At 45.0% G+C, this 72,089-nt stretch overlaps 3 protein-coding genes across 3 annotated transcripts; 1 reads left to right on the top strand and 2 right to left on the bottom strand.

The window, feature by feature from the left end:
• Nucleotides 1-16,701: 16,701 nt before the first annotated feature.
• LOC100282655 (fatty acid elongase) lies at nt 16,702-20,732 on the top strand. The gene is made up of 2 exons (NM_001155563.2): nt 16,702-17,731; nt 19,790-20,732. The coding sequence occupies exons 1-2, from the start codon at nt 17,075-17,077 to the stop codon at nt 20,618-20,620; spliced, it is 1,488 nt and encodes a 495-aa protein (NP_001149035.1). The 5' UTR covers nt 16,702-17,074; the 3' UTR covers nt 20,621-20,732.
• Nucleotides 20,733-36,932: 16,200 nt separating this feature from the next.
• Nucleotides 36,933-38,082, bottom strand: LOC100285638 (chitinase 2). Its single transcript, NM_001158529.3, has one exon. It carries the CDS (start codon nt 38,022-38,024, stop codon nt 37,095-37,097), a length of 930 nt encoding a protein of 309 aa, NP_001152001.2. The 5' UTR covers nt 38,025-38,082; the 3' UTR covers nt 36,933-37,094.
• A 9,010-nt stretch (nt 38,083-47,092) lies between these two features.
• On the bottom strand, nt 47,093-48,255 carry LOC103643567 (chitinase 2). Its single transcript, XM_008666737.2, has one exon. It carries the CDS (start codon nt 48,188-48,190, stop codon nt 47,264-47,266), a length of 927 nt encoding a protein of 308 aa, XP_008664959.1. The 5' UTR covers nt 48,191-48,255; the 3' UTR covers nt 47,093-47,263.
• Between the last annotated feature and the right edge of the window lie 23,834 nt (nt 48,256-72,089).

Genomic DNA, 72,089 nt, shown 5'->3' with positions numbered 1-72,089 from the left:
GAAAGGGTTGGTTAACTTAAACAAAGTCAGCTTAATGGTTAAGGACTTTGAGGCATAAGGTTGGGAGCCGAGACATAGAGATGTCACCCAACAACAGGAGTCATATATATATGATATGATTAGCAAGGAGTTGCTTACCGATCTACCTTGTCTTCTAGCGGTGATGCTAAAGCTCACTAGTAGACTTGTTAGTTGTGGATTCTGAATCACTAAGTATCAATAGAGGGATATTGATTTTAGTGAGAGTAGACTATTAAATGTTTAATATGATTTACTCTGTCATGGATATTTTTGTCTTAGTATTTTGCATTATTTTGTTGTAGATAAATGGCACCTAGCACACCAACATTTACTTTGCGATCAATTCTTGAAAAGGATAAGTTAAATGGAACAAACTATACGGATTGGATCCGTAACCTGAGAATTGTTCTCAGGGCTGAAAAAAAGGAAGACGTTCTAGACTCCCCACTGCCAGAGGATCCTGGTGAAAATGCAACTGCCGCAGCTAAAACCGCTTACAAGAAAGCAATGGATGCTAATCTTGAAGTAAGTTGCCTAATGCTTGCTTGCATGGAGCCTGAGCTCCAGATGCAGTTTGAGACAAACCATGAGGTGTACGATATGATCGTGGCGCTCAAGGATATGTTCCAGACTCAGGCTAGGACTGAAAGGTTCAATGTGTCCAAAGCCTTTCTGGAATGCAAGCTAGCAGAAGGCGCAGCAGTTGGGCCACACGTAATCAAAATGGTTGGTTACAGTCAGAGGTTGGAGAAGCTAGGCTTCCCAATAAGCCAAGAGTTGGCCACTGACTTCATTTTGGCATCTCTTCCGCCCAGCTATGGAAACTTCATCACGAACTACCATGTGCATGGGGCGGAGAGGGGCCTCAATGAACTATGTGGCATGCTGAAAACTGCAGAGGGGGACATAAAGAAAAGTGCTGGCAGCAGCGGCCATGTGATGGCGGTCCAAAACAAACCCAACTTTAAGAAGAAGGGTAAGTCTCAAAAGAAGAAGGGCAAGGGAAAGGATACAGTATCCAAGCCCAATCAAAAGCCCAAGGCTGGACCAGCTGCAGATGCAGAGTGCTTTTATTGCAAAGAACTTGGTCACTGGAAAAGGAATTGCAAGCAGTACTTGGCCTCTATTAAGGATCGCGGCGGTAAGGGTACAGCCGCAGCAGGTACACTTGCTATTCACATTACAGAAATTTTTCTTGCTGATTCTTATATTAATTCTTGGGTATTTGATACCGGATCGGTTGCCCATATTTGCAATTCGATGCAGGGAATGATAAGAAGTAGAAGCGTGAAAAGAGGAGAAGTTGATTTCCGGGTAGGCAATAATGCAAGAGTTGCTGCGTTGACCGTCGGGACGATGCAACTCCACCTCCCATCAGGATTTATTTTGGAGTTAAATAATTGTTATCTAGTTCCTAGTATGAGTCGAAACATTATGTCTCCTTCATGTTTGATGAAGGATGGTTATTCATTTGCGAGTGAAAACAATGGTTGTGTGATCTCTAAGAATGGCATGTTTGTGGTTTTTGCATCCATTATGAATGGGTTATTCATTTTAAATCTTGATGATGCACCTATCTGTAATATTAGTGCTAAAAGGCCTCGGCCTAATGATTTAAGTCCTACCTACATGTGGCACTGTCGTTTGGGTCATATAAGTGAGAATCGCATGAAGAAGCTTCATTCTGATGGGCTTTTAACTTCGTTTGATTTTGAATCATACGAGACATGTGAAGCTTGCTTACTTGGTAAGATGACCAAGGCGCCCTTCACGGGTTTACCGGAGAGGACGTTAGATTTATTGGAACTCATACATACTGATGTGTGCGGACCAATGAGTACGACAGCTAGGGGAGGATTCCAATACTTCATAGCCTTCACTGATGATTTTAGTAGATATGGGTATGTCTACTTAATGAAACACAAGTCTGAATCCTTAGAAAAGTTCAAAGAGTTTCAGAATGAAGTAGAAAATCAGCGTGGCAAGAAAATTAAAGCACTGCGATCAGATCGTGGTGGTGAATATTTGAGTCATGAGTTTAGCAATCATCTAAAGAGTTGTGGAATTGTTCCACAGCTTACGCCGCCTGGAACGCCTCAGAGGAATGGCGTGTCTGAGCGACGTAATCGGACTTTATTGGATATGGTTCGATCAAAGATGAGCCAGTCGGACCTACCTTTGTCGTTTTGGGGATACGCTCTAGAAACAGCAGCTTTCACACTAAATAGGGTACCGTCTAAGTCCGTAGTTAAGACACCATATGAGATGTGGACTGGGAAGACTCCCAGCTTGTCTTTTCTGAAGATTTGGGGTTGTGAGGTTTACGTCAAGCGACTACAGTCGGATAAACTCACTCCAAAATCGGACAAGTGCATGTTCGTGGGATATCCAAAGGAAACTTTAGGGTATTACTTTTACCACCGGTCAGAGGGCAAAGTGTTTGTCGCCCGGAACGGTGTGTTCTTAGAGAAAGAGTTTCTCAAAAGAGAGAAAAGTAAACAAAAGGTGTATCTTGAAGAAGTTCAGGATGAGCCAGTGGGACAAGATTCAACAAGTGATGCTAATGTAGCAGAACAAGTTGAGACGTCTATGGCAAGAGAATCACCACCACAACCACGAAGGTCAGCAAGGCTTCGCGAGGCACGAGGAGAAGTGCTATTGTTGGGCAATGGGGAAGTGTTGTTGTTAGACAACGACGAACCTGCAACATATTCAGAAGCGATGATGGACCCAGATTCCGAGAAATGGCATGTCGCCATGAGATCCGAGATAGATTCCATGGGAGAAAATCAAGTTTGGAACTTGGTTGACCCGCCTGATGGTGTTAGACCTATAGAATGCAAATGGATCTATAAGAAGAAGAAAGACATGGATGGAAATGTTCACATCTATAAGGCTCGACTTGTTGCAAAGGGTTTTCGACAAGTTCAAGGAGTTGACTATGACGAGACATTCTCGCCAGTAGCGATGCTTAAATCTATTCGGATCATTCTAGCTATTGCCGCATATTTCGATTATGAGATTTGGCAGATGGATGTCAAAACAGCTTTCCTTAATGGAAACCTAGATGAGGACGTGTATATGATACAACCCGAGGGTTTTGTCGATCCGATCAATGCTGGAAAGATATGCAAACTTCAGAAATCCATTTATGGGTTGAAGCAAGCATCTCGGAGTTGGAACATTCGTTTTGATGAAGTGATCAAAGGGCTTGGTTTTCATCAGAATGAAGAAGAAGCTTGTGTTTACAAGAAGGAAAGTGGGAGCGCTGTTGTATTTCTGATCTTGTATGTGGATGACATATTATTGATTGGGAATGACATTCCTATGCTGGAGTCCGTCAAGGCTTCACTGAAAAAGAGTTTTTCTATGAAGGACTTAGGGGAAGCAGCATATATTTTGGGCATAAGGATCTATAGAGATAGGTCGAAGAGGCTTATAGGATTAAGTCAAGATACGTACATTGACAAGGTTTTGAAACGGTTCAACATGGAACAGTCCAAGAAAGGTTTCATACCTATGTCACATGGTAAACACCTTAGCCAGATGCAATGTCCTGCGACGGCTAATGAGCGAGAGCGCATGAGTAAGGTACCATACGCCTCAGCGATTGGATCAATCATGTATGCCATGATAAGTACACGCCCAGATGTTTCATACGCTATAAGTGCTACGAGTAGATACCAGGCTGATCCAGGTGAGGATCACTGGACAGCGGTAAAAGGCATTCTTAAGTACTTAAGAAGGACTAAAGATATGTTCCTGGTATATGGGGGTAAGGAGGAGCTCGTTGTAACTGGTTACACCGATGCTAGCTTCCAAACTGACCCAGACGAGTTAAAATCGCAATCAGGTTTTGTGTTCACAATAAATGGTGGTGCTGTTAGTTGGAAGAGTTCCAAACAGGAGACTGTGACTGATTCTACAACAGAAGCCGAGTACATTGCAGCTTCTGAATCTGCGAAGGAAGGTGTTTGGATAAGAAAGTTCCTCATAGAGCTTGGTGTGTTTCCTAATGCATCTAGCCCATTGAACCTCTACTGTGACAACAATGGGGCTATTGCGCAAGCTAAGGAGCCAAGGAACCACCAGAAAAACAAACACGTACTGCGGAAGTTTCACCTCATACGGGAATTCATAAGGCGGGGTGAGATAAAGATATGCAAAATACATACGGATTTGAATGTTGCTGATCCTTTGACAAAACCTCTTCCACAACCTAAGCATGAGGCACACGTGAGATCTATGGGTATTAGATATCTTCTAGATTAACTCTAGTGCAAGTGGGAGACTGTTAGAAATATGCCCTAGAGATAATCATAGAGATGAGCATATTTCTTTGTATCCATGATATATATATTGCTTAATTGAATATCCATGGAAGGCACCTTGTATTGATTAGCAATTATGTGAATTGTTTGTGAGATTCTTTACTTATATGGTTATTCTAAATGATGTCCCTAGTCAGAGTCGATGACTAGCACATGTATTAGTTGATGACTACATTTCACAAGTCATGAACATGGAGATGTTAAACTAATAATGTGGGCGCATGTATGACATGAGGCTGGACCGACCCAACGTGAGATATTGTAATATAGTTCTCTTCTTGCAACCTGAATACTGTATCCTTAGACCTGAGATTGTCGCATGTTCTCAAGATGTGAATTGACTTACTTAGGGACTATCAAACGCTATCCCGTAACTGGGTAGTTATAAAGGTAGTTTTGGGTTTGTCAGGAAGCATGCTATGAGGCATGGTCAGTCAAGATGGAATTTGTCCCTCTCTTTGTGAGAGAGATATCTCTGGGCCCCTCGAGTGATTGGATCAAGAAATGCATGGCCGTGCTAGGGTTAAGAGTTAACCATTGAAAGGATTCCAATTCACAGTATCGAGAAAGAGAGGTCAGCTTAGAGCCAGACCAAATATCGTGAGACAAAGGGAACAACATGTACTTAATGTCGCAATGGTTCGTCTGATATGATCTTTACGTACACATAGGAGTTGACATGTCTTGCTAGAGGCCGCTGTCAATTATTGGGCCAAGTAAGAGTACTCGGGCTATGTCTATTTGTACGTGAACCTATAGGGTCACACACTTAAGGGGAAGGAAGCCTAATTCGGATTAGATCCGAAATTAGACTGGGCTTTAGGGTTATTGATGGGCCTCGGCGTCAGAAGCCCACCATAACGCCTATATAATGAGGGGCGGGGGCGCGGTTAAGGAATAACCTAATTCGCCACCAGCGAACTAACAGCCGCCGCCCACCTCTCGCCCTCGCCAAGCCGCCGTCGCGAACCTAGCAGTTCGGTACGCGGCGCTTCCTCCCTGTACGTGTGGATACCTCGGAGGTGCTACATCTGGAGCACTTGGACGAACCGTGCGAGGACGTGAAGGACGCCGGCGACTGCACGGCACTGCTCGACGCGTTCGTCTACATCGAGACGTCTTCCGCTGCTCTGCGCGTCTAGTGGTAATTCCATGACCTATATCCGCAGTAGTTCTTGGTATTATGGGGATGAAAATTTTTGTTTTGCGCTAGCGTAGCCTCCCCGTAATCCTACACTTTTAACGGCGGACGCACCTCCGGCTCGCCCGAGGCCTTGGCTTCGCTTAGAAGCAACCCTGACTAAATCGCCGCACCGACTGACCAAGTTGCAGGAGCATTTAACGTAAAGGTGGCCTGACACCTTTATCCTGACACGCGCCCCCCGGCAGAGCCGAAGTGACCGCTGTCACTCCACCGCTCCACTGACCAGTCTGACAGAAGGACAGCGCCGCCTGCGCCACTCCGACTGCAGTGCCACTCAACAGAGTGAGTCTGACAGGCAGTCAGGCCCTACCGAAGGCGCCACGGCGAACTCCGCTCCACCCGACCCCAGGGCTCGGACTTGGGCTAAGACCCGGAAGACGGCGAACTCCGCTCCGCCCGACCCCAGGGCTCGGACTCGGGCTAAGACCCGGAAGACGACGAACCCCGCTCCGCCCGACCCCAGGGCTCGGACTCGGGCTCAGCCCCAGAAGACGACGAAACTCCGCCTCGCCCGACCCCAGGGCTCGGACTCCGCCCTGGCCTCGGCCGAACGATCTCCGCCTCGCCCGACCCGGGGGCTCGGGCTCGGCCTCGGCAACGGAAGACAGACTCGACCTCGGCTTCGGAGGAGCCCCCACGTCGCCCTGCCTAGGGCACAGGCCCGCCACGTCAACAAGAAGCGCCATCATCATCCTACCCCGAGCCGACTCGGGTCACGGAGAACAAGACCGGCGTCCCATCTGGCCAGCTTCGCCGGATGGGCAATGATGGCGCTCCACGAGCTCGGTGACGACGGCGACTCTCAGCTCTCTTACGGCAGCAGGGCGACGTCAGCAAGGACTCGACCGCTTCAACAGCTGTCCCTCCGCCAGGCTCCGCCGCTCCTCCGACAGCCACGACATCACGCCAGCAAGGTGCCAAGACCTCTCCGGCTGCCACATCGGCATGTACATAGGGCGCTAGCTCACTCTCCGCTAGACACGTAGCACTCTGCTACACCCCCCATTGTACACCTGGATCCTCTCCTTACGACTATAAAAGGAAGGACCAGGGCCTTCTTAGAGAGGGTTGGCCGCGCGGGACCGAGGACGAGACAGGCGCTCTCTTGGGGCCGCTCGCTTCCCTCACCCGCGTGGACGCTTGTAACCCCCCTACTGCAAGCGCACCCGACCTAGGCGCGGGACGAACACGAAGGCCGCGGGACTTCCACCTCTCTCACGCCCGTCTCCGGCCACCTCGCCTCTCCCCCCTTCGCGCTCGCCCACGCGCTCGACCCATCTGGGCTGGGGCACGCAGCACACTCACTCGTCGGCTTAGGGACCCCCCGGTCTCGAAACGCCGACACCGGTCTACTAGCACATAAATAAAGTAATGACCCTATCATTGACCGGTATACCTTTTGATCAATGGACTTACCTCCTTTGTTGAGGTCGACATGTCCGTCGGTTCCCATCGGTGTCTTTGCGGGCTTGGCGTCCTTCATCCCAAACCGCTTGAGAAGATCTTGAGTGTACTTCGTTTGGGTTATGAAGGTGTCGTCCTTGAGTTGCTTCACTTGGAACCCAAGGAAGTAGTTCAACTCGCCCATCATTGACATTTCAAACTTTTGAGTCATTACCCTGCTAAACTCTTCACAAGACTTTTGGTTAGTAGAACCAAATATTATGTCATCGACATAAATTTGGCACACAAAAAGGTCACCGTCACAAGTCTTAGTGAAAAGAGTGGGATCAGCTTTCCCAACCTTGAACGAATTAACAATTAAGAAATCTCTAAGGCATTCATACCATGCTCTTGGGGCTTGCTTAAGTCCATAGAGCGCCTTAGAGAGCTTACACACATGGTCGGGGTACCTGTCATCCTCAAAGCCAGGGGGTTGTTCCACGTACACCTCCTCCTTTATTGGCCCGTTGAGGAAAGCGCTCTTCACATCCATTTGGAACAACCTGAAAGAGTGGTGAGCAGCATAGGCTAATAATATTCTAATAGACTCTAGCCTAGCCACAGGAGCAAAAGTCTCCTCGAAATCCAAACCTGCGACTTGGGCATAACCTTTTGCCACAAGTCGAGCCTTGTTTCTTGTCACCACCCCGTGCTCGTCTTGCTTGTTGCGGAACACCCACTTGGTTCCCACAATGTTTTGCTTTGGACGTGGCACCAGGCTCCAAACTTCATTCCTCTTGAAGTTGTTGAGCTCTTCCTGCATGGCCAACACCCAGTCCGGATCTTGCAAGGCTTCTTCTACCCTGAAAGGCTCAATAGAAGAGACAAACGAGTAATGCTCACAAAAATTAGCTAATCTTGAGCGAGTAGTTACTCCCTTGCTTATGTCACCCAGAATCTGATCGACGGGGTGATTTCTTTGAATCGTTGCTCGAACTTGAGTTGGAGGGGCCGGTGGTGCTTCTTCCTCCATAGCTTGTTCTTCTTGTGCTCCCCCTTGATCACATGCCTCTTCTTGATGAACTTGTTCATCATCTTGAGTTGGGGGATGCACCATCATTGAGGAAGAAGGTTGATCTTGCTCTTGTTGTTCCCGTGGTCACACATCACCAATCGCCATTGTGCGCATTGCGGCCGTTGGGACATCATCGCCATCTATATCATCAAGATCAACTTGCTCTCTTGGAGAGCCATTAGTCTCATCAAATACAACGTCGCTAGAGACTTCAACCAAACCCGATGATTTGTTGAAGACCCTATACGCCTTTGTATTTGAGTCATACCCTAGTAAAAACCCTTCTACAGCTTTGGGAGCAAATTTGGAATGTCTACCTTTCTTCACCAAAATGTAGCATTTGCTCCCAAATACACGAAAGTAAGATACATTGGTTTGTTACCGGTAAGGAGTTCGTAGGAGGTCTTCTTGAGGAGACGATGCAGATAGAGCCGGTTTATGGCGTGGCAAGCTGTGTTCACAGCTTCCGACCAAAACCGCTCGGGCGTCTTGAATTCTCCAAGCATCGTCCTCACCATGTCGATAAGCATCCTGTTCTTCCTCTATACCACACCGTTTTGTTGTGGTGTGTAGGGAGCAGAGAACTCATGCTTGACACCTTCCTCCTCAAGATACACCTCAACTTGTAAGTTCTTGAACTCGGACCCGTTGTCGCTTCTTATCTTTTTCACCTTGAGCTCAAATTCGTTTTGAGCCTTCCTTAGAAAGCGCTTTAGGGTCCCTTGGGTTTCTAATTTATCCTGCAAAAAGAATACCCAAGTGAAGCGGGAAAAGTCATCTACAATTACAAGACCATACTTACTTCCCCCGATGCTAAGGTAGGCGACGGGTCCGAAGAGGTCCATGTGAAGAAGCTCCAGTGGTCTTGATGTTGTCATCACATTCTTGCTGTGATGAGTGCTTCCCACCTGTTTCCCTGCCTAACAAGCTGCACAAGGTCTATCTTTTTCGAAGCAGACATTGGTTAGTCCTAACACATGTTCTCCCTTTAGAAGTTTATGAAGGTTCTTCATCCCAACATGTGCTAGACGGTGATGCCACAGCCAGCCCATGCTAGTCTTAGCTATTAAGCATGCATCTAGATCGACCTCCTCTTTCGAAAAATCAACTAAGTAGAGTTTGTCGTCTAATACACCCTTAAATGCTAATGAACCATCACTCCTTCTAAAGACAGAAACATCAATGTTTGTAAACAAACAATTGTAGCCCATGTGGCACAATTGACTTACAGACAGAAGGTTGTAACCAAGCGACTCTACTAGAAAAATGTTTGAAATGGAGTGCTCGTTGGTGATGGCTATCTTGCCCAAGCCTTTGACCTTGCCTTGGTTCCCATCTCCAAAGATGATCGTATCCTGGGAATCCTTGTTCTTGACGTAGGAGGTGAACATCTTCTTATCCCCCGTCATGTGGTTTGTGCATCCGCTGTCGATAATCCAGCTTGAGCCCCCAGATGCATAAACCTGCAAGACAATTTACGCTTGGGTTTTAGGTACCCAACTCTTGTTGGGTCCTACAAGGTTAGTTACAATAGCCTTTGGAACCCAAATACAAGTCTTATCTCCCTTGCATTTGGATCCCAACTTCCTAACAACTACTTTTTCATTCTTCCAACAAATTGCAAAAGAAGTATTGCAAGCATGGTAAATTGTAGAGGGTTCATTACATACTTTCTTAGACACATGATGCACAACATGATTTCTCTTAGGCTTACTTCTACCATGCACACAAGTAGAGCTAGAAGCAAACATAGTATGTGAATTAAAGACATCATGATCATAACTCCTATGAGCATTTCTAGAATATTTTCTATCATTATAAATGAAAGCATGACTCCTTTGAGCACTATTAGCCATAGGGGCCTTCCCTTTCTCCTTGTTGAGAACGGGAGCCTTTTGGCTTGTTAAGTTCTTGGTTTCCTTTCGAAAACCAAGTCCATCCTTAATAGAGGGGTGTCTACCCACAGTGTAGGCATCTCTAGCAAATTTTAATTGATCAAAATTAATTTTGCAAGTCTTAAGTTGAGCATTAAGACTTGCCACCTCATCATTTAATTTGGTAATAGACATAAGGTGTTCATCACAAGCATCAACATCAAAATCCTTACATCTATTACAAATACTCACATGCTCTACACATGAACTAGATTTATTTGCTTCCTCTAGTTTAGCATTTAAATCATCATTTACACTCTTTAAACTAGACACAGTTTCATGGCAAGAAGATAATTCAGAAGATAGCATTTCATTCCTTTTAATCTCTAAAGCAAGATATTTTTGCACACTAACAAACTTATCATGCTCCTCATATAAAATATCCTCTTGCTTTTCTAACAATCTATATTTTCCATTTAAAGTATCAATTAACTCATTGATTTTATCTACTTTAGTTCTATCTAAACCCTTAAATAAATTAGTATAATCTACTTCATCATCACTAGAATCATCATCGCTAGAAGTAGTGTACTTAGGGGTATCACGAACACTTACCTTCTTTTCCTTGGCCATGAGGCAAGTGTGTCGTTCGTTGGGGAAGAGAGAGGACTTGTTGAAGGCCGAGGCTGCCAGTCCTTCATCGTCGGAGTCGGATGAAGAGCAGTCTGAATCCCATTCCTTGCCAAGGTGAGCCTTGCCTTTCGCCTTCCCCCTGGTCATTTTTATTATCGGGACATTGAGCAATAAAATGACCAGTCTTACCGCATTTGAAGCAGGAGCACTTTCCCCTTGTCTTATTCTTGTTGGGGTACTCCTTGCGTCCTTTTAATGTGGTCTTGAAGCGCTTGATGATAAGCGCCATTTCATTTTCGTTGAGGCCGGCTGCCTCCACTTGTGCCACCTTGCTTGGTAGCGTCTCCCTGTTGCTGGTTGCTTTGAGGGCAATGGTTTGAGGCTCGTGGACGGTTAGTGGACCGTTTAGAGCATCGTCCACATATCGAGCCTCCTTCACCATCATGCGCCCGCTCACAAACTTCCCAAGAATCTCCTCGGGCGTCATCTTGGTGTACCTAAGATTCTCACGAATAAGGTTGACAAGATGGGGGTCAATTATGGTAAATGACCTTAGCATTAGTCGGACGACGTCGTGGTCCGTCCATCTTGTGCTTCCATAGCTCCTAATCTTGTTGACCAGGGTCTTGAGCCTGTTGTATGTTTGAGTTGGCTCCTCTCCCTTGATCATGGCAAACCTCCCTAGCTCACCTTCCACCAGTTCCATCTTGGTGATCATAGTGGCATCATTTCCCTCATGTGAGATCTTGAGGGTATCCCAGATTTGCTTGGCGTTGTCCAAGCCGCTAACTTTATTGTATTCATCCCTGCAAAGCGAAGCTAACAAGACAGTAGTAGCTTGGGCATTCTTATGAATTTGTTCATTAATGAATACAGGGTTATCAGTGCTATCAAAATGCATCCCATTTTCCACTATTTCCCAAATGCTAGGATGGAGAGAAAATAGATGACTACGCATTTTATGACTCCAAAATGAGTAGTCCTCTCCATCAAAGTGTGGAGGTTTTCCTAGTAGAATAGAGAGTAGATGTGCATTTGTATTGTACGGCATGCGAGAATAGTCAAAAGAGTAATTTTGATTAACCGTCTTTTTCTTTGAAGAAGGATCGTCATCGTCGTCGTCTCTTGGTGAAGAAGAAGATTCATCGCTGTCGTAGTAGACGATCTTCTTGATGTGCCTCTTCTTCTTCCCGTCCTTCTTCTTATGACTCCAGCCAGAGTCAGTGGGTTTGTCGTCCCTTGGCTCGTTGAAGAAGGACTCCTTCTCCTTGTCGTTGACCATCATCCCCTTTCCCTTAGGATCCATCTCTTCGGGCGATTAGTCTCTTAGATGAAGAGAACGACTTTGATACCAATTGAGAGCACCTAGAGGGGGGGGGGTGAATAGGTGATCCTGTAAAATTCAACACTAATAGCCACAAAACTTTGTTATGTAAGTTAGAACGCCTAAGTAGCTTGAAACGAGTTCTTGTGAACACAGATAATCAAAGTTAAAGCACACAAGAGACACACGATTTTTATCCTGTGGTTCGGCCAAGTAATACTTGCCTACTTCCACATTGTGGCGTCCCAATGGATGAGGGTTGCACTCATCCCCTTTCAAGTGATCCAATGATCAACTTGAATACCACGGTTTTTTCCTTTCTTTGTCTTTCTCCCGTTTGCGAGGAATCTCCACAACTTGGAGCCTCTCGCCCTTACAATGATGATCACAAAAGAAGCACGGAAGTAAGGGAGGGGAGAGCAACACACACAAGACTCAAATCACAGCACAATCACGCACACAAATCACAACTTGAGCTTGAAACACAACCCACGGAGTTCACAACTCAAATGGAGCTCAAGTCACAATCTCAAAGAATCAAATGCGCGAAGTTGGAGGCTTAGAATGTTTCTTCAATGCTTGAGACTTCTCCTCCATGCGCCTAGGGGTCTCTTTTATAGACCCAAGACAGCTAGGAGCCGTTGGAGGCCAACAAGGAAGGCTATCCTTGCCTTCTGTCGGGTGGCGCACCGGACAGTCCGTTGCACCACCGGACAGCCACTGTTCAAGTCCGGTGCGCGATCTCCTTCCTATTCTGGCACAGACGACCGTTGCAGATTTGTGGCAGTTGGCGCACCGGACAGTCCGGTGCCCCCTGCCGACCGTTGGCGCGGGCCACGCGTCGCCCGTGGATTGCGCGGCCGACCGTTGCGCTTGGGGCTGTTGGCTCACCGGACAGTCCGGTGAATTATAGCCGTACGCCGCCAAATTCTCTCGAGAGCGGCCTGTTCACCGAAGTCCAACCTGGCGCACCGAACACTGTCTGGTGCACCACCGGACAGTCCGGTGTGCCAGACTGAGCAGAGATTTGGCTGCACCGAGCCAAGTCTTTGGGTTCTTTTCTTTTCTCTATTTCTAGCACTTAGACAAAATATGTTAGTACTAAAAACAATGTACTAAGTCTAGAAACGTACCTTGTTACATGATTTGTATCTTTTGCTTGTTTGGCACATAATATTTCACTCACTTTGTGTTGGACACTTAATCACCAAAACATTATAGAAATGGCCCAAGGGCACATTTCCCTTTCACTTGTGAGTATCAAAATTTTAGTCATGCATGATATATATTCATTTGGTCTCATACATGCAATCTCTTCACTATGCAGAATCAATCGGTGGCAACAAACAACCCTCATGGTTCATCCAGCCCTTTGCCAAACCAGTCCAACCGCCCACCTCACTGATGATCTTCTCTTAGTGGTGATTGTGAGACCTATGTGAAAAAACTTGGTCTAAACTTATGTTTGTGAAAGACTTATGTTTGTGAGTTGGTAATACTTATATTGGTGAAACTTGGTCTAAACTTAGGCTTGTTTGTGAAAAACTTGTGAGATTTGTGGTTTTTGTAAGATATGTGGTCTCTATGATGTATGTGATGATTATGTGAACTTTGTGATGGTTATGTGATATATGTTTTGTTTGTTTGGATGGAATAATAATACAAATAAAAAAGGGGGTTTTGGTCACTTTGCCGAGTGCAATGATCATAGCACTCGGCAAAGAAGGCACACCTGGGAACCGGTAAAGCTTCTTTGTCGGGTGTTATAGTCCTGGCACTCGGCAAAGAGACTAGCAAAGGGGCCCATAGGTGCTCCCTTTTCCAATTGCCATGTAGGCAGGCACTCGGCAAAGAAGCTCCCTTTTGCTAGTTCCAAGAATTTCTTTCCCTACTCGGGGCATGTTGATGATGAGCCAATTGTATTGGTCCCATCGGGCATGCCACAAATATGTCATCATGAGAAATCCGTGGGCAATCGATACACATGGAGCCAAGAGATATGCTACTATTGCAATCGTCTCTCCTGCATGCAGCTTTGACCATCTTTAAGTGCTAGAGACAACTAAGTTCCAAGTCTTCCACCTAGATTAACCTATCGGTCAGGGAATATGTGCGGTGATCAGTGAATCACACTATAGACGCACAACAACAAAATGCCAAATGACCTGGTCATATGGATCGACCTGTCTAGTTGCACTAATCGGCTCCCTTGAGCTGGTTGTCATCTATTCTGAGTCAGTAAGAAACAATTAAATGAGCATAAACATGCATAGAAAGCAACCAAAAAGGAAATAAACCTACGTAAAGCATGATTTAAACAATTATTGGTCCTAGATCAAGACATGCCACACGCAAAACCAAGGGTGTAGAGACGAGCCAAAAAGGCGCTAGGATTACCCACACTATTAACCAAACCTAGGGCTAGATAAACGATAAGACATTCATATGAACATTCTAGATCCAATGTACAGTACATATCATGTCGACAACCATAGGAACATCCATAGCTACAAGCCAATGATTATGCATGCGGACACGTATCAAGACCTCCAAAAAAGTCCATCCAAAACAAATAATGCAACTAAAACATGTAAGGTAGGGGTGTTGAATGTGTATCAGTATCTCAAGTTGTTGTATGCACATGTCGTAGACACATGGTGTGGAATGTAGCAACCGAGCAAGTGATACACATCTAGCCATGTAAGATCAATCTAATTACATAAAGCTTAGCAGAAAAATACATTGAGGATACATAGAATAAATAACATATCTTGCCACAACAAAACTTACTATAAGATCTACCGAGAGTAAGGTGATACACCATAATGTCCTGATGTAATCTACTAGAGATAACACTAGGGCATCATGATGCTTACCTTGGAAAACCCAAAGAGAAGGAGTGGTGATAAGCCAAAGGGTTGAGAAGCACACACTGCTTGGTGAATGTCTACCTATTGTTTCTTGTTGAAAGAGAAATGGATCTAGGACCATTTCTATATTTGTTTTATAGTTTGATGACCAACACAACTTATCAAACTCACTATTTTGCTAAGAATTTGATTTTTAGAGTTTGAAGGATGCAATTCAACAAAGACTTGGTGAAAATGTGAAAACCGATTCAGAAGACCGAATACATCAAAAGGAATGACCGAGTACTTGAATGAACTCAAGAAACATATGTCTAAGTCATAAGCATGTCCAAGACACAAGCCAAGCCTAGCCAAATCAAATGATCCAATGTTAGAAAAATCTGGGTTGTATAGAGTTGCAGCAGACCTATCTGGTGGCACACCAAATATGTCACCGGATACAACACACAAAGAATATGTTTTCTAGACTTTGGATTTTAGGGCACACATGTTGTGTCTGGTGGCACACCGAACATGTCACCGGATAAGGCATACAAAGAGCATAAAACTAGACCAAGTCAGATTTGTCCACACCGGAAGCATCTAGTGGCACATCAGACATGTCATTGGACAGGGCTTGCAGAGAGGTTGCAAACTAGACAACTTGGAAATTAGTAGCGCAGGTCATATCCGGTGGCACACCAGGTACACAGTAAATCCAACGGTTCACAACAGGAAGATCTAATGGTCGGTTGACGTGGGACATCCGATGGCGCACTAGACGTGTCTGGTACCTATGCGAGACTAGTTTGTTGTGGGTATTGTATATATATACCACTTTAATCGGGCATAATGACATCCATGAGTTGAGAAACTTGTTGGCCAACAAGTTATAGGAACACCTCCTAGCCATCCAAGTGCTCCAAATTGCATCGTGTGCATAAAAATAGACATCCATTTAAGAGCTAGAAAGCAAGAGTTGCTTGAGCACTTGTAGAGAGCTGAGTTTATAGCCAAGAGAGGAGATTGTTATAATCATTATGATTGGAGTTGCACCCCATTAATTGTAAAGCAAGCAAGAGCCTCCGACTTCATGTGGAGAGCCTTTTAAGACTTCGGTCTCACCATTTGAGTAAGAGAAAACTCAAATTTGAACTTGGTGATCACTTGACTAACAAAAGGGTTAAAAGAAACTTGATTCTTTGTGAAACCGAACTTTAGTAAACAAATCGTCATATGTTATGCACTTTCACTTTCCATTTGGATTTGCCTTTTCCTCATCTAAGTTTGTACTCCAGAGATGTCGATTAGCTTTCTGTTGTTGGGCCTATTGGGCAACTGTTGTAGCACCAATCCGATGATGATTTAGCGGCAAATTATGCTCAATGGTTCCATGTTAGAGTTGTGTTTTTTTAACCAAATTAGTACTCCCTTCGTCCAAGGATGATATACCTATTTTCAGTGTGCACTTTAACTAAGACAAGAAGAGTGTAGTGTATAGGCAACAATGGAGAGACTTCATCGAAAGGAAAATGAAACTAAGACAGAGTGGATGTTTCAACAAATTCTATTCGGTAAAGGTGTTTGATTTCTCTGACTAAAGGTGTGGTTGATTTCTCTGACTAAAGCTTAGTCCATGTCCTATCAGATGTCTTTATGTTTACTATTTGTATACTTTAAAAAATATGTGAATACAATGAAAGGAATAGGATTTTCAAAGGTGGTAATATTTAGTATAGAAAAAAGCTAATTCTATGACACATGTAAGTTAAAGTGCCTCTAGAACAAGAGTAGGCGCCCAAGTTAAAGCACGAAACGTGTCCTAACCCTCTGCTAATTAAGCCTAGTACGTAGCTAGAAAAGAAATTTAACGACGCTGGTCGCTGGCTGCACCACGCACAGCAGCAGCAAACATGGGTCAGCAGTTGAGTTGGGCAGCGGTGCAGTGGTAACGTGGTACAAAAGATGTGACACGGGAGAGGACAAGAATTGAATTCCAGTCCCCTACTTTCGCACTGGACAATGAATTCACTGCTGCCATCTACACCTACTCATCTCTCCCTCCTTGCAACTGCAACTGCAACACATGGCATGGGGGCGCAAGGTTCCATGGTCATGGTGTGGCGCTGCAAATGCAATGCATGCATGCTCTACTGTTCATGGCTACGAGCAGTTATTGCGCTGGCAACTTGGCACTGCCCCCGATCTCCCTCACCGTCACCGGCCCATCACCTACCAGCTGCTGCTTGCCATTAACATTAACCCCTCCTCCCTCCTATAAATCCGGTCTCCGCGCTATTCCTCCATCGACCATCGAGCTAGATCATATCGATCGCCATATATATAGTAGGGAGCGGCTCGCAGGGCAAGAACGAAGCAGATGGCGGTGATGAGCCGCCGCCGCGTCATCCAGCTCGTCCTCGTTGGCGTCGTCGTCTTCCTGGTGGCCCCGCGGCTGTCGTGGAACCTTCCGGGCGGCCTCGAGAAGCTGGGGCTGCAGCAGAGCCCGGCGGCGGTGGCGGTGGCCTGCTGGGCGGCTGCGGTGGCGGCGTGGGCGTACGCGGTGTCCCGGCCCCGGCCCGTGTACCTGGTGGACCTGTCCGGGTACGTGGCGGGCGCGTCGCACGAGGCGTCCCGCGCCAAGACGATCGCCCACTTCGGGCGGTGCGGGCGGTTCAGCGACGAGAGCATGGCGTTCCAGAAGCGGATGCTGGAGCGGTCGGGGCTCGGGGAGCAGACCCACTTCCCGGCGTCGCTGATCAGCGTGCCCGTGGACATGTGCCTCCGCACGGCGCGGGAGGAGTCCCACGCCGTCATCTTCGGCGTCGTGGACGACCTCCTCCGCAGGGCGCGCGTGGCGGGCGGCGACGTCGGCGTGCTCATCTTCAACTCCAGCCTGCTCAGCCCCACGCCGTCCTTCACGTCGCTCATCGCCAACCGCTACGGGATGCGGCGCGACGTCGTCAGCCACAACCTCAGCGGAATGGGATGCAGCGCCGGCATCATCGCCATCGACCTCGCCAAGCGCCTGCTACAGGTACATGGTTTATACGTCAATCTTTCTTAGGCAGTGCATGAGACACTCAGGCACAGTGATTTCACCACGTACGTACGTAGTACCAATATTCTGCTTCCAGGCTGGTTTTTGCAGATAATTTATGTGCGTGCACATGCATGGTTTATTCTATTTCCATGCGCCAAGAATAATATAATTGAACACATACATATAGCTACGTTGTTGATTGCATTGGCGTACGTGACCGTTGGACATATATACTGCTGCACAGCAAGGCATCTCTTGCAATGCAAATAGTGTTTCGGCATTTGATGCCGATGGATCGCTGTCGGGTCCTTTACTTCTTCTGAACCCATAATTAAATAGGGTAGCTGACTACGATCATATATATGCGTGAGAGCGTAGGTCCCTTCCGTCCGTGTTGCCCTTGCATGCATGCATGCATAGTTGTTGACCCTGCCTTTTTGGTAACTAGTTTCAATAATTCCTGTTTATTTAAATAAGTATATGTAAATGACTCTGGCCACTGTCCTTTTTATCAAGACAATCACAATAAATTGGAGAGATCAGTATATATAAGTGTGAATTTGTCATGAAAACATGGCACTACGCACTCCATACAGCAAAAAAAATATGATCGTTCTAATTAACGGCAGGTGGTCAAATGTGTGGAGGTTTTTTTTTAAAAAAAAACATGCTTCGCAGAAACGTGAAAGTTAAGAACTGAAAATACCTATTTGTGGATCGACCCATGTTTATGTGTGTTTGTAACGGAGAGCACACACAGGGAGCTTTTACAGCCATGTGCCGGTGCAGGTCCGGTCCTGATCCTTATTACTCCAGCATGGCTGCACATCACCTACAGAGACCATGCATACATGCATTTGATAACATATATACTAGTAGAAAATGAGCTAGTAATTATAGTAACTGCGCGCTTGGTTCGTTGTTCTGCGCTGTGTAGATGCACTGTAAATTTACAGAGAAGTTACTATAATATAAATTTAGAGAGAAGTTTGAAATATAAAGTGGAATAAAAAAAATGTGATAGGAAGTCTGCTGGCCTCTGGTCAAAACGGAACCATGCATGTGATGTCAAATGTGGAAAATGAGGGGGTGTTTGTGAGTGAAGTTTTTTCAAAGTTTTGAAAGAATACTGCAGTATTCTCAAATACTGCAGTATTATATACAGAATGGTGTTTGGCAAGCTGTCTAAAATCTCTGTTTTCAAAACTGAAGTATTGCAATACTATAGTTGTTTTAAGGTATTCTAAACTTAGGTCTGGACCTCAGTTTCCAAAATTGTGGTATTGTAAACTACGGTATTGTCATAACTAAAGTATACTGTAATATTTCAAAAACTATGGTTTTCAAAAACTTTTCCCAAACAGGGCCTGAAAGTGCAGCATGTGGCCATTGCTTCCCTCTCCCTCTAGAGTTATGGGCTTTGTTTCGGTTGATAGCTCATTTTAAAGATTTCATTCTAAAATCTTATTATTAACTAGACTAGATAGTTCTTAGGTTTTGTATTTGGTTTTGGGTCATGCATAATCTTATGGTATCTGGTGCCGTTTGGTTCACGAAATGTAATATAAATGACAACGGTAATTATTACCAGTGGTAATAAGTTTGAATTAGGATATTATCAGTTTTTAGTGCGGTATCTAATTAAGATTGGACTTAAACAGATATAATTTAATGTTACAAATATGTCAACCAAACATCACCACTCGTAATACTATTATAATCGTCTGTCACTCTGTCTGTTCCCACATCCACCCAGAGGCACCCACACCCATGGTCGTCGCAGCGACCCATGCACTGCCTGGTTGCTGCTCTCCAGTCCAGGTCCCAGCTCTCCCGTACTACACAAGGTTTACCGCGGTCAATGGTAGTCTGACAAGAGTCATATGTGCGGTTCTGGTGGACAAGCTTGCGTGTATTGCTACTGTGCGTACGTGCTGGGACCTGACCTTCATACTAATCACGTAGTAGTACTACATGCATGTCTTGTTTTTTCGGACGATTATAGTAATACATGTTGATGCTATGTTTCCGGACGACGACGACGACATGCAGGTGCACTCGGACACGTACGCGCTGGTGGTGAGCACGGAGAACATCACTCTCAACGCCTACATGGGCAACAACCGCCCCATGCTGGTCACCAACACGCTCTTCCGCGTCGGCGGCGCGGCCATCCTGCTGTCCAACCGCCGCGCCGACCGCCGCCGCGCCAAGTACCAGCTCATCCACACGGTGCGCACGCACCGCGGCGCGCACGACCAGAGCTTCGGCTGCGTCACGCAGGAGGAGGACGACGCGGGGTGCGTCGGCGTCTCCCTGGCCAAGGAGCTCATGGTGGTCGCCGGCGAGGCCCTGCGCACCAACATCACCACGCTGGGCCCGCTCGTCCTGCCCATGTCCGAGCAGCTCCGCTTCCTGGCCACCGTCGTCCTCAACCGCGTCTTCCGCGCCAGAGTGCGCGCCTACCTGCCGGACTTCAAGCTCGCCTTCGACCACTTCTGCATCCACGCCGGCGGCCGCGGCGTGCTGGACGAGCTGGAGCGCAGCCTCAACCTCAGCGCCTGGCACATGGAGCCCTCCAGGATGACGCTCTGCCGCTTCGGCAACACCTCCAGCAGCTCGCTCTGGTACGAGCTCGCCTACTGCGAGGCCAAGGGACGGATCCGCAAGGGGGACCGGGTATGGCAGATCGCTTTCGGCTCCGGCTTCAAGTGCAACAGCGCCGTCTGGAAGGCGCTCCGCACGGTGGACGGCGGCGAGGAGGGAAACCCGTGGACGCCGGAGATAGACGTGCTCCCCATCCACGTGCCCAAGGTTTCGCCCATCGATGAGACCACCTACAAGTTCGCTGACGGCGCCACGTACAAGATCTCTCTTGGTTAAAATATATTACTACTATTGTTATTATTATTATTATTATTACATGATTGATTTCTCATCATCAGCATGTAACCTAATCAAGATAATTTAAGAAGCAGCAGCGCGCCGTTATTAATTATTATTGCCAGGCTTGACGATGGTGACGGGGCCTTACTATTGCCATGATTTGCATCATGCATCTGTACGTGAAGCTCTATGAACTCACGCGCCAAGAATTATACACTTCGATTGATCTACTATCTTGTCCTTTGGTGATCATTGATTGCGAGATGCAATGCGCACATGCACTTGAACGACATGTGGTCCTATGTAGTGTGTAAGGCATTTTTTATAAGAATTGTGTTATCACTACGGGCACTCGCGTTATTTGAGTGTCTAAGACACTCGGCAAAAATCATTTTAACTCGGTAAAAAATACTCGGCAAACATTTTATCGGTAAAGGATTTTTTGCCGATTACTTTTTATCGGAGCACTCGGCAAAGAAAAGCACTCGACAAATTAAGAATCGTAAAAAATCCTTAAAAATAGCAAAATATTTTTTAAATTATGTTAACAACTCTCCAACCACTACTCATTACCATACCATCGCCCTATCATTTTGCACTATTATTTTGAAATCAAATTTACATATTTTATGAATAGTAAGATTCCAACTCACAAACCATATTTTGTGAATGTAAGATTCGAACTCGCAAACCTCTCTCTTGCGCATATCATCATCTACCACTACACTACTACATCAATTATGTCTATATTACGCTTTCATTCCTCATGTATTATAACAAACCGAGAGTAATTTGATTATTTGAGGCACTAAATAAATTCATTTGAAAATATGACCAACTATAAAGTTGCATAACTTTTCAAGATCTACAAGTTCTATTTTGATAGTTTCTACATTCGAGGCCATTTACAAAATTTAAATTTCAAATTTGAAAACTTCACACGAATTTTTCAATGATAAGATGATTTCAAATAAAAAAATTGTCAATTACAAAGTTTTAATACATTTCAAGAACTACAACTTTTATTTTGGTGGTTTTTCCATTCGAGGTAGTTTGAAAAATTCAAAATTCAAACATAGTTTTGCATGACAAAATGATTTCAAACCAAAACATTGTCAACTACAAAGTTTTAAAACTCTTCAATACCTATAACATTTATGTTGGTGGTTTTTCTTTCGAGGTCGTTTTCAAAATTCAATTTTTTTTTTTAAATTTAGACGTAGTTTTAGTTGACAATATGACTACAAATGAAAAAGGTTGTCAACTACAAAATTCTGCAATTTCTCAAGATCTACAAAGTTTATTTTGGTTGTTTGATCATTTGTTCATCTCACAAGATGGTTCTAACAATATGCACAAATCTTTTACATCTCTCTCGTAGTTTCAGAAACTACGAGAGATAGATAAATTTTATGAAAAAATTACTTTTATTTTATCATATGAAGAAATATTCAAAATATAAATTGTACATTATGATGAGTTATATAAATTTGTAGTTGAATTTTTTTCATTTGAATTAATTTACTGCTTTAAAATGTGATTTTTAAATTGTCTTTGCCGAGTGTTTTATTTCTGACACTCGGCAAAGAGCTTCTTTGCTGAGTGTTTTCTTTTACCGAGGGTTTTTTTGCTTGGCACTTCTTTGCCGAGTGCCCAAAAACACTCGGTAAAACATTTGACACTCGGCAAATAGTCGGTTTCCGATAGTGTATAAGGCCATTGAACTACACAAGGAAATGTCAACGCAATACACAGCTTGGCTTTTGTTTGTCGTATTTGATTTTGAAGTATTCGCATTAATTCTAAAAGCACACTGGGAAAATAATTTCCTAAAAACCAAAATAGTATCCTACTGGTATTAGTGTTAGGTCTTATGAATCTTGCATACAAACCTCACGAACATTAGCCACTAGCTTATACTCTCAGTTCTTTTTTATTTGTCGTTGTTTAGTTCAAAAATAAACTAGCGGATGACAAATATTCGAAAACGGAAGTAGTAGTTTCGAGGGTGGACGACGATACACCAACATCTTAGTCTTGGTGTACTTAGTCTTGCTATTGCTATATACACCCTTGCCTACCTCCTATTCTACTCTCGATCTTTTTCAATTAATCTCCCTAGATTTTATATATATCATGCTTTTATATCTAATTTCTAGGAATGGAAAGATCAAAATGGATGTACGAATTAAATAGAATGAAACTCGATGCTTGAGGTAAAAATGTTTGTTGCCGTTGCGAAGAAACATCGAGAGAGTGAGTCAAATGAGAACCAACTGCTTGTGTGCTCACTGCAAGAACACAAAAGGCCATGAAGACGTCATGGTGCTATCTCATTTGATCAGGTTTGGTTTTGTCGAGGACTACACGGTCTAGACTTTCCACGGTGAGAGAGAGCAAATGCTAGTGTAAGTGGTTCATCATATGGTGGAGGAAACTCGTCGACAACGACGAATGCAAGTGGGCTAGCTGGCACAGCCATTGCTGGCCACAAAGATGTTGATCATCATGATTACATCACTATGGACGATTTGTTCGATGACGATGCTGGTGACAGGGGCAACGATGAGGATGTTGGTGCTACATTACTAGAGCCTAACAATGCGGAGCTTTTTGAAAACATAGCCATGAGAGGAATAGAGGGGCATCAGATTCACTAAAATGTAGGCTTTGCTAGCGAGCTTCTTTTTTGAAACACAGGGTCCAATTACTTATAGACACTTTAGTGTTATCAAATAATTTTCTGTTTCAAACTTTCCATATATATCCCCAAAGAGCAATAAGGAAGATCTCCCAGTAGAACTGGTGAGGAAAGTTATTACCATCTTGTATCAACCACTGATGAACCGGGAGTGAAGTATCCCAACTAATATTAAGGACAGTCCAATAGCTGGAGGAAAAGGCACATGAAAAGAATAGTTGCTCAACATACTCTTCCATTGCATTCGAACACATTTCAGAGTGGCAGTACTAATCTTGTAACAGGTTCTTTCTAAGAAGCATGTCCCTGGTGTTAAGTCCATTGACGAGCAGCAGCCAACCAAAACACATTATCCTCATTGTACATTGACTCTTCCAAAACTTCGAGAAAGCCCTTGAGGCCTAAGAATCAACTTTGATTTTGTAATATATTTTGACGGAGAATTTTACACTCCCAGAATCAATATCCCAACTATTCGTTTGGTTGTCGTTGTATGTAGTATCTTCCAGGATGGCTTGCAAGTTTTCCATTTCTCTATATGCTAGTGAGGACATGGGCAAGTGAAACATGGAGGACAAGTATGGTGCATCAATAACATTCTTGACCAATATGAGGGGTACCAACGCAAAATACGCCAAGTTACGACACTTTATCCTGAAAATCTGCCCAGTCCAATTATCCTCCTAGGAGGTAGATTCTCCATCCATAATGAAACATCTAGATATCCCTCTAATAGAAGGATCCTTTTGGACAACATGCATGGAGAACCTTTCCCACGTAGTAAGATTCCCAGATCAGATTTACCCAAGGAATGTCCTGTCCAGCATAGAACTTAGACAGTTTTTAAACAAAAGACCTTCATTTTGAAGTCTGAGGTTGACGACTCCTAAACCTCCAGCTTTCTTCAGCTTCTACACTGTTTCCCAGGCAACCAACTTACCTCCCTTCTTATCTAGCTTCTACACTGTTGATGGTATTAATGATCCTAGGATGAAGCTTGATGGTTGACATGCTATATATGGTAATTAGGGTAATGGCAGAGTTGACAAGTTCAAGTCTTCAAGAGTAAGTTACGAAGGAGTGAGAGCACCTAGAGGGGGGGTGAATAGGTGATCCTGTAAAAATCAAATACTTGTAGCCACAAAAACTTGGTTAAGAGTTAGTGCAATAGGACCAAGTGGCTAAGGATCGATCTTTTGTGAAACACAATGGTCACAAAGAAAGACAACACAAAAGACACGGTGATTTATCCCGTGGTTCGACCAAGTATAACACTTGCCTACTCCGCGTTGTGGCGTCCCAATGGACGAGGGTTGCACTCAACCCCTTTCAAGTGATCCAATGATCAACTTGAATACCATGTTGTTTTCCTTTCTTATACTTTCTCCCGTTTGCAAGGAATCTCCACAACTTGGAGCCTCTTGCCCTTACAACTAATGATCACAAAGAAGCACAAAAGTAAGGGAGGGGAGAGCAACACACACAAGACTCAAAACAAGAGCACAATCACGCACACAAGCCACAACTTGAGCTCAAAACACAACTCAAGGAGTTCTCTACTCAATTGGAGCTCAAGTCACTATCTCAAAGAATCGAATGCGCGAGAATGGAGTCTTGGTGCTTAGGAATGATCAAAGAATGCTTGGGTGACTCCTCCATGCGCCTAGGGGTCCCTTTTATAGCCCCAAGGCAGCTAGGATCCGTTGGAGGCATTCTTGGAAGGCCAAAGTTGCCTTCTATCGAGTGGCGCACCGGACAGTCCGGTGTGCCACCGGACAGCCACTGTTCATGTCCGGTGCGCGATTTCCTTCCAATCCTGGTGCAGCCGACCGTTGCAACTTCGCGCTGGTTGGCGCACCGGACAGTCCGGTGCCCCCAGCCGACCGTTGGAGCGGGCCACACGTTGTACGCGGATTTGGCGGCCGACCGTTGCGCTAGCGGCCGTTGGCACACCGGACAGTTCGGTGCACCACCGGATAGTCCGGTGAATTATAGTCGTACACCGCCGAAGTCTTCCCGAGAGCGGTCAGTACGCCGGAACCCAGTCTGGCACACCAGACACTGTTCGGTGCACCACCGGACACTGTCCGGTGCACCACCGGACAGTCCGGTGCACCCAGACCGAGCAGCAGTTGGCTGTACACAGCCAACTCTTTTCCAATACTTTTTCTTCTGTTTCTATCACTTAGGTACAATACATTAGTACCCAAATCAATGTACTAAGTCTTAGAAACATACCTTCTTGTTGATTTGCACTTCATTCATCATTTGGCATATAATAACCCACTTAATATGTGTTGGACACTTAGTCACCAAAATATACTAGAAATGGCCCAAGGGCACATTTCCCTTTCAATCTCCCCCTTTTTGGTGATTTATGCCAACACATCTAAAAGCAACAAATAGAAGTGCAACATCAATGCAATTGAGAACAAAAATAGTCTTTGACACGATTTGACATATTTGGATCATTCTTTGCCACCACTTGGTTTGTTTTTGCAAATCAAATTTATTTTCCTATCTCTAAGTCAAACACACTTGTTTGGGCACAAAGAGAGATAGTCCAAGATTAAACATGATTAAGAGCCAAAAACTCCCCCTTTTCCCATAATCAAACATTCTCCCCACAAGAGACCAAATTTTGACAATAAGAGTATTTTGACAAATCAAAAGTTCTACTCTACTCTTTTAAATTTTTTCACAAGTGGTAGCTGATCCATTTGCTTTGGCCTTATTTTCTCCCCCCTTTGGCATTAAGCACCAAAACAGGATCATTCTTGGCATTTTAACCCCATTGCCTCACCAAAAATGTCAATTAAGAGCCAAAAGGCAATAGGAGCTTAAGAATGAACTTGGAGGTTTGTACACTAATACCGGAGTGCAGTGGAAGTCTTTGCATGGTCCAAGTTCACCTTTCCCTTTCAATTCACCTTTGAGACTACATCAAGTTAACTCAAGCACACATGTTAGTCTCAAAGGGTCAAGTTGTAGCACTTCTCCCCCTAAATATGTGCATCATTCACATATGGACTTGTGAGGTCCGGGGATCCCTTGCACAACTTGAGCACCATAAATAAACAATAAATCTCACAAATGCATAAAGTGACTTGATCAAAGGCATAAAACACATGTATGCTATAAAACAATCCAAGTGACGTGAATCTAAGACATTTAGCTCACTACGCAGCCTGCAAAAGGTTTTCTCATCTAAAGGTTTGGTAAAGATATCGGCTAGCTGGTTCTCGGTGCTAACATAAAACACTTCGATATCTCCCTTTTGCTGGTGGTCTCTCAAAAAGTGATGCCGGATGTCTATGTGCTTAGTGCGGCTGTGTTCAACAGGATTATCCGCCATGCGGATTGCACTCTCATTGTCATATAGGAGTGGGACTTTGCTCAGATTGTAGCCAAAGTCCCGGAGGGGTTGCCTCATCCAAAGTAGTTGCGCGCAACACTGTCCTGCGGCAACGTACTCGGCCTCAGTGGTGGATAGGGCAACGGAGGTTTGTTTCTTGAACTCCAAGACACCAGGGACCTTCCTAGGAATTGGCACGTCCCTGATGTACTCTTCTTATCAACCTTGCATCCAGCATAATCGGAGTCTGAGTATCCAATCAAGTCAAAGGTAGACCCCTTTGGATACCAGATCTCGAAGCAAGGCGTAGCAACTAAATATCTAAGAATTCGCTTAACGGCCACAAGGTGACACTCCCTTGGATCATATTGAAATCTTGCACACATGCATACGCTTAGCATAATATTCGGTCTACTAGCACATAAATAAAGCAGGGATCCTATCATAGACCGGTATGCCTTTTGATCAACGGACTTACCTCCTTTGTTGAGGTCAACATGTCCGTCGGTTCCCATTGGCGTCTTTGCGGGCTTGGCGTCCTTCATCCCAAACCGCTTGAGAAGGTCTTGCGTGTACTTCATTTGTGAGATGAAGGTGCCATCCTTGAGTTGCTTCACTTGAAACCCAAGGAAGTAGTTCAACTCGCCCATCATCGACATCTCAAATTTCTGTGTCATCACCTTGCTAAACTCCTCACAAGACTTTTGGTTAGTAGAACCAAATATTATGTCATCGACATAAATTTGGCACACAAATAGGTCACCATCACAAGTCTTAGTGAAAAGAGTTGGATCGGCTTTCCCAACCTTGAAAGCATTAGCAATTAGAAAATCTCTAAGGCATTCATACCATGCTCTTGGGGCTTGCTTAAGTCCATAGAGCGCCTTAGAGAGCTTACACACATGGTCGGGGTACCGTTCATCCTCAAAGCCAGGGGGTTGCTCCACATACACCTCCTCCTTGATTGGCCCGTTGAGGAAAGCGCTCTTCACATCCATTTGGAACAACCTGAAAGAGTGGTGAGCGACATAGGCTAACAAAATGCGAATAGACTCTAGCCTAGTCATAGGAGCAAAAGTCTCCTCAAAAATCCAAACCTGCGACTTGGGCATAGCCTTTTGCCACAAGTCGAGCCTTGTTCCTTGTCACCACCCCATGCTCGTCTTGCTTGTTGCGGAACACCCACTTGGTTCCCACAACGTTTTTCTTGGGACGTGGCACCAAGCTCCAAACTTCATTCCTCTTGAAGTTGTTGAGCTCTTCCTGCATGGCCAGCACCCAGTCCGGATCTTGCAAGGCCTCTTCTACCCTGAAAGGCTCAATAGAAGAGACAAACGAGTAATGCTCACAAAAGTTAGCTAGTCTTGAGCGAGTAGTTACTCCCTTGCTTATATCCCCTAGAATCTGGTCGACGGGATGATTCCTTTGAATCGTCGCTCAAACTTGAGTTGGAGGGGCCCGTGGTGCTTCTTCCTCCATAACTTGATCTTCTTGTGCTCCCCCTTGATCACACTCCTCCTCTTGAAGAACCTGTTCATCATCTTGAGTTGGGGGGTGCACCATTGTTGAGGAAGAAGGTTGATCCTACACTTGGTGTTCCTGTGGTCGCACATCTCCAATCGCCATGGTGCGAATTGCGTCCGTTGGAACATCATCTTCATCTACATCATCAAGATCAACTTGCTCTCTTGGAGAGCCATTAGTCTCATCAAATACAACGTCGCTAGAGACTTCAACCAAACCCGATGATTTGTTGAAGACACTATACGCCTTTGTATTTGAGTCATAACTTAATAAAAACCCTTCTACAGCTTTGGGAGCAAATTTGGAATTTCTACCTTTCTTCACCAAAATGTAACATTTGCTCCCAAATACACGAAAGTATGAGACGTTGGGTTTGTTACTAGTCAGAAGTTCGTACGAGGTCTTCTTGAGGAGGCGATGAAGGTAGAGCCGGTTTATGGCGTGGCAAGCTGTGTTCACTGCTTCCGACCAAAACCGCTCGGGCGTCTTGAATTCTACAAGCATCATCCTCGCCATATCTATGAGCGTCCTGTTCTTCCTCTCTACCACACCGTTTTGCTGTGGTGTGTAGAGAGCGGAGAACTCGTGCTTGATACCTTCGTCCTCAAGGTACTCCTCCACTTGTAAGTTCTTGATCTCGGACCCGTTGTCGCTTCTTATCTTTTTCACCTTGAGTTCAAATTCATTTTGAGCTCTCCTTAGAAAGCGCTTTAGGGTCCCTTGGGTTTCTGTTTTATCCTGCAAAAAGAATACCCAAGTGAAGCGGGAAAAATCATCAACAATAACAAGACCATACTTACTTCCCTCGATGCTAAGGTAGGCAACGGGTCCGAAGAGGTCCATATGAAGTAGCTCCAGAGGTCTTGATGTGGTCATCACATTCTTGCTGTGATGAGTACTTTCCACCTGTTTACCTGCTTGAAAAGCTACACAAGGTCTATCTTTTTCGAAACACACATTTGTTAGTCCTAACACATGCTCTCCCTTTAGAAGTTTGTGAAGGTTCTTCATCCCAACATGTGCTAGACGGCGATGCCACAGCCAGCCCATACTAGTCTTAGCAATTAAGCATGCATCTAGATCGGCCTCCTCTTTCGAAAAATCAACTAAGTAGAGTTTTCCATCTAGTGCACCCTTAAATGCTAATGAACCATCATTCCTTCTAAAGACAGATACATCAACATTTGTAAACAAACAATTGTAGCCCATGTGGCACAATTGACTAACAGACAGGAGATTATAGCCTAGCGACTCTACTAAAAATACATTAGAGATAGAGTGCTCATTTGTGATGGCTATCTTGCCCAAGCCTTTGACCTTGCCTTGGTTCCCATCTCCAAAAATAATCGTATCCTGGGAATCCTTGTTCTTGACGTAGGAGGTAAACATCTTCTTCTCCCCGTCATGTGGTTTGTGCATCCGCTGTCGATAATCAAGGTTGAGCCCCCGGATGCATAAACCTACAAGACAATTTAGGCTTGGGTTTTAGGTACCCAACTCTTGTTGGGTCCTACAAGGTTAGTTACAATGTCCTTTGGGACCCAAATGCAAGTCTTGTCTCCCTTGCATTTGCCCCCCAACTTCCTAGCAACAACTTTCTAATTTTTACATGAAAGTACAAAATCAATGTTGCAGGCATGAAAAACAGTAGCATATTCATTATGCATTTTCCTAGGCACATGATGAATGACATTTCCCTTCCCAGGCCTATTTCTACTATGCATAAAAGTAGAACTTGAAGCAATCATAGCATGTGAATCATAAGCATCATAACTCCTATTATAATGAGCATTCCTAGAAAATTTTCTATCATAAATGAACACATGATTCCTTTGAATGCTACTAGCCATATGGGCCTTCCCTTTCTCCTTGTTGAGAATGGGAGCCCTTTGGCTTGTTAAGTTCTTGGCTTCCTTCCGAAAGCCAAGCCCATCCTTAATTGAGGGGTGTCTACCAACAGTGTAGGCATCCCTAGCAAAATTTAGTTTATCAAAAATCACTCTTGCAAGTCTTAAGTTGAGCATTAAGACTTGCCACTTCATCACTTAATCTAGAAATGGAATTTAAGTGTTCATTACAAGCATCAACATTAAAATCCTTGCATCTATTGCAAATAACAACATGTTCCACACATGAACTAGATTTATTAGCTACTTCTAACTTAGCATTTAAATCATCATTAACACTCTTTAAACTAGAAATAGACTCATGGCAAGCAGAAATCTCAGAAGATAAAATTTCATTCCTTTTAGTTTCTAAAGCAAGAGATTTTTGTACACTAACAAACTTATCATGCTCTTCATAGAATATATCCTCTTGCTTTTCTAAGAGTCTATTCTTTTCATTTAAAGCATCAATCAATTCATTGATTTTTTCTACCTTGGCTCTATCTAAACCTTTAAATAAGCTAGAATAGTCTACTTCATCATCACTAGAATCTTCATCGCTTGAAGTAGTATACTTAGGAGTTTCTCGAATGCTTACCTTTTTCTCCTTTGCCATGAGGCAGGTGTGGCGTTCGTTGGGGAAGAGAGAGGACTTGTTGAAGGCTGAGGCAGCGAGTCCTTCGTCATCGGAATCAGAAGACGAGTAGTCAGAGTCCCATTCCTTTCTGATGCGTGCCTCGCCTTTTACCTTCCTATAGCTTTTTTTCTTCTCTTTCTTCCCGCCCTTTCCTTGTTCCTGGTCACTAGAGTTATCGGGACAATTTGCTATAAAATGACCAGTCTTACCGCACTTGAAGCAGGAGCGCTTTCCCTTTGCTTTGTTCTTGTTAGGGTACTCCTTGCGTCCTTTCAATGCGGTCTTGAAGCGCTTTATGATTAGGGCCATCTCATCCTCGTTTAGCCCGACCGCCTCGACTTGTGCCACCTTGCTAGGTAGCGCCTCCCTGCTGCTTGTTGCTTTGAGAGCGACCGGTTGAGGCTCGTAGACGGGTAGAGGGCCATTGAGAGCATCATCGACGTATCGCGCTTCCTTCACCATCATCCGCCCGCCCACAAATTTCCCAAGAATCTCCTCGGGAGTCATCTTTGTGTACCTGGGATTTTTACGGATGAGGTTTACAAGATGAGGATCAATAACAGTGAAGGACCTGAGCATAAGTCGGACGACGTCGTGGTCCGTCCATCTCGTGCTTCCATAGCTCCTGATCTTGTTGACCAGGGTCTTGAGCCTGTTGTATGTTTGCGTTGGCTCCTCTCCCCTGATCATGGCAAACCTTCCTAGCTCACCTTCCACCAACTCTATTTTGGTGATCATGGTGGCGTTGTTCCCCTCATGCGAGATCTTAAGGGTGTCCCATATTTGCTTGGCGTTGTCCAAGCCGCTCACTTTGTTATATTCATCCCTACACAACGATGCTAACAAAACAGTGGTAGCTTGTGCATTTTTATGAATTTGTTCGTTAATGAATACAGGGGTATCCGTATTATCAAATTGCATTCCATTCTCAACTATCCCCCAAATACTAGGATGGAGAGAAAAAAGGTGACTACACATTTTGTGACTCCAAAAAGCATAGTCCTCTCCATCAGAGTGTAGAGGTTTACCGAGAGGAATAGAAAGCAAGTGGGCATTGGAATTATACGGAATATGAGAATAATCAAATGAAAAATTCGAATTAACCGGTTTCCTTTTCTCGTCATCGTCGTCTCTTGGGGAAGAAGAAGACTTGTCGCTGTCGTAGTAGACAATCTTCTTGATGCGCCTCTTCTTCTTCCCATCCTTCTTCTTGTGACTCGAGCCAGAGTCAGTGGGCTTGTCGTCCCTTAGCTCGTTGAGGAAGGACTCCTTCTCCTTGTCATTGACCGCCATCCCCTTTCCCTTAGGATCCTGTTCAGGCGATTAGTCCCTTTCGTGAAGAGAACGACTCCGATACCAATTGAGAGCACCTAGAGGGGGGGGGTGAATAGGTGATCTTGTAAAAATCAAATACTTGTAGCCACAAAAACTTGGTTAAGAGTTAGTGCAATAGGACCAAGTGGCTAAGGATCGATCTTTTGTGAAACACAATGGTCACAAAGAAAGACAACACAAAAGACACGGTGATTGATCCCGTGGTTCGGCCAAGTATAACACTTGCCTACTCCACGTTGTGGCGTCCCAATGGACGAGGGTTGCACTCAACCCCTTTCAAGTGATCCAATGATCAACTTGAATACCACGTTGTTTTCCTTTCTTATACTTTCTCCCATTTGCAAGGAATCTCCACAACTTGGAGCCTCTTGCCCTTACAATTAATGATCACAAAGAAGCACAGAAGTAAGGGAGGGGAGAGCAACACACACAAGACTCAAAACAAGAGCACAATCACGCACACAAGCCACAACTTGAGCTCAAAACATAACTCAAGGAGTTCTCTACTCAATTGGAGCTCAAGTCACTATCTCAAAGAATCGAATGCGTGAGAATGAAGTCTTGGTGCTTAGGAATGATCAAAGAATGCTTGGGTGACTCCTCCATGCGCCTAGGGGTCCCTTTTATAGCCCCAAGGCAGCTAAGAGCCATTGGAGGCATTCTTGGAAGGCCAAAGTTGCCTTCTGTCGGGTGGCACACCGGACAGTCCGGTGTGCCACCGGACAACCACTGTTCATGTCCGGTGCGCGATTTCCTTCCATTCCTGGCGCAGCCGACCGTTGCAACTTCGTGCTGGTTGGCGCACCGGACAGTGCGGTGCCCTCAGCCGACCGTTGGAGCGGGCCACGCGTCGTACGCGGATTTGGCGGCCAACCGTTATGCTGGCGGCCGTTGGCACACCGGACAGTCCGGTGCACCACCGGACAGTCCGGTAAATTATAGCCGTACACCGCCGAAGTCTTCCCGAGAGCGGTCAGTTCGCCGGAACCCAGTCTGGCACACCGGACACTGTCCGGTGCACCACCGGACAGTCCAGTGCACCCAGACCGAGCAGCAGTTGGCTGTACACAGCCAACTCTTTTCCAATACTTTTTCTTCTGTTTCTATCACTTAGATACAATACATTAGTACCCAAATCAATGTACTAAGTTTTAGAAACATACCTTCTTGTTGATTTGCACTTCATTCATCATTTGGCATATAATAACCCACTTAATATGTGTTGGACACTTAATCACCAAAATATACTAGAAATGGCCTAAGGGCACATTTCCCTTTCAAGGAGGAGCACATCAATCTCCTTTCCACCCTATTCATTAAGGGATAAAAATCATCAATTTTGGGCTTTGTGGTTCCAAGAGGCAGGCCAAGGTAGGTGAAAGGTAAGAATCCCACCTAACAACCAAAGGTTTGAGCCAGAGTAGTTGCTTTTTCAAAGGGAACATTGATTGGTACTAAGAAGGACTTTGCAAAATTCACCTGTAGGCCAGTCGACTCAGAGAACATATGAATAAGTCCCTTTAAATAGAACATCTTCATCAAATAGCATGACCAGAAGTGTATCATCTACATACTAAATTATTGGGAAAGGTCCATTTCTATATGGAAGTGGTAATTGTATGATATCGAGATCCAGAGCATTATTGATAATATATTGAAGGCTTTCTGTAGCCAAGACAAATAAGAGGGGGAAAAGGGATGATCTTACCTTAACCCTCTCTTATAATGGAATTGTCTCCTGATGACTCCATTAAGGATTACATAAGAATTAGCAGTTGAAAGTGTATCTTCATGTAGGGGTAAACTGAATGTAGAATTGCTTCAAATATTTCAGAAGTTCCCCTTCCGATGATTGTGTTGTATGAGAAATCCATATCAACGATCTCAAACATGACCTCTCTATTATTGTGTTGTTGACATAACCGAAGGTGATGGGCATAGCCAGCTTTCCTAGTACCATCACTTGATGTCCTCTGAAGCCACAAAGGTGAAAGGCTGACTCCTTAATCATACCTTTGGGCTCTTGCATTTGCTTGAAGGCCTTAGCTAATATGATGTCTACTGCGCTACATGTGTCAATGAGGACATTGTGCACTACAAAATCTTTGATGACACAAGAGATAACCATGGTATAATCCTTGAGACAAAGATCATCTTGATAAAAGGTAATGGGGATATGAGACCTCTTGGTCTTAATGTAGGGTCCTTGGACGCCTACTTGTTGCACCCTTCTTTGGGCTTCTTTCTTTTGTTTATTGTTGCTGGGTTCAAAGCTCGAGCCCCCAGTGATGGGGAGCACAAGCTTCTTGAATGTTGATGCCAAAGCTTGATGGCTTGCCATCCTCTTAGTCGTGGTGTCGGGTTGTTGTGGTTGTGGAATCACCGGAGGTGGGCACCAATGTTGAATACTTGTTTTCGATAGCTACATGGCATAAAAACAAGGCAACACAAGTTAGGAAACATGGAACTTCATCCTTAAGTTTTCAATTCTTCGAAGTGATAGCTTGAGGACAAAGGTCTTTAGAAAAAGATGCGAATGAAACAATATTAAAGAACGATGATAAGCGATAAAGTATGGAACTCATCTCCTGAGCCTTAGCACTATTTATTCCATCCTCCTTCGGATTACATGAATTTACAAACATACCTTCGGCTTGTTTGCACAAGATAGCTCGAAGGTACTTCCAAGGCTAAGCGAGATGAAGCTTGAGGCCCTCAAAAGTTGAAGTTGTGTAGAGCATTGTTCATCTATTTATAGGGTAGAGGTACATCTTCGTATGAAATTACAAGCATACCCACAAAGTTTAAATACATGATTTACAAATAAAGCAAGGGCATTGCTATCTTTTCTCTTTCATTCTTGCTGCACAAGTTTTAGACTTCTTCTCCTTCGTCACTTTGCGCCCGAAGTTTTCTTCATACCGAGGCCGTCGGCTTCTAGCTTGCGCCTTCGCCGCCTATGTGTATTAGACGAAGCTTCTCTACACACCTCTTCGGCTGAATGCCAGCTTCGTCTAACCTTCATTATGTGCCTGAAACACATTTAACAAATTTGTTTACGCCGAAGTGAGAGTGTTCTGAGGACCGTCGACAGAGTAGGCCCCAACAAGGTTCAAACCTTGATTGTTGCCTTCACATTCATGTCTGTCTATCTAACCAACAAAATACACATATTTTGTATTTTATTAAAATAAAGTCTACCCATGTGATATATATACAAACCGTAGCAATTTTGGTTCCATGGTCATCGTGTATCACTCTTTCTCATCCCGCTTTATGTAAAAATAAGATAAAATTATGCAAGTGAGAGTTTAAATCTTGGTTATTAGCTGTCGGGTACCATAATTAGGGGTACCCCAACACTCCTAAACTCGGCTGGTAATCACCATCAGCGCAAACTGCAGAGGCTGATGGGCGCAATTCAGGTCAAGGTTTCGTCTACTCAAGGGACGCGATCTCGCCTCGCCCGAGCCCAGCCTCGGGCGGGAACAGTAGTCCCAGGCAAATTCACGCCTCGCCCGAGGGCCCCCTCAAGCAACTGGCGCACCCTCGACTCGCCCGAAGCCCAGCTTGGGCAGGCTTCGTAGTGAAGCAACCTTGGCCAAATCGCCTCACCAACCGACCGTATCGCAGGCGCATTCAATGCAAGGATCGCCTGGTGCCTTATCCTGACACGCGTGCCTCAGTCAGCAAGGTCGAAGTGACCGCAGTCACTTCGCCCTCCCACTGATTGACCTGACAGGAAAGCAGCACCGCTCGCCCCTCTCCGACTGCTGTGCCACCCGCCAGGGTGAGGCTGACAGCAGCTGAGTCCAGCCTCAGGCGCCACAGGAAGCTCCGCCTCGCCCGACCTTGGGCCTCGGCCTCAGGAGAAGTCTCCGCCTCGCCCGACCCCAGGGCTCGGCCCCCACCTCGACCTCGGAAGGTGGACTCCGCCTCGCCCGACCCCAGGGCTCAGCCTCGACCTCGACCTCGGAAGGTCGTCTCCGCCTCGCCCGACCCCAGGGCCCGGCCTCAACCTCGACCTCGGGCAGAATCACGTCCTCGCCCGACCCCGGCCTCGGCCTTAGGAGGAGTCTCTGCCTCGCCCGACCTTGGGCTCGGACCGACCACGCCGCAGGAGGCACATCATTACCCTACCCCTAGCTAGCTCAGGCTACGGGGGAACAAGACCGGCGTCCCATTCAGGCTCGCCCCGGTAACAAGTAATGATGGCTCCCCGCGTGCGTCCATGACGACGGTGGCTCTCAGCCCCTTACGGAAGCAAGGAGACGTCAACAAGGTCCAGACGGCCCCGACAGCTGTGCTTCTACAGGGCTCAAACGCTCCTCCGACGGCCACGACACCGCGTACATAGGGCTCAAACGCTCCTCCGACGACCACGTTTGCATGTACATAGGGCTCTAGCTCCTCTCTGCCGGACACGTTAGCATATTGCTACACCCCCATTGTACACCTGGACTCTCTCCTTGCATCTATAAAAGGAAGGGCCAGAGCCCTCATACGAGAGGGTGGTCGCGCGGGACTCTCTCCCTCTCTCCCTCGCGAACGCTTGTAGCCTCTACTGCAAGCGCACCCACTCTGGCGCAGGATAACACGAAGCCGCGGTTTTCCCCCTTTGTGTTCCGTCTCGCGCCAACCCATCTAGGCTGGGACACGCAACGACAATTTACTCGTCGTCCAGGGACCCCGGGGTCGAAACGCCGACATTAGCTCCACATATATATTTATCTAAGCGACAATTTATATTTTATTGAAAAAAAGTCTACTTATATGATATATAAAAACCATAACAAGACACAAACATCTCAATAATAATAATGATATAGGACTTCACCAATGCCTCCCATCAATTCCGACACACATGAATCTTATAAGAATTGTTTAATTTTTATAGAGAACACAGGAATATAGAAATAGCCCCGTATTATATTCCAATGACAGCCTTATTCCATACATAATAATATTATTTGTTCACCTGAAAATGAAATCCAAATCCAACTTAAACGCATTGAAGGTATGGTAGCCATCTACTAGTAGCCAGCAGGGGCGTTGGCGAGCAGTGCTTGTGCTTGTGTGTCGTACTTGAAGCCTTGGCTCCTGGAATGGTCGGCTGCCCAGATGAAGATCCCGTAGAGCTTGCCCTGCGACTGCAATGTCTGGCAAGCGCTGAGCGACGTGTTGATGGGCACCGACGTGGTGGTGGGCGCCGTGGTGAAGCTGGCCAGGATGTTGCCGCCGGGGTAGTTGACAAGCTGCTGGTTGAAGAAGTCGACGTACTGCGCCTCGGTCGTGCTGGCGCCGTAGGCGTAGAACTGGAAGTTGACGTAGTCTATGACGCTTCCGTAGGTCGCCCACAGGGCCTGGTAATGGCGCTGCACGTCGGCGTTGTCGAACGGGGCGATGGACGCGAAGCTGATCACCCCGTTGCTCTTGAGCGTGGTGACCAGGCGGCCGATGCACTCGGCGAAGGTGGCCGGGTCGGCCTGGAACTGCTCGTAGTCGATGTCGATGCCGTCCAGGTTGTACTTCTGGATGATGGTGGTCAGGGAGGAGACGGCGTTCTGGACCCAGGAGTCGACGGAGGTGATGTTGAAGAACACAGGGCGGTCGTTCACGGTGGCGCCGCCGATGCTGACGGCCACCCGCACGTTCGGGTTGCTCTGCTTGATGGCGGCCACCGCGGACGCCGTCAGCACCGAGTCCTGCCAGAAGATGTTGAACTGGCCGTTGGTCGGGGTGGGCGGCTCCGTCGCGGTGGTGTAGTCGATCACGAAGGCGAGGATGTAGTCGAAGCGGACCCTCGGGTTGATGGGGACGTCGGTGAACTTGACGCCGTTGAAGATGGCGCCGATGTAGTCCCGGAAGAGGTTGGAGTTCGCTGCTGTGGCCATCGGGACATGGACGTGGAGCGCTACAACAGCCGCTACAAGTACCAGTGCAATGCGCTTCGAGTAGCCCATTCTTAAAGTAATCTCTTCTCTGCAATGGCCAATGGTTGGTTGGATTGGTGGAGGTGGACATCAGAAGAGAGTCGGGGTACTTATATATCTCTACGGGCCGGCCAACGTCAATTCTGTTACATTATTAATATTAAGTGTTCTCAAAGAAAAATAGACGGCGCTGAACGTTGAACAGTTGACCTTTTCTCTCTACCAAGTCTGAACGTAGCAGATAAGGTCAGAGATCTAGATTGAATTGAAGGATGCTCATCAAACTGTAACTGAATGTGCTCCTCAGCAGCTGACCCTTGGTTCATTTGTCAATGGATACGGAAGTGGATTGAGGTTGAGGGGACTAAATAAAAGTCCATTAATTGCTCCCAAACAAGCTCTGAAGGTTATAACATCCTCATTCCAATTTCCAACGCAACCAAATCTTGTCATTTGAACGTCTGGCAACTTGTAGTCTCTCCAACTTGTCATTTGAACCTGGTAGTCTCTCCAACTTGTAATCTTGCACCTGGTAGTCTCTCCAAACAAATTGCTAATCTTGCACCTGGTAGTCTCTCCAACTTGTCATTTGAACGTCTGGCAACAGCTCAGAGAAACGACTAATCTTGCAAGCACATCGTGTTGGCCCACTTCCAGAAGATACAAATGAGAGGCTAGATACATGTCTACCCCAACGGCCCAACCTACAGTTGACTTCAAATGCTATGTTGGCTTAACCGGACTTTATCAAAGTTACCGCGGAAAAAAAGAACAAAATGCTCTTGTTTGGTCGATCTAGCTGCGCAGTTTGTGGGCGTGGGCCTTCACTTTCTCTGTTCTTATTAGTTACAGTGACAGGAGAAAAAGGAAAGGACAGCAGCTATGTTGGACTGTTTCGATTCAATTGATTATACTCCCTCTGTTTTTTAATTTGTCGCGTTTTACTTCAAAATTGAATTAGTGGGTGACAAATATTTGATAACTGAGGCCTAGTTTAGGTACTCTAGTAATAAGTGGGATTGAAGTGGATTGAGATGTATTGAGAGAGTATTTGATCTATCGAAGATTTACAACCTCTCCAATCCCTTCAAAACACTCTAATCTCAAAGTATTCAAACTAGGCCTAAGGGTAGTATATACTAAAGAGCTAGGCCTGCAGCCTGCTATTGGATACAAGTTCTGGTTTCAGGCTACCAACTTTGACCGAGGACGACGCGAGACACAACACACTGAAAGGGACATGACAACTTCTTCAACGATAAGAAACGATGCCTTTGTGTAGAGATTCGTGGAGATACGCATTGAATGGAAATCTGATGTATCACCAGCTAAGGCTGCATGATTCGCTGAAGTATACCAATTGCCTGGACGTTTGCGTCCACTTGCATCAATCAGTACATAAATAAAAACTAACACATGCTCTTGTAGTATCAAAACTACTGATTTAGCAAGCACTAACTTGCTCGGGGCTAAGATGGCTTGCAGCCAACCTCTTAGCACATTTGTATAATAATTAGTTCTTCATTATTAACTAGTCAAGTGTTCGTACTTTGCTATGGTTGTTATATATTTATACTATTCTATTAAGAACCTAATGTAGACACCTCATACTACCACGACTTCACCCTTCGCACCCGCCCCACGCGCTCCGTGCGCTACTGCGCCTGTCCAGCACCCGACCCCACCTACATAAAAAATAGTGCAGATCAAGCACTCGAACTCATGCCCTCCCGCTGCAGAAATTTGGGACTAACCACCAGATCACAAGTACCTTAGTATATAGAATTAAACAATAATTATATTTAAATAAATATCTCAATATCTATTTATATGATATATAACAACCATAGCAAAGCACGAGCAACTCGCTAGTCATATAAATAAGTATTGAGATATTCATTCAAATATAATATTTTTATTTCTAACACTAAGGTATGTGGTTTGGTGGCCCCAATTTTCAGAAGCAGAGGGCGTGGGTTCGAGTGCTCACTCTGCACTATTTTTTGCGTGGTGTGGTAGCTGCGTGGGTGGGGTCGGGTGTTGGGCAGACGCAGTAGCTGCATGGGCGCTGGAGGTCCACATGGCAGTAACTGAGAGAGCGCTGCGCGGGTGCGAGAAGTGGGGCCCATAGGGCATGACGCCGAGGGCGGGTGGGTGGGACAGGCCCAGAGTGACAATGCGAGGGTGAAGCCGTGGTAGCACCAGGTGTCCACATTATGTTCTTAATAGAGTAGTATAGTTGTATGATTCACGTGTCTCCCTCACAAAGTTTTTTTCTCATGTCTAAGCCTGCTATAATAACAGTCCGCGTCTCCTCTATCTGCTCTTCTCTCTCCTCCAACTCAGCATTGAGCCTTTCTTATAGCAAGTTACTATATTTGCTCTAAAGGCTTCCTTGTGGGCTCGCTTCTCAAGATCTCAAAGACAGAAATTAAGGCACTCGCAAAGCTACAGAAGACGAAGATTCAGAAGACATGAACCAAATACAGTAGACATACATGAACCCTGGACAAAAGGAAAGTATTTGGTCTCAACTATGAACCTGCTACTAGCTGGTTTAGAGTTCAGACCTAACAAACAAAAAACCCAATAAACGAAAACTCGAGGCAATTGAAATGGCAAAGCGCAAGAGGGGTCATGGCCTCTCTCCCATCCAGCGAACCCCTTCCGAAGTGGTGAGCTCTCGGAGACCCGTGGTTTCATCGACCCAGTGACCCGAGCGAGACAACGCTTGGAATTGCCATCTCCATTCACCACAAGGAAGAGCGGGGATCGGTTTGTAGGTGCATCATTCTCCTCGCTCATCTAGCAGTTGAGCTTCGCGTTCCGTTTCACCCATGTTACCATGATTTCAGTGTTCATCATCGGCAACGACTGCTATGCAAGCAGTCCTTCTGTGCAAGCGTGCAAGCAAACCATCTGATCCATTAGATCATGATCCAACCGTAGGTCACATTTAACAATTAAATCCTTCCACCATCAGCTCAATAATCTTTATAAAAAACCTCTAACAAACCATGGTTGTATCTGTGGTTGGATCGTAATTTAATGGATCAGATGGTTTGCTTGCACGCTTGCACAGAATGACTGCTTGTATAACAGCCGTTGCCTCATCATAAGGGGTTTAAGATGGGTGGAGAGGAGTTCGGGCCGATAAGGGTGGAAAAGTTGGAAGTTTCTAAGATCACTCATTTGCAAACAAGCCATTCAAGGGAGAATGGTGTGAAGATTTGAATTCATTCCAGTGGGATAGTCGGCCTGAGAGGGTAATTTCTCAGATAATAGCACTTGACTCCACATCTAAGGAGTGGGATAATCTCGATGCTTCTAACAACCAACATCATCCTTGGATGCCTATGGAGGTCCATCAATGTTCCCCATGGATGTAACTTCGTCTTCCACCCTACTAGGCAGACAGGGCAGGTTGGCAGTACCAGCTCAACCGAACAAAAAATGTCAGGTGGGATACCCATGGAGGCATGATGGATACAGGGGACGCATGGAGAAATTCCAAGGTGGAAAACGAAGTTGCAGGGGATGCGCTTCGGGAGGATGGGGAGGTGAAGAAGTATCAGAAGAATAGAGCCTCCGCAGCCATTGGAGCGCTCATTTACCCTAGTGGTTAAGGAAGGAGAGATGGCTTGGAGAAGGGAACAGGGGGGAGTAGATGGAAGCGGCGCCAAGAGGAGTGGATGGAGGATGATGACCTCCTGGAAGCGAAATTCAATAGGTAGGAGGTTTTGCGGTCCAAGCTCCAGAGGGCTCTCACTACCGAAATCCAGGCCTTTACCGAGTGCTGGCGGCTTTGCCGAGTGCTTTTTATCGGGCACTCGGCAAAGAAGACTTTGCCGAGCGCCGCACTCGGTAAAGTCCTGCGCTCGGTAAAGAGCTTGTTTACCGAGTCAGGACACTCGGCACAGAGAAACACTCGGCAAAGATGGCGCTCGGCAAAGGGCCGTCAGCGGCCGTCTACAGCTGACGGAAGCAGATTCTTTGCCGAGTGTCAAATATCTGGCACTCGGCAAAGATGGTCTTTACCGAGTGTCTTCTGTGGACACTCGGCAAAGCATATTTTTATTTTTTTTTATTTTGGCCACCAAACTTTTTGTGGTATGTTCCTACACTATGTAGACCTACATGTACCATTTTGGGACAATTATAACAGTGTTTTCAATAGCTAGTAGATTTAGTTCGTTTATTTGAATTTCTTCGGAAAATTCAGATTTGAACTGCAGGTCACTCGAAACTTGAAAAACCGTACATGCAAAAATGATATCCATGCTACTTAGCACAAGTTACGACCGATTTCAGGAGCGGACCGGAAACTTCGAGCAACATGCTCACTAAACATGGTCGTGAACTTGCCATCCACGTGTTTAAAAATTGTATAAAACACAACATAGTCAGAAAATCATGAAACCTGTCCACGTGTCATGATATCATATGTAGAGGTTGTGATAAAAATTTGAAAAAATTTCGAGAAAGCTGTGACGCACTATGTGTACAAACCTAAGAGATCCACATTTAAACTCTATGATTTCATGTGTAGTTCTCTTAGGTTTCTACACATAATGTCTCACAAGTTTCTCCAAACATTCTAAAAATTTTATCACAACCTCTACATATGATATCATGACATGTGGACAAGTTTCATGATTTTCTGAGTTTGTTTGTGTTTTATAAAAATTTTAAACATCTGGATGGAAAGTTCACGACCATGTTGAGTGAGCATGGTGCTCGAAGTTTCCGATCCGCTCCTGAAATCGGTCGTAACTTGTGCTAAATAGCATGGATATGATTTTTGCATGCACAGTTTTCCAAGTTTCGAGTGACTTGCAGTTCAAATGTGATTTTTTCGAAGAAATTCAAATAAACGAACTAAATCTACTAGCTATAGAAAACACTTTTCTAATTATCTCAAAATGGTACATGTAGGTTTATATAGTGTAGGAACACACCACAAAAAATTTGGTTGGGAAAATAAAAAAATAAAAATGTAATTTGCCGAGTGTCCAAAAATGACACTCGACAAAGTAGCCTTTGCCGAGTGTCCCCTGGGCGACACTCGGCAAAGAATAGTAAAATAATCTTTGCCGAGTGTCGCCCAGGGGACACTCGGCAAAGACGACTTTGCCGAGTGCCCCTGATCTGGCACTCGGCAAAGCGTATTTTAAAATTAAAAAAAAAATCTTTGCCGAGTGCCAGATCACGGGCACTCGGCAAAGCACTCGTACATAGCGCCTGGTCAGTTCTTCTTCTTCCTCACTCTCTCACTCCGCCGTGCCCTCTGCTCCACACCTCCGCCGCGCCGCGCCACGCCGCCGCCGTGCCCTCCCTGCCCGCGCAGAATAGGGAAAACAAATATCTTTTGTTTGTTTGGATGGAATAGGGAAAACAAATAAAAAAGGTACCTACTAGTCACTTTGCCGAGTGTGACACTCGGCAAAGAGGTGCTTTGTCGAGTGTCAGAGTCGTAGCACTCGGCAAAGAACCAAGACCTGGGCACCGGTATAGGTTCTTTACCGAGTGTAATGGCTCTGGCACTCGGCAAAGAAGCACACTTTGCCGAGTGCCATACCAAGTACTCGGCAAAGGACCTGACATGGGGACCCTCTTTGGCGGATTCTTTGCCGAGTGTCCCAGGTGGCACTCGGCAAAGGTGGATTCTTTGCCGAGTGCTGTTGGGCAGACACTCGACAAAGGTAACTCCTTTGCCGAGTGTCACCCGGGGCACTCGGCAAAGACGCCGTCTCCGTCACCCGGCGCCGTAACCGCTGCTTTTCTTGCCGAGTGCCCGAAAAAAGTACTCTGCAAAGAAGGTTTTGCCGATGCATTGTGTGCCGAGCCCTCTTTATCGAGTGCGACACTCGGCAAAGCCTTTGCCGAGTGCTTCGGGCACTCGGCGAAGCCGTCTATTCCGGTAGTGTCTAGTGGAGAAGACCGAGATGGAATAGCAAGAGGTTGCGCATCGTCATCAAGGAAACTTCCTAGGTAACAGATTCCCTCGAAGGGGTGGTTTTTGGAGACGCCGCGGGGGTTTCGTTCCAGCTAGGGGCATGTTCGGTTACACCAATCCAGAAGGGGTTAATCCCCTCCTACTCAAAAATGACTAGGCGGGGATTTAAACCCCTCCAATCCTCCTCTGGATTGGTGTAACCGAACAAGCCCTGGGGGAGAAATCTTGAGAATCGTGACCGGGAGCAAGGTTCTCAGCCATCTTTAGGGAGTGGGAGATCTTCTGAAAACATATTTGGGTCACAGCAGGACAGGGGCGTCAAAACCCAAGAAGGTTTGATCAAGGAGATTAGGTGCTTCCGTTGTTCCCAGTCTGGCCACCATCAAGTGGACTTCCCTAATGATTCTCTCTGCTACAAGTGTAAAGAAGCTGGACATATGGCAGCAGAATGTCATAATCACAAGAAGCTTCGCCTGTTTGGCTTTGGTATACCGGAGCAGGGTTTCTTTGGTCTAGACATCCCCGAACACAAAATGCAGGTGGTTGGGCTGAATGCTGTCATCCACATCCTTGAGGGAGAACCTACAGAAGGAAAACTAGAGGAGGAGCTTAAGAATCTTGCGCAAGCCAACTGGGATTTTGGAGTAAAGAGGCTAGACAAAATGACAAATATGATTTTAACGCCTCCTTCCCTAACAAGAGCTCGCTGGAATCATATGCAAAATTAAGCAGCCTTGAATTACCTATCTACGGTTATAGAGTTCAAGTGTCAAAAGCCAAATCAGATCCAAAGGCTTCATCTATGCTCCAGAGTGTTTCGGTCAGGATTTACAATCTACCAGACGGTGCGCGCGAAGAAGGAATTGTAAAAGAAGTAGCAAGTTCGTGGGTAAGCCAGTGGTGGTCGATGAGCTAAGCCTTATCAAGGATGAACCGATTAGAGTCAAAGTGGACTACCGTGACCCCTCGCGGAATAAGCTTTGTTGGAGAAGACGCTAGAGCGGATGAAGTCTTGGGTCTTGAACTTCAAGGGTGTCAAGGGAGGAGGAAGAAACATAGATGTTATCTGTCAGTTTATTCGGAATTAGTGTTTTGGTCTGTGTGGCTTTAGTATTGATGTAGAGTTGTAGACTGGTGCTCCCATATTTTTTTTCTTTTCATCTTTTGATGTTTGCTCTGCCACCTGGATTCTTATATGCTTTACTAGCTGAGTGTCCACGCGTTGCAACGGGAATATATAATATTAGTATACTATGATAACTTATATACAAAATGTGTGTTATATCGATATGAGAAAATGTTTTATAATCAATTTGTGATCCTAACCATATATAAATTTTGTTATTTTAATCTATCTGTTTCACCACTACATTGCAACCATCAATATCATGCAGACTTCGATATATGTCACGATTTGCATGGTCTCATCATTGGAAAGCATGTTCCACACATGCTGGAAGAAATTTCCTTGTACATCATTAGTCATCAGGCACGCACCACTATACACTTTTGCTTAAACAAAAAAGGCAAGTGTGTGCGTTTGCAAAGAGAATTAAAGGCAGGCCGACACAAAAGCTACCCCGACGGTGCGAGGATGACGAACTGGTCATTGTTGTCGGTCCTCCTCTGCGTCACCTTCGGCGCCAAGATGACGCCACGGTCCTCGATATAGTAGTTGTCGAATGCGTGCGACCTACCGAGTACCGATGACTCTTGGTTGGGCTGCCAAACGAAGTGCAACCTGGGCTCATCAGCGAGGTAGTACCCCTGGTCGTTGCACCACTGGATGTGCTACTCCTTTACATACATCATGTTCGAGGACACTCACACAACGTCAGCAACGCCCGTCGTCCCAGCGCACAAGAATTTATGGCCGGTCAGTAGCGACTTCCGTGGCAGGTTGGGCTTCAGGTGGACGATGAGCTGGACGGCGTGATGACGTCGTCGTATGATGCGGTGCCCAAAACAACCTGAGAGTCACCGACGTTGGCGACGACCATGAGGTCCCCCTGCTTGACGATGGACAGCGCGGGGCAGCCGCTCTACACCGCGTCCAAGCGGCGGCTGCGCCGGAGCTTGTCGTACACAGCGGCGCATGCGGCCACATAGGACTGCTTCTAGATGTCGAACTGGCAGTAACCAAGCTTTTCTCGTCGTCGATGAGCAACGCCAACGCGAGTGCCTCCTACTAATGGTGTTTGTTTGGTGTTTCTAAGTAAGAAACATGGATTCATGTTTGGCGTTGGTTTATAAAAATGACTCACAAGTCAGATCCATGGGAAAAATATTACGAAGAATAAATGTCACGCATGCAAAAAAATTAAATTGAAAACATTGTTCAACAAAAGAAAATGCATGCAAGGTTGTTTTTTAAATACTACTCTCTCCATCCAAAAATATAATTCAAGAATCTCGGTGATACTTATCTACTACTACGCATTGTGCAAGGGTAACAGGTGGGCTTGGTAAAAGATGTAGTAGATGTGTTTCCTGTCATAGATGTGGACATAAACTCATATGTGGTGTAGTGGTAGCTATTGCTGGCATTTGTTTAATAGGTCATGGGTTCGAATCCTCTTGGGGTTATGTGTATTTTTTAACGGCATTTGTTTAGGGGTCACGGGTTCAAATCCAGAATCCTCTTGGAGTTATTTTTGAACGTACACTAGAGTTGTCCAAATGGGCCGCCCGGCCCGACCCGGCCCGGGCCCGGTGAAGCCTGGCCCGTTTTGGACCCGGCCCGCCAGGCACGGTTAGAAAACCGGGCCGGACCGTTTAGGCACGCGGGCTCAATTTCTTGTCCGAGCCCGGCCCGCAGCGGGCCTAAACGGGCCGGGCCGGCCCGTTTAGCCCGAAAAAAGCGGGCCTAAAAGCGGGCTATGCGGGCCGGTAAACACGTTTTAGTATAAAAAAAGCGGGCTTAACGGGCTTAGAGCTAAACGGGCCGTGCCGGGCTAGCCCACCGTGCCTAGTTTCTTGTCCGAGCCCGGCCCGCTTATTCGTGCCGGGCCGGCCCGGGCCCGCATAGAACCGGGCCGTGCCGGGCTCGGACCGGGCTCAAACAACGGGCTTCGTGCCGGGCTCGCGAGCCTCGTGCTTATTGGACATGTTTAACGTACACACACTTATTCTATTTCAAGAGCACATGCATCATATATATCTTAACAAAGTGTCACAGGCATAGCTGCTGACAAGAGATTTATTTTATTCTCCATTATATTCTTGCTACAACATTTTTGTTCCATATAACACTGTAGTATTATTGGTATTGCTGTAACTAGTCGAAGCAAGCTAATAAGGTCCAAGCTATGTACTACGTACTGTTGGCCAACAGTGCCTGTGCCTGTGTTTCGTACTTGAACCCTTGGTCCTTGGAGTAATCCGCAGCCCAGACGAAGATGCCGTAGAGCTTTCCCTGCGACTGCAGGGTCTGGCAGGCGCTGAGCGCCGTGTCAACTGGCACCGAGGTCGTCGTTGGCGCCGTGGTGAAGCTGGCCAGGATGTTGCCGCCGGGGTAGTTCGCCATCTGCTCGTCGAAGTAGTTCACGTACTGCTCCGCGGTTGTGCTCGCGTCGTACGCGTAGAACTGGAAGTTGATGTAGTCTACCACGCTAATCCCGTAGCTCGACCACAGCGCCTGGTAATGGCTCTGCACGTCGGCGTCGGCGAACGGCGCGACGGAGGCGAACTTGATCACCCCGTTGCTCTTGAGCGTGGTCACCAGGCGGCCGATGCACTCGGCGAAGGTGGCCGGGTCCTCCTGGAACTGCTCGTAGTCGATGTCGATGCCGTCCAGGTTGTACTGCTGGATGATGGTGGTCAGGGAGGACACGGCGTTCTGGACCCAGGAGTCGATGGAGGTGACGTTGAAGAACACCGGGCTGTTGTTCACGGTGGCGCCGCCGAGGCTGACGGCCACCCGCACGTTCGGGTTGCTCTGCTTGATGGCGGCCACCGCGGAGGGCGTCAGCACCGAGTCCTGCCAGAAGATGCTGAACTGCCCATTCGTCGGGGAAGGAGGATCGGTTTCGGTGGAGTAGTCGATGACGAAGGCGAGGATGTAGTCGAACTCGACATCGGGGTTGATCGGCACGTCGCTGAACTGGACACCGTTGAAGATGGCGCCGATGTAGTCGCGGAAGAGGTTGGAGTTTGCTGCCATGGTCGTTGGGGCATGGAGGGGGAGGGCAGCTGCTGCGAGAAGAACGGCTGCAATGAGCTTTGACTTTGAGGTGCACATATTGCTGGTAGCTTTCCTTTTTTTGTACTGCTGCTTGCAATGGTTGGAGTTGGAGATGCGGCTGCGAAAGGATCCTGTATTTATAGATTGTCTTGCATTAATTTCGGTGAAGAAAATTGTTCTTTTTTTCAAACTGAAAACAGATGATTATTGAGGTCGTTGAATGGACTTTCCTATCCCTCATCTAAATGTCAGCTTCCCGATTGGAAGAAGCAGAAATTGAGGGCCTGTTTGGTTTGTGGCTAAATGTGCCACACTTTGTCTAAGGTTAGTCGTTTGAATTGAATAACTAACCTTAAACAGAAAAGTTAGACAAAGTGTGGCAACTGAGGTAGTGAACCAAATATGCCTTGAATGTTGCGGTCATTATTGGATAATACGGAGGATTTACGTGTGTTGGCGTGCATGTGCCGTGCAGTTTTGACATTCCAACAACTGGCGGTAAAAAAAGTCTTATCCAACTTGCATTGATGCCGCTACAACATGGAAACCAATATTGCTGTGCCGCACTTCCAGAATGAAAGACGCACTAGCAGCCAGGACTAGGTGCATAGTTTTCGTTGAGAACTACGTTATCACGGATCACTAGATCCGTTTCATTCCCTCCCGTCAGCAGTAGAGACGCAATAAGCTATAGAGGACCCGTCTCCCTTCCCATAAGCACGACAGAGGAAACACACGAGACACATAATATAGGATTGGGCCTCTGGCCTCTTTTTCTTCTCTGTATTATGAGAGGTGTACAGGTTTCTTATATAGAGATGTGAGAACCCTCAGGGGCAAAGCAGGTATTTGCCCACATAACCCTAACTAGGGTTATTAACACTCCCCCTTGGGCGAATACCGCGACCAACACATGTCTCGTTAAAACTCTAAAAAACCCAGTGGAAAAAATGTGGAGAAAGAGTGTATGGTGATACAAATTGCATTTGCACTTTGTTGCCTCGTTAAAAACCTCATGTGAGAAACTTCAAGAAAACTCACCAAGAGAAAAAAGTACAACAGCTGTCATCGGGACAGATTTCGATCATCTGGGATCTAGATTCTATCGAATCTTTTACAAGAGCTAACTTTAGAAATGTGCTCCCTCTGAACCTTGCAAAACTGTATCAATAAGACAAAACATCTTCTTCTGGAAGTATATGCACATAAAGATTTAGCAAACGGATTGCATATCCTTGCAAGGACTATTTCAGGAACTTTACCTCTACTCACTTCTAGGATGTACGAGGTAAGTGCACGTATCAATATAAATAAGTCACTTTGACTGATGGTGTTCGATCGGCTGGATCTATATATTTGATATAAAGTTCCATAAAGGTTCACATATTGATCATCAAGCTCACACCTTCAGGGCAAAGAATATGACATTTATTGTCTCACGATTGTGATCAATATAAGTATTCGCTCCCCCTTACGATGACATCTGTCAAAGTCGTTATCCCTCATAACTCAAGCATATTCTTTAAGATATATGTCTCATTGTTCATCTGGAATGATGAGAATGGATGAGGTTGGAGTGCTATCATTTTCTATCTTACACCACAATTTATACATAGTTGTGCAAAGCAAATAATATGTCCTTCAATAGGACTTAGGGGATAATATAGTTGCAATAGTACATATTCTAAACATGACACATCGCTCCAGGCGTTCATCCATTGCAACATCTATGATGGTGTAACAAAAGTCCATCAAAGATCGTAATCCATCAAGGATTTTTCATCGATCAGATACATCGTTATAGTCTGTCATTCTGGCACAATGGGGATATTTTGGCAGTAACACCTAAACCTTATAGGTTTCTGCCATCAGGGCTTTAGAGGATACCGTAATTCCACATCTAGTGGAAATTACCATGGGTAAAACTCATGGAATGCACATGTGCTTATTCGGTGAACTTCAAGTCCTTTGGTACCTCATCTTATTCCTTCTCGGGTCTGTATGGGTCTTTATCCCTTTTTAGGGATTATCAAACTTTGGTGTTTAATACAAACTTTATTTCTTCTGGAAAGGTTCCATTAAGGAATTATAATCTCATCTATGAGATATTCTCTCTACATAGGAGAGTGTTCATTCGTCAGCAATGTATTATTCGGTACGAGATTTATATGTTGCATATTTATAATTCAAATATATGAGTCCTCCTAGGATCTCATGATGGATCTTCAGAATCCTATTAACTGCATATTTTAATTCATGTCATTTGCCAGATATATTACATAGCGGAACAGTGGTTATTCAACACATATGTGGGATGGGTCTCTCACAAGACCACTTGAACCATCGCATTCACCACACATTATTTCAATAGTGCCCATAAATGTCCGAACTTCAAGCTCGTGACTTTCATTTTGCGATTATTGGTTCAGCCTCGATTGCATTTATCAGTGACCCGATAAGAGAGCTTCAAGCACTCATGCCTAGGACTTTGTTTTGGATCCCTTTGCAATCTATAGAGGCAAGATAGGTGTCGACACATTTGTCTCCCACATTTAATAATTATCTTCGTCATTTCCAAAAACGAAAGATTCATTGTTTCGTATTCCTAGCACAATGATATTGCGCACATTGCTAGGAATTTCATCATCAAGATGAACCTCTTCGTGAGGCAAATAACTAGCATGGCGAGTTCAGCGGAGGAGAGTTATTACAGACCACATGAATATGCAATCAGAACATATGCTTTGACTAAGGTCGATGGATCATATTCGCAGGCGTCCCCGAGAATAGATCAAATACCAATAAGTCAAATGTGGATATGATATTAATCCCGGGTATATCCACATCTACATCAGCTGGTAGAAGCATTCAGACCAATATGGTTACTCCTCAACGATTTCTGGCAAACTCCATATACACAGGAGTACACACCGAACGACAGGTTCAGTTTGGCTTTTGTGCGTTTAATAGAATATTGAGACATTACATTATATGGGCATTCCTCCCCCTAATGCCGAGATGTTCTAAAAGCATATAGATAAAATCCCCAACCACAATCATCTAGTTGTGGCCAATGTATGCTATTGTGGTGATTTATTTGGGAAATCTTACGCACATTACAGATAGGGGTTTTATGCGGTGAGCATTGGACTTAGATTAATGTAGTGGCATGAATACTACATCTTTTTCCTTCAACATGAAGGGTTAGTCTCAACATCCAGCGAGACACGCAACACAAGTTGCTTCGTGGTTACAATTCTGCAAACTTATTGTTATTATTACCAAATGCACAGTCAATCATTAAGATTTAGACTAACATGCACAACACTATTTTATCTGTAAGGCTTATTCAGGGGCTCATGAATACCATTCGTCATTTGGAGCCATTAGTTGAGTTCAGATCAAGTAAAATGACCATCAGGGTCTAACGCTCACAAAGACATTCACTGGTTGCATTGTGCTTTGAGGCACATAGGAAAATGTGTTTATATTGGTTGTAAAGTGCACGACATCAGGCCAATGCTGCCAAGCAAAGATTTGTATATGCAGAGATGTATAGTCCAGCTCGTTTTTATCACTGCCCATGGTTTACCCAATTACTCATACCGCTCTAAAATTGGGTATCGATTAATGCAACATTTTTAGGTATAATAATTTTGAGAGAGAACTTATACCAATAGTCAATTATTTATGGTGTTGCCAACAGGGCAGATATTTCTCCTCATATTATATACCAACTTGTTCTATAAAGCATTATTTCGATCTCTTCATTGTTCAGCAAAAAGAGAAGCTTTGGAATAGAACAGACAAGGCCAAGGATTCATTTTTATGTGGGAAAAATCACCATATAACTAGCTTTTCATGAAACAAATGATGATAACTGCTTGGCAAGAACGAAACAAGACTGGTATCCGCCTAGGATCCGTCTTCAACAACAGATAGTGCTGCTCTCATATGAAGGAATCATCCGGTCTCCACAAGATCTTCATAGTTATATCATAAATTACCATCACCAATAGTTTAGTGGTCAAGAATTATGGATCTTCTGGCGCCACGGACCAATGACATATTAATGTCCAATTTCGCTTCAAGCTCTATGGTAATATGAGATTTTATGGCTATTTTCTACTCTTCTTACTCCTGGTAGATCAGAGATAGATTACGGTAAGAATGTTAAAGGGTGGAATTCAGTGTAGTTCGGCTACATAAACCCCAGGTATGTGTCCATTCAGGACCGACCTTTACCATTTAGCTTAAAGTATACACCAAACTTGTCAAAGGACTATCCCGAGTCAATTCAGTGACTATAAGTATTTACAATTCTGAGAGGTGTATGCAACACAAGCATAGAGGTCCTAGATAGGACGAGTAATTTGGTTCGACGGGAACACACAATGGTTTTTCACACCAACATTGTGAAAAATTCCTCAGAATTACCTTTCGATGTACTCGCAACTTCGTGTTGCTAAGGTTATAGTCATTTATCTTAAAGTTCGCTTCATGTCATTCAGCAACAAATAGCAAAGTGCCAACATCTGGTTCAGCAATGTATAACTAAGATTTATAGCCTTTATTCATTTGGTAAGGTCTTTTGCTTACTAATATAATCCCAATGTGTGATATCTTCTATGCCAAAAAGGCTTTCATGCATTATATATATTCGGATTACTCCAGGTAAAACTTTTATGCATGAGGAGAGAGAGCAAAGAATTAACTTATCTGTGTTTCATTTATATTTTAATTTAATTTCCCAGATTTTCAAGCACCATACAGCTTGATATAGTTGTTATGGCCACTTGGCAATATAAATAATTATATGATGCCACACAACACAATCAAATAAAATATAGAGCTAAACAAAATTATTTACGAAGGTTGCGTTATGATGTGACTTCAGGGGCTTAAACAACCCACCACAATCTATGCGAGTACAACTCTAGTGTACCTGGCATCAACGCGTGTGCGACCATCAGGGCTACGACAACACAACAAGCCTTCGTAATAAGTACAACAGGCAAAATTATTGCTCGGTAATTAGGGTACATGATAAATCCACGCAACGTGCGCAATCGTGGCTCGATGATCACGGCAGACAGACAGTGCCTACAGGGCATGTGAAAAATATGCGACTCTGTGATGGCGGTTCGACTCAACGGGAGCTGTCCGATTAAACGAGAGTGCTATATAGCAATCACATGACGCAGCCAAGTTCGTACGACACAAATACTGCATCGTGTTGTCAGGGCGCAACCAATGTCAAAACTCAGCCGATAAATAACGCAACCTCATCGATGTGCCCGAGTATCCACTATACAATTTAATCGCTCGGCGTGAGTCTGAAGCTCAACGCAACACAAATATTTAGAGCGATTTAAGTATGTACAATATATAACCTTCGTATACATTTTAATAATTTTCTGCTTATTATTTACGATGGGAATAAAAGCAGAAAAAAAACATCAGAATTATATTACATTAGATGCAAAGGACATTTTCTATATTTAAGTATGTATTATGCTACTAATTATTTACGACAGGAAATAATTAGTTTCTGTATAAATAAAAAGAAACGGTGAAAGATATACGAAGACTAAAAAATGGACTGCAGATCCGGTTAATGGATGGCAACTGCTTATAGAACACAGCACGTCAGCGAATGCCAATTACCATCACATGCAGATGCAGAGGTCCTGGACTGCCTGTGTCGGGAGGGGGTGGGTTTGAATTTTCATCTACTCGGCCATGAAGGAGTCCTGCATGTAGAGATGGCCAAACGGGCCGGCCCGGCCCGGCCCGGCCCGGGCCCGGTGAAGCCCGGTCAAAACCGGGCCGGGCCTGCTGAGCCAGCGGGCTTAAGTTTCTGTCCAAGTCCGGCCCGCAGCGGGCCTAAACGGGCCGGGCCGGCCCGTTTAGCACGAAAAAACGGGCCGAAAACCGGGCTAAACGGGCCGGTAAGCACGTTTTAGTGTAAAAAAACGGGCTTAACGGGCTTAGAGGTAAACGGGCCGTGCCGGGCTAGCCCGCCGTGCCTAGTTTCCTGTCCAAGCCCGCCCGCTTATTCTACCGTGCCGGGCTCAGACCGGGCCCAAAAAGCGGGCTTCGTGCCGGGCTCACGAGCCTCGTGCTTTTTGGCCATCTATACCTGCATGCACGCATGCAAAATTTTCTTTTTTTGTTTTCTTTACGGAAGCGACGCTCAACTGCTAGCCGCTTTACTGGAAGAGAATAGTGCGCGGCCGTTTCGGGAGCAGGAGCGTTTCCGACGCGTTAGCCGCTTGGTTGACCGGCTCACCAGGGCCATCGTCCCGTGAATCGCTCGTAATTCCATGGTCTCCGGCGTGGCGTACAACGACATGATACCTGCCTCGAGAGAGCGGAGGTGCTTGCTCAGTGGATCTGACGCAGCCGACCACCGCATGCCCGTGACGCACGAGCTCGACCATCAGGGTCCGGCCCAGGGCCCAGGCCACTGCTGACCCCGTGATGAGCACTGTCCTGGCCCCGCCGCCGCCGCTCCCCCGCCAGTCATGGGCGCCGTCATGCACTCCACTCCTCTCGCTCGCTACGCCACGCGATGCTTCAGGTGCGTGTGGCTGAGTAGCCGTCGGCTACTGCGCAGGGCTCCGGCTAGCACGCGTTCTCTTTCGATGAACAATATAGAACAGTAGATCTAAATGTGCCGAGAAAGACATACATCTTTATTGTGTAGAGAAATCGAAGCCTGTCGCGTAGGACAGTTCGGCTAGGCCGGACGGAGGACCTGCCGGCTTGACGAAGAGTTGATGCAGATCTGATCTCGCAGCAATGTTGAGATAGAGCGTGCTGATAACGTGTTGAGAACTACGTTACCACGGATCACTAGATCTGATCCCTTCCCTCCCGTCAGCAGTAGAGACGCAAGAAGTTGTAGAGGACCCGTCTCCCTTCCCATAAGCACGACAGAGGAAACACACGAGACACAAGATATAGGGTTGGGCCTCTGGCCTCTTTATCTTCTCTATATTATGAGAGGTGTACATATTTCTTATATAGAGATATGAGACCCCTCAGGGGCAAAGCAGGTATTTGCCCACATAACCCTAACTAGAGTTACTTAACAGTTTCTACACAAATAGGAGTACATCGTTGTCTTCTCTCCAACGGCTCGCGCAAACGGCCAGTGCGGTAATGCTGCATTCTCTCTCATCCCCCCACATCGTGCTATTTTCAACACCATTCTTCCAAGTCCAAACCCACGGCTAGAGATAGCCAAACGGGCCGCCCGGCCCGGTAAAGCCCGACCCGTTTTGAGCCAGGCCCGTCAGGCACCGTTAGAAAACCGGGCCAGGCGATCTAACCATGTGGGCTCGTTTCCTTGTCCGAACCCGGCCCGCACACGGTTTAGTGCAAAAAAGCGGGTTTAACGGGCTTAGAGGTAAATGGGTCGTGCCGAGCTAGCCCACCGTGCTTAGTTTCCTGTTCGAGCCCGGTCCGCTTATTCGTGCCGGGCCTGCCCGGACCTGCATAGAATCGGGTCGTGCCGGGCTCGGATCGGACCCAAACAGCGGGCTTCGTGTTGGGCTCGCGAAACTCGTGCTTATTGTTCTTCTATACCCACAGCCCACTCGTTCATTAACCCAACGACCAGTGCGTAGCGAAGCCATTCTTCAAGGCAGTGACAGACGAACTTCCCGCAGCCAGCAACGGTCGACAAGAATTGAAGCCCAAGGTGTCGGCTCCAAACACATCTATAGATAACGTGGAAGGACCGGTGAAGTGATCAGAGAGGGTGAATGAAAGCCATTTAATTTTTTGCTCCTAAAAATTAAGATTGGGTACTTCACTTTAATTGAGATGAAGAAAGCGCTCAAACAAAGCATACATCAGCAAACTAGTGATCTCATGATTTCAAAATGTTTCTAAGACTCACACGAGTCCAGCAAAATGAACGGAAGAAGAGGGTAGACGACAATGTCTGCGGGGTAGACGGACGTCGTTGGAGTCCCGACGACGTGCCGCACGCATGCGAAAGCGGGTGCACGCTACGAGAATGCGGTTTGTGGCTATCGTGCACGTGCGGTTCGACAAATCGTGTTGCACGGGGACTACGCGAAGTGCTGTATGCAAGGCATGACAACACGTCAGGGGCGTCGTGGCTGGGTTCACGCCGTACGCCGGTGGGGCTGCAGCAGTGCAGAGAAATGGCAAGGCGCACGAGGCTAGCCGAGGGCCGACACACCACGTAGGTTCGAGAGTGCGCGTGCTGGATGAGGTCGCGACGGTGGTCGGCTTAGGGGAGGGTCACGCCACGCTAGCTGTTGCGCAAGGACGCAGGCTGGGCTAGAGCCAAGTGGTTGTAAAGCCCAAAATTTATATCAGAGAAAAAATAATGATATAAATAAATAAATATAATTATGTTAGTATTTTCGGATTATGGAACCTTTGGATTTATTTGGGTTTTCTTTTTTTGCATATTCAATTACTGGGATTATGTTGGTCAAATAACAAATAAATAAATAAAGAAATGTGCATCTCATGCTGAAGTTATTTTCGTGATGCATTTTATTTGAATCAAGGAATCATAACTTAAATTTACCTCAAATTATAAATGAGAATATAAAACAGAAAATGAGAAAGGAAATTTTAATAAAGTCATTCCTTTCTTCCATAATTAAACAATAGGAAGAAGAATAAATAATAATAATAATAATAAAATAATAATAAATAATATTATGGCAAACAGTGGGAGTATTATTCATATTGGAATTATGTTTGGAAATTAGGAGTTCAAAACAGGGATTTGAATTTAGAAAATTTGAAATTGGAAATGCAAAAGAAAAGTGGAAAAGAATAAAGAAAAGAGATCTAGCTAGGCCTGAAACTGCATTTTTGGCCCATCTGAACTTCTGTGCCGTGCGGCCCAACCTTTGGTTGTTGCACCGAAAGCCTAGGCCCACTCCTCGGCCTCAGCTACGTCCGTGCAGGTGTCATCCCTCGCTGATGCATGGGTCCCACGGAACAGCCGCTTCTGCACACATGTGATCTCGTCTGGGTCGCTAGGCTGTGGTCCCCACCGGTCAGACGCATCACCTCTCGCGCCCTCACGTCTCTCTGCCGCGCGCTGCTTGCTTTCTCATCGACACGTGGGGCCGTTTGGTCGGATTCGTCTCTATCCTCTCAGACAAGCGCCATGGAAATCAGATCGCGCCGTGGAAATCGGCTCACGGTTGCTGATCTCTTCCTCACCTCTCGGCTATATAAACCGAACCATGCATCCTTGATGACACCGAGCACACCATCGCCAAGTGAAAGTCGCCTAGAGGGGGGTGAATAGGCAAATCTGAATTTTATAAATTTTAAGCACAACTACAAGCCGGGGTTAGCGTTAGAAATATAATCGAGTCTGAAAGAGAGGGCAAAAACAAATCACAAGCAAATGAAGAGTGTGACACGGTGATTTGTTTTACCGAGGTTCGGTTCTTGCAAACCTACTCCCCGTTGAGGTGGTCACAAAGGCCGAGTCTCTTTCAACCCTTTCCCTCTCTCAAACGGTCACTTGGACCGAGTGAGCTTCCTTTCTCAATCAATTGGGACACTTAGCCCCCACAAGGACCACCGCACAATTGGTGTCTCTTGCCTTGATTACAAATGTCTTGGGAACAAGAAATGGGAAGGAAGAAAAGCGATCTAAGCGCAAGAGCTCAAAAGAACACGGCAAAACTCTCTCTTCTAGTCACTATTGCTTTGAGTGGAATTGGGACTTGCAGAGATTTTGATTCAATCTATTTGTGTCTTGTATTGAATGCACTAGCTCTTGTATTGAATGTGTTGCCTGAAAACTTGGATTCCTTGAAGTGTGGTGGTTGGGGGTATTTATAGCCCCAACCACCAAAGTGGTCGTTGGGGAAGGCTGCTGTCGAAGGGCGCACCGGACAGTCCGGTGCGCCACCGGACACTGTCCGATGCGCCAGCCACGTCACCCAACCGTTAGGGTTCGACCGTTGGAGCTCTGATATGTGGGGCCACCGGACAGGTCCTGTTCACTGTCCGGTGCGCCTTCTGACGCCTGCTCTGACTCTGTGCACGCAGTCGCGCACTGTTCACTGTTCCTGTACCTTTTGCATACGACCGTTGGCGCAGTTAGCCGTTGCTCCGCATGGCACACCGGACAGTCCAGTGCTACACCGGACAGTCCGGTGAATTATAGCGGAGTGGCTCCCCGAAAACCTGAAGCTAGCAAGTTGGAGTTGATCCACCCTGGTGCACCGGACATTGTCCGGTGGCACCCCGGACAGTCCGGTGCGCCTGACCGGGGCAGCCTTCGGTTGTCTTTTGCTCTTTTTATTTGAACCCTTTCTTGGACTTTTTATTGGTTTGTGTTGAACCTTTGGCACCTATAGAACTTATAATCTAGAGCAAACTAGTTAGTCCAATAATTTGTGTTGGGCAATTCAACCACCAAAATCATTTAGGAAAAGGTTTGACCCTATTTCCCTTTCAATCTCCCCCTTTTTGGTGATTGATGCCAACACAAACCAAAGCAAATATATAAGTGCATAATTGAACTAGTTTGCATAAGGTAAGTGCAAAGGTTACTTTGAATTAAACCAATTTATACATTCATAGGATATGCATGGATTGCTTTATTTCTTTTAACATTTTGGACCACGCTTGCACCACTTGTTTTGTTTTTGCAAACTCTTTTGGAAATTCTTTTCAAAGTCTTTTTGCAAATAGTCAAAGGTATATGATTATGATTTTGAGAAGCATTTTCAAGATTTGAAATTGTCTCCCCCTTTTTCCTTTGACTTAACAAAACTCCCCCTCAATGAAATTCTCCTCTTAGTGTTCAAGAGGGTTTTAGATATAAATTTTGAAAGAGGTCATACAATTTGAAATTATATCAAAAATAAGATACCAATTGAAAAACTTCTTTAATACCAATTGAAAGATTGAATTTGAACATTTTTTTTGAAATTGTTGGTGGTGCGGTCCTTTTGCTTTGGGCTAATACTTTCTCCCCCTTTGGCATGAATCGCCAAAAACGGATACTTGAGTGAAATATAAGCCCTTTTTAAGTTCTCTCTCCCTTTGGCAAACAATATATGAGTGAAGGATTATACCAATAGTGGAGAGCGATGCGGAGTGACGGCGAAGGATGAATAATATGATGGAGTGGAGTGGAAGCCTTGTCTTCGCCGAAGACTCTATTTCCCTTTCAATCTATGACTTAGCATGAAATATACTTAACAAACACAAGTCATAGCAAGTGAAAGAGATATGATCAAAGGTATATAAATGAGCTATGTGTGCAAGGTATCAATCAAAATTCCTAGAATCAAGAATGTTTAGCTCATGCCTAAGTTTGGTAAAGGTTTTCTCATCTAATGGTTTGGTAAAGATATCGGCTAATTGTTCTTTGGTGCTAACATAAGCAATCTCAATATCCCCCCTTTGTTGGTGATCCCTCAAAAAGTGATACCGAATGGCTATGTGCTTAGTGCGGCTGTGCTTAACGGGATTATCTGCCATGCGGATTGCACTCTCGTTGTCACATAGGAGAGGAACTTCGGTTAATTTGTAACCATAGTCCCTAAGGGTTTGCCTCATCCAAAGTAATTGCGCGCAACAATGGCCTGCGGCAATATATTCGGCTTCGGCGGTAGAAAGAACCACTGAATTTTGTTTCTTTGAAGCCCAAGACACCAGGGATCTTCCCAAGAAATGACAAGTCCCTGATGTGCTCTTCCTATCAATCTTACACCCTGCCCAATCAGCATCTGAATAACCTATTAAATCAAAAGTGGATCCCTTGGGGTACCAAAGACCAAACTTAGGTGTATGAACTAGATATATCAAGATTCGTTTTACGGCCCTAAGGTGAACTTCCTTAGGATCGGCTTGGAATCTTGCACACATGCATATGAAAAGCATAATATTCGGTCGAGATGCACATAAATAAAGTAGAGATCCTATCATCGACCGATATACCTTTTGATCTACTGATTTACCTCCCGTGTCGAGGTCGAGATGCCCATTGGTTCCCATGGGTGTCTTGATGGGCTTGGCATCCTTCATCCAAAACTTGGTGAGTATGTCTTGAATGTACTTCGTTTGGCTGATGAAGGTGCCCTCTTGGAGTTGCTTCACTTGAAATCCTAAGAAATACTTCAACTCCCCCATCATTGACATCTCGAATTGTTGTACCATTATCCTATATCTTCAAAGCCGAGAGGTTGCTCAACATAGACCTCCTCCTTGATTGATCCATTGAGGAAGGCACTTTTCACGTCCATTTGGTAAAGCTTAAAGCCATGGTAAGTAGCATAGGCAAGTAATATACGAATTGACTCAAGCCTAGCTACGGGTGCATAGGTTTCACCAAAATCCAAACCTTCGACTTGTGAATAACCCTTGGCTACAAGTCGGGCTTTGTTCCTTGTCACCACACCATGCTCATCTTGCTTGTTGCGGAAGACCCACTTGGTTCCTACAACATTTTGATTAGGACATGGAACTAAATGCCATACCTCATTCCTCGTGAAGTTGTTGAGTTCCTCTTGCATCGCCAACACCCAATCCGAATCTCTTAATGCATCTTCCACCCTATATGGCTCAATAGAAGACATGAAAGAGTAATGTTCACAAAAATGAGCGACACAAGATCGAGTGGTTACCCCCTTATGAATATCACCGAGGATGGAGTTCACGGGGTGATCTCGTTGTATTGCTTGGTGGACTCTTGGGTGTGGCGGTCTTGGACCCTCATCATCTTCCTTGTCTTGATTATTGGCATCTCCCCCTTGATCATTGTCCTCCTCTTGAGGTGGCTCTTCTTGATCCTCATTTTCATCATCTTGAGCTTGATCCTCATCTTGAGTTGGTGGAGATTCTTGATTTGAAGATGATGGTTGATCTTGTGCACGTGGAGGCTCTTCGGATTCCTTAGGACACTCATCCCCAATGGACATGTTCCTTAGCGCGACGCACAGAGCCTCTTCATCATCTAGCTCATCAAGATCAACTTGCTCTACTTGAGAGCCATTAGTCTCATCAAACACAATGTCACAAGAAACTTCAACTAGTCTGGTGGACTTGTTAAAGACTCTATATGCCCTTGTGTTTGAATCATAACCAAGTAAAAAGCCTTCTACAGCCTTAGGAGCAAATTTAGATTTTCTACCTCTTTTAACAAGAATAAAGCATTTGCTACCAATTACTCTAAAATATGAAACATTAGGCTTTTACCGGTGAGGAGTTCATACGATGTTTTCTTGAGGATTCGGTGAAGGTAGAGACGGTTGATGGTGTAGCAAGCGGTGTTGACTGCTTCCGCCCAAAACCGGTCCGAAGTCTTGTACTCATCAAGCATGGTCCTCGCAATGTCAAGTAGAGTTCTATTCTTCCTCTACACTACACCATTTTGTTGTGGTGTGTAGGGAGAAGAGAACTCATGCTTGATGCCCTCATCCTCAAGAAAGCCTTCTATTTGTGAGTTCTTGAACTCCATCCCATTGTCGCTTCTTATTTTCTTGATCCTTAAACCGAACTCGTTTTGAGCCCGTCTTAAGAATCCCTTTAAGGTCTCTTGGGTTTGAGATTTATCCTGCAAAAAGAACACCCAAGTGAAGCGAGAATAATCATCCACAATAACTAGATAGAACTTACTCCCGCCGATGCTTATGTAAGCAATCAGGCCGAATAGATCCATGTGGAGTAGCTCAAGCGGCCTGTCAGTCGTCATGATGTTCTTGTGTGGATGATGAACACCAACTTGCTTCCCTGCTTGACATGAGCTACAAATCATGTCTTTCTCAAAATGAACATTTGTTAGTCCCAAAATGTGCTCTCCCTTTAGAAGCTTGTGAAGATTCTTCATCCCAACGTGGGCTAGTCGGCGATGCCAGAGCCAACCCATGTTAGTCTTAGCAATTAAGCAAGTATCGAGTTCAGCTCTATTAAAATCAACTAAGTATAGCTGACCCTCGAGTACTCCCTTAAATGCTACTGAATCATCACTTCTTCTAAAGACAGTAACACTTATATCTGTAAAAAGATAATTGTAGCCCATTTTGCATAATTGAGAAACTGAAAGCAAGTTGTAATCTAAAGAATCTACAAGAAAAACATTGGAAATAGAGTGGTTAGGTGATATAGCAATTTTACCAAGTCCTTTGACCAAACCTTGATTTCCATCCCCGAATATGATAGCTCTTTGGGGATCATGGTTTTTCCCGTAGGAGGAGAACATCCTTTTCTCCCCAGTCATGTGGTTTGTGCACCCGCTATCAATTATCCAACTTGAGCCCCGGATGCATAAACCTACAAACAAGTTTAGGCCTTGTTCTTAGGTACCAAAATGGTCTTGGGTCCTTTCACATTAGAAACAAGCACCTTGGGTACCCAAACACAAATCTTTGATCCCTTGTGTTTGCACCCAACATATTTGGCAACTACTTTGCCTGATTTGTTAGTTAAAACATAAGAAGCATCAAAAGTCTTAAATGAAATGTTAGGTTCATTTGATGCAATTTGAGATTTCTTTTTAGGCAATTTAACATGGGTTGATTGCCAAGAGCTAGATGCCTCACTCTTATACATGAAAGCATGGTGAGAGCCAGAGTGAGACTTCCTAGAATGAATTCTCTTAATTTTGTGTTCAGGATAACCGGCAGGATATAAAATGTAACCCTCGTTATCTTGAACCATGGGAGCCTTGCCCTTAACAAAGTTGGACAATTTCTTAGGGGTATTAAGCTTGACATTGTCTCCCTGTTGGAAGCCAATGTCATCCTTAATGCCTGGGTGTGTCCCACTATAGAGCATACTTCTAGCAAATTTAATTTTTTCATTTTCTAAGTCATGCTCATTGATTTTAGCACTAAGTTGAGCTATGTGATCATTTTGTTGTTTAATTAAAGCTAGGTGATCATGAATATCATCAACATTAATGTCTCTACATCTAGTACAAATGGTAACATGCTCAATGGTAGATGTAGTGGGTTTGCAAGCATTTAATTCATCAATCTTAGCATGTAACATGACATTTTCATTTCTAAGATTGGAAACAATATCATTGCAAACATTTAAATTCTTAGCCTTACCAATTAATTTTTCATTCTCAATTTTAAGGCTAGAGAGTGATGCATTCAACTTGTCAATCTTAGCAATCAAACTAGCATTATCATTTCTAAGACTAGCAATTGAATCATCACAAGCATCTACCTTCTCAACCTTAGCAATTAATTTTGCATTTTCATTTCTAAGGTTTGAGATAACATCATGGCAAGTGCTTAGCTCACTAGTCAATTTTTCACATTTATCTACTTCCTGAGCATAAGCATTTTTAACCTTCACATGCTTCTTATTTTCTTTAATTAGGAAGTCCTCTTGGCTATCCAAGAGTTCATCCTTCTCATGAATAGCTCCTATCAATTCATTTAATTTTTCTTTTTGTTGCATATTTAGGTTGGCAAAAAGAGCAAGCAAGTTATCCTCATCATCACTAGAGTTCTCCTCATCACTAGATGTTGCATATTTGGTGGAGCCTCTAGATTTTACCTTATTTTTGCTGTCCTTTGCCATGAGGCACTTGTGGCCGACGTTGGGGAAGAGAAGACCCTTGTTGACGGCGATGTTTGCGGCGTTTTCGTCGTAGGAGGAGTCGGTGGAGCTCTCATCGGAGTCCCACTCCCGACAAACATGGGCATCGCCGCCCTTCTTCTTATAGTATCTCTTCTTTTCTCTCCTCTTTGCCTTCTTGTCGTCGCCCCTGTCACTATCACTAGATAATGGACACTTAGCAATAAAGTGACCGGGCTTACCACACTTGTAGCAAACCTTCTTGGAACGGGGCTTGTAATCTTTCCCCTTCCTTTGCTTGAGGATTTGGCGAAAGCTTTTGATGATTAAAGCCATCTCCTCATTGTCGAGCTTGGAGGCGTCGATGGGAAGCCTACTCGACGTAGACTCTTCCTTCTTCTCCTCCGTCGCTTTGAAGGCGACGGGTTGCACCTCGGGTGTGGAGGTGGCGCCTCGCTCGATGATTTGTTTGGAGCCTTTGATCATCAACTCAAAGCTCACAAATTTTCCTATCACTTCCTCGGGAGACATTAGTTTATATCTAGGATCACCACGAATTAATTGAACTTGAGTAGGGTTAAGAAAAACGAGTGATCTAAGAATAACCTTGACCATTTCATGGTCATCCCATTTGGTGCTCCCGAGGTTGCGCACTTGGTTCACCAAGGTCTTGAGCCGGTTGTACATGGCTTGTGGCTCCTCTCCTTGGTTGAGAATAAATCGATCGAGCTCCCCCTCGATCGTTTCCAGCTTGGTGATCTTGGTCACCTCGTCTCCTTCGTGTGCGGTCTTGAGTACGTCCAAAATCTCCTTGGCACTCTTCAACCCTTGCATCTTATTATACTCCTCTCGACTTAGAGAGGCGAGGAGTATAGTAGTGGCTTGGAAGTTGAAGTGCCAGATTTGGGCTACCTCATCCGAATCATAGCCTTCATCCCCCACGGATGGTTCCTGCGCTCCAAACTCAACGATGTCCCAAATGCTAGCGTGGCGTGAGGTTAGATGGTGCCTCATTTTATCACTCCACATACAATAATCTTCACCGTTAAAAACCGGTGGTTTGCCTAGTGGGATGGAAAGTAAAGGAGTGCGTTTGGAAATGCGAGGATAGCGTAAGGGGATCTTACTAAACTTCTTGCGCTCATGGCGCTTAGAAGTGACGGACGGCGCGTCAGAGCCGGAGGTGGAAGGCGATGAAGAATCAGTCTCATAGTAGACCACTTTCTTCATTTTCTTCTTCTTGTCGCCACTCCGGTGCGACTTAACGTGGGGAGGTGATTCCTCCCTCTTCTTGTTGTCGGACTCCCCCGATGGAGCTTTCCCGTGGCTTGTGGCGGGCTTCTCGCCAGTCACCATCTCCTTCTTTTTGTGAGCTCCCGACATCACTTCGAGCGGTTAGGCTCTAATGAAGAACCGGGCTCCGATACCAACTGAAAGTCGCCTAGAGGGGGGGTGAATAGACAAATCTGAATTTTATAAAGTTTAAGCACAAATACAAGCCGGGGTTAGCGTTAGAAATATAATCGAGTCCGAAAGAGAGGGCGAAAACAAATCACAAGCAAATGAAGAGTGTGACACGGTTATTTGTTTTACCGAGGTTCGGTTCTTGCAAACCTACTCCCCGTTGAGGTGGTCACAAAGACCGGGTCTCTTTCAACCCTTTCCCTCTCTCAAACGGTCACTTAGACCGAGTGAGCTTCCTTTCTTAATCAATTGGGACACTTAGTCCCCACAAGGACCACCACACAATTGGTGTCTCTTGCCTTGATTACAAATGTCTTGGGAACAATAAATGGTAAGGAAGAAAAGTGATCCAAGCGCAAGAGCTCAAAAGAACACGACAAAACTCTCTCTTCTAGTCAGTATTGCTTTGAGTGGAATTGGGACTTGGAGAGATTTTGATTCAATCTATTTGTGTCTTGTATTGAATGCACTAGTTCTTGTATTGAATGTGTTGGCTGAAAACTTGGATTCCTTGAAGTGTGGTGGTTGGGGGTATTCATAGCCCCAACCACCAAAGTGGTCGTTAGGGAAGGCAGCTGTCGAAGGGCGCACCGGACACTGTCCGGTGCGCCAGCCACGTCACCCAACCGTTGGGGTTCGACCATTGGAGCTCTTACATGTGGGGCCACCGGACAGTCCGGTGCGCCTTCTGGCGCCTGCTCTAACTCTACGCGTGCAATCGCGCACTATTCATTGTTCCTGTACCTTTTGCAGACGACCGTTGGCGCAGTTAGTCGTTGCTCCGCATGGCACACCGGACAGTCCGGTGCTACACCGGACAGTCCGGTGAATTATAGCGGAGTGGCTCCCCGAAAACCCGAAGCTAGCAAGTTGTAGTTGATCCACCCTGGTGCACCGGACAGTCCGGTGCGCTAGACCAGGCCAGCCTTCAGTTGTATTTTGCTCTTTTTATTTGAACCCTTTCTTGGACTTTTTATTGGTTTGTGTTGAACCTTTGGCACCTGTAGAACTTATAATCTAGAGCAAACTAGTTAGTCCAATAATTTGTGTTGGGCAATTCAACCACCAAAATCATTTAAGAAAAGGTTTGACCCTATTTCCCTTTCACCAAGCTTCACCACGTACCTGAGAGAGAAAGGGAAGATAGATCTACTGCGAGCTCTTCCACGTATTGCTGGAATTCAACCATCAAAGAGGAATAGGGGAGGTTCGCTTGCGGTTGTGGAGTCTAGCGCATGTTCCAATTAAGCGCGTGAACGACCGGGTGATGGCCAATCGATCGTCGGGATCAGTGGCGTCGTTACGGTCCGCACTACTCAGCGGGCGGGGATCATCGCGACGTAATCGAGGGTAAGGAAGCCACCCATGGGTTCGCCTTGACCTCCTCTATGCTTAGCACCTTCAGGATTGAGTGTTGGAGCATCAGCGAACCGGTGAGTACCTCATCGGCGTTTGCGCCGCCGCGGGCGCTTGGGGCTCTTCGCGCTCTGTTGTTGGGGGTGGAAGACGAAGTAGTGGTTGTTGGATCCCCAGCCGATGGCTGGGATTGGATCTGGGGGTGATGGCTCCAGGCCGTTGGTTGTTTGATGAAGGACCGAGATCAGATTGCTTACCCCTTCACATATAAAAGAAATCGGGTTGTCAATCGTCGATTCATGGGCTAGGGTGATCCCGCGGCATGGATGAATTATCGGCCATGGATATGAGATCCCGTGGCTGCAACTGTGTACTGATTCAGGATTGAATCTGGGCCGTGGGATCTAATCTGATCGACCAGGAATCATGCTTACCCCTTCGCCACGACTATTTTGTTAAAGAGTCCCTGGATGATTATGTAATCAACCCACCATACATAGTAGTTAAGAAATAATTACAAAGGAGCCCGCAAGTATACAAACTAGACCCCAGGCTTTATAGAAATTATGCACGCAATCCAGGGGGTGGATGAATTAAGTAAATTAATAAGGAAATATGGTTTTTAGTATAAAATAATTACAGAAACTTGTTTAATTCATAAGTAATTCATTTTAACTATTTTTTGATCCATTCCAGTTGCATTAATCTCATATTAATATTGTTTATCATCTAGTAACCTTGTATTACTATGAAACCTATGGTTAAAATCTTGTACCTCATTTGTTTTATAATAGACACCTAAACCTTCGGAAAATCATAACTTTATAACCGTAACTCCGAATTTAGTGGATCTCGAACCTGGGATCTCGTTACGATGCGTAGATCATTATTATACAGTTTGTTCTTATGTTTGGTGTGATGTTAATTTTGCCTATACCATGTTTGTTTGTATTGCTACGAGTAGCAACGAGGTTACGAGTCACTTGAAGACCAAGTTGGTACCTGGGAATCTCGAGTCTAAGGCAAGTTGTGCCCTTGATCACTTTTCTCTTTACCCAACAATGTTCCTGTTAATCACTGTGACATACTCAGGTTAATTTGATAGGACCTAATAGATTTCCTTAGATTTCTTTATCCCACATCTTGTTTACCACTGAACTTTTGGGTAGTATGTGCTATTGCTCTACTTGGTTTTGGGAAATTAATGTTACATTATGATCATGTTCTAGTTATGCTATTTTATTATTGTTCATGGTGAGAGATTGTCCCATCTCATTGTTGCTAGGCTTTGATGGCCAAAGATCATACTCTTCTTCCAATTGAGATGTTTTGGAATCAATGTAGGTTTACCTCATGTTATTTTTAATAATAGCATATGTGGGTAAATTAAAGGGTTACTTTAAACTATTTTTTAGTATTAGTGGTAGCAACTTGATTAAAAAATTAGAAAATTGTTTTTAATATTGTTTATAATGACATAAGTGGGTAATTTTGACGAACATTAGGTGGGTAATTTAGATATAGATTGTGGGATTTTTTTAGACTGATTTCATAATGACATAGGCAATTAATTAAGATATTTATCATGGGCTTATTTTGTATTGTTTTCATAATGGCATAGGCTAGTAATTTTTAGAAAAATATAATAGATCCAATGCCTATGATGATTTGTGTCTACCAGCCAAATGTTTTGTTTGTTTATTTGAAAATTTCTAGAATTTCTCACTTTTTAAAAGTATTTACCTAGAATCCTAGGTGTCTTCTTTTTTGAAGGTAATGGCAGGAGCCCTGCCTCTCAATTAAGAAGAATAGAATTGACCTAGTTTTTAAGGAAAATCGGACCCGAAACCTACACATAGGGGTGGGCACTTTTTTACCATAAACAGAAAACCGAACCGAAACTTCAGTTTTTTCGGTAGTTGGGTTCGGTTTCGGTTTTTGTATCTCAGAAGTTCGGTTTTCGGTATCGTATTCGGTTTTCACCGTATACCGAACTGAAATACAAAAAACTGAAAACCAAACTTTATCTATTCTAAAATTTGACTATTCGATTATGTCAACTAAAAGTGTGAAGCAATTAAATTGTTATTCACTTATTTATATGTGATGTATGATGTATCTCTAAATATTTGTACCTATAGAATTTTTAATTTTTAAAAATATGTGTAATCTATCATGTAAACTTGTTGTTGGGGACTTGTTCTCAAATACTATGAATTAAGAACAAGGCAACACAAGATATTAAATGTTAAAGCCCTTCGTCCTTCGAAGCATTATTTCTCTTAGGATATAATGATCTTTAGACGAAGGTCATGAAAGACATACCTTCATCATCGCAGTATATGTTAAATAAAAGAAGAAGCATATGTCATATAGGAAACAACATAAACAATTATGTAACATTATTAATTCATTCTAATTATATAATCATAGAAAGGCAGAAACAATATTGAATTACAAAAGTACCTTCGGCGTGAAAAGTACGTGGGTACTGTTCATCTATTTATAGGCACAAAAGCAAGTACTAAAGCAAGTACTAAAGGCAAAAAAGTACAAGCGTGACACAAAAGCAAGTACTAGTCAGTGTGAACAGTACGTGGGTACTGTTCATCTATTTATAGGCACAGGACGCAGCCTGTGAGAAATTACATTCATGCCCTTTACATTTATTATTGACTTATATACAAATCTATGAGGAGTAAATAGCCTTTTCTCCTTTAAGTCGGTTCCTTTTCCCGTGAATAAACCGAAACTCCCTTGCGCGTAGCTTCAGAGCAACGACAACCTTTGTTACGATCATGCTCTTCTCATCGTGTACGCTTTTATCATGAATCCGAAGGTACCTGTCCATAAACCATACTTGGAAGACATTGTTAAATTAAGTTTTTGAGGACCTTTGAAGGACGAAGGTCCCCAACAGTAGCCCCTCACAGTATTAATTTGTTTAAGATAACGAATTTAGACTGCAACATGTACGAAGGCCTTAAGCCGAAGGTCTAAAAAACACCTTCCCTTTGCTAGAATAGCAACAGTCAATGACAGACGAGACCCTCCAACTTGGGGCGCGTCGAGCGTATAAATAAGAACTCACCCTGACCACATTTGGTACGTTGCTTGTGCCACTTGCTTTATTTGCTCAATTTTATAGCTCATGCTCACCAACACTTGCTTAGTTTCTCAAGCTTTCTAAGCTTCGGTTTGAAGGACACGTTTTCGCCATTTCTGAAGAAAAGATGTCTCAAGACAAGAAAGTTGTTGCTGAGACGAAGCTAACCAAAGAGGAGAAGCTCTTTGAGCAGAAGAAGGCTGCGAATCCTTATATAGCTGGGTTTTTAGAATCAATGGCAAAATCAAATACGGAGAAGGTTACAAAATAGATTTTGGAGGGCCTGTCTGAAGACACTGGTTATAGTGACAAATATGATGCAGAAAGTGGGGGTGAAGATTCTGAAGATCGACCGTGGAGGCCAAGCCATACAATTTTTGGAAAGTCGACCATCAAGCAAAGTCACCTTGAGAGCATGAGGGAGAGGTACTTTCGAGATATGTCTATTCTGAGGGCTGGCGAAGACAATAACACTCCTGCGCCTGTGGAGAATGAAGTTGTGATTTTCCGAAGCTTCTTTAAAGCTGGGCTTCGGTTCCCACTGAGCAGGTTTGTAGTTGAAGTGTTGAAGACCTTCCAAATTTTCCTTCATCAACTGACCCCCGAGGCCATATTGAGGATGGGAGTCTTTGTCTAGGCAGTAAGGAGCCAAGGGATAGAACCAAGCGCCAAATGCTTCTGCAGCATGCACGAACTTATGTATGAGACGAAGGCCACGGGAAAGGAACAGTATCACAACAACTTTGGTTGTTACGGGTTTCTCGCCCGTCCCAACGCAAGTCACCCAATGCTAACATTTCGGAAGAGGTGGCCGAGAAATTGGATGGAGGAATGGTTTTATGTGAAGAATGACTTGGTAGCGAGAGAGGATGTTAAGGAGCTTATTATGTGTCCCATATGGTCCCGCTTCGGCCTTCGAAAACCGAAGGTTGAAATCGATGAAGCCGCCGAAGCATGCCAGAAGGCCTTTGGTACTGTATGCTTCTTTATTGGTACAAGAGACTTGATTCAAGAACATATAGCATTCAGAGTGTGGTCGCTTGTAGAGAACTAGGAAGTGCCGAAGGAGACTGTCACCGAGTCTAGCGAAGGTGACCTGGTTCGACTGAAATATACATTCAGATATGGAGATAAATTTGATGAACCAAATGACGACTGGCTAAAATGTATCAAAGTTACAAGTGATGAACTGCTTGGGCCATATTCCAAAGCAGAAGATAATGCATTATCCACATCCTTCGGGGGCCGAGGAAAAAAGAGATTGAACAGAGTTTTTGATGCCATTGGTTTTGTTTACCCCGACTATTGCTACCCGCTGCGAGGACGGGGACAGAAGAGGAAAACTGCTGCTTCGGCCAAAACTGCTGCTTCGGCGACTCCAGATGAGCCTGCGCCGAAGAGCAAAAAGTTGAAAGTCCTTACCCACCGGCCACGCTATATTGAACTGGCCATGGTGCCTGAGTTTGGCGGGGAGACTTCTTCAGCTGCTGAACCAAAAGAGCCCATTCCTCCTAAGCAGAACGCTGGAGATCCGACTATAATGCCGAAGGTACCCTTAGCCAAGCTAGCTGAGTAGAAAACTGATAAAGATAAGGTCGAAGAGCCAAAAATTGAAGGAACAAAAATGTTAGAAATTTTAAGTCCTTCGGCAGAAGTAACAGTGCCGAAGGCGCAAAAAAGTTTTGCGGCAACTCCCAAAAGAAGAAGGATGGCAAATGTACTAGATGTGTTAGAAACAGTAAAGGCTTTAAGCTCTACGCCTTCAGGGAAAATTGCCGAGGCTTCAAAAATGCAAACCGAAGCTGAAACAAAGCCGGCCGAAATTGAAGCTGCAGTAACCCAAGCTAGTGCCGAAGCTGGGCCTTTAGAGCTCGCCGAGAAAAAACCTTCGGAAATTGAAGAAAGGGCGATAGAAGAAAAGGCCACAGAGCAAGTTTCGCCTGAAAAGGTTGCTACTCCTGCTCCCGAAGCTTTGAAAGAAAGCATTGATTACATCATCCGTCATGCTTCGGGAAAGGTACTTTCTATGGAAGAAAGACGAGAAGCTCAACACTATGCCCAAAAACTGAAATATTCGAAAGGGGCATTGGTGTTCAATGGCAGCGGGGAGGAAGATTTTTTGTACTGTCTCCCGGATAACAAAGAGATATCCGTCAACCGGGAGATAGGAAGAAGCTTCGGATTTCCGAAGCTAGAAGATGGCCTCTCAGTATTGTCAAAGGATGAATTAGCTGACAGTTTAGCATATAATAGCATAAAGGTATGAAAATCAATTTTGTATTTGAAAACAAATTTCTTCATTTGTTTATACTTAATGATGTACTCCTCTTGCAGGGCTTGATCCTTAGCAATGCCCTCAGAGCTCAGAAAAACATCGAAGATGAAGGGTGTACAATGGCTTTGAACAACCTTCGTTCAGAGGTGATTGAACTAAGGAACGAAGGCCTTGAAAAGGATAAGATATTAATT

The sequence above is a fragment of the Zea mays genome, chromosome 1 (assembly GCF_902167145.1).
Source record: "Zea mays cultivar B73 chromosome 1, Zm-B73-REFERENCE-NAM-5.0, whole genome shotgun sequence".
Classification (NCBI taxonomy): domain Eukaryota; kingdom Viridiplantae; phylum Streptophyta; class Magnoliopsida; order Poales; family Poaceae; genus Zea; species Zea mays.
Note: the sequence above shows the minus strand (reverse complement) of the source record. Positions and strands in the feature narration are given on the sequence as shown.

Coding starts and splice junctions, on each gene's coding strand:
- LOC100282655 (NM_001155563.2), top strand. CDS start 17,075: ATGGCGGTGATGAGCCGCCGCCGCGTCATCCAGCTCGTCCTCGTTGGC. Junction 17,732..19,789: donor TCGCCAAGCGCCTGCTACAG/GTACATGGTTTA, acceptor GACGACATGCAG/GTGCACTCGGACACGTACGC.
- LOC100285638 (NM_001158529.3), bottom strand. CDS start 38,024: ATGGGCTACTCGAAGCGCATTGCACTGGTACTTGTAGCGGCTGTTGTA.
- LOC103643567 (XM_008666737.2), bottom strand. CDS start 48,190: ATGTGCACCTCAAAGTCAAAGCTCATTGCAGCCGTTCTTCTCGCAGCA.